The 71,527-nt window shown below is 52.4% G+C and overlaps 6 protein-coding genes across 6 annotated transcripts; all 6 read left to right on the top strand.

Annotated features, from left to right (window-relative positions):
- Positions 1-4,491: 4,491 nt before the first annotated feature.
- IUM83_12360 (uncharacterized protein) lies at positions 4,492-5,028 on the top strand (the record flags this gene model as incomplete). Its single annotated transcript, XM_067936981.1, has 1 exon — positions 4,492-5,028. One exon carries the CDS (start codon positions 4,492-4,494, stop codon positions 5,026-5,028), a length of 537 nt encoding a protein of 178 aa, XP_067800243.1.
- A 1,242-nt stretch (positions 5,029-6,270) lies between these two features.
- On the top strand, positions 6,271-6,633 carry IUM83_12361 (uncharacterized protein; the record flags this gene model as incomplete). Its single annotated transcript, XM_067936982.1, has 1 exon — positions 6,271-6,633. One exon carries the CDS (start codon positions 6,271-6,273, stop codon positions 6,631-6,633), a length of 363 nt encoding a protein of 120 aa, XP_067800244.1.
- Positions 6,634-6,776: 143 nt separating this feature from the next.
- IUM83_12362 (Retrotransposon protein, Ty1-Copia subclass) lies at positions 6,777-7,517 on the top strand (the record flags this gene model as incomplete). Its single annotated transcript, XM_067936983.1, has 3 exons — positions 6,777-7,100; positions 7,226-7,420; positions 7,506-7,517. The coding sequence occupies 3 exons, from the start codon at positions 6,777-6,779 to the stop codon at positions 7,515-7,517; spliced, it is 531 nt and encodes a 176-aa protein (XP_067800245.1).
- A 7,296-nt stretch (positions 7,518-14,813) lies between these two features.
- Positions 14,814-15,323, top strand: IUM83_12363 (uncharacterized protein; the record flags this gene model as incomplete). Its single annotated transcript, XM_067936984.1, has 1 exon — positions 14,814-15,323. The coding sequence occupies one exon, from the start codon at positions 14,814-14,816 to the stop codon at positions 15,321-15,323; it is 510 nt and encodes a 169-aa protein (XP_067800246.1).
- An 18,736-nt stretch (positions 15,324-34,059) lies between these two features.
- IUM83_12364 (uncharacterized protein) lies at positions 34,060-35,756 on the top strand (the record flags this gene model as incomplete). Its single annotated transcript, XM_067936985.1, has 2 exons — positions 34,060-34,715; positions 35,516-35,756. 2 exons carry the CDS (start codon positions 34,060-34,062, stop codon positions 35,754-35,756), a joined length of 897 nt encoding a protein of 298 aa, XP_067800235.1.
- A 25,003-nt stretch (positions 35,757-60,759) lies between these two features.
- On the top strand, positions 60,760-61,404 carry IUM83_12365 (Immunoglobulin-like fold; the record flags this gene model as incomplete). Its single annotated transcript, XM_067936986.1, has 1 exon — positions 60,760-61,404. One exon carries the CDS (start codon positions 60,760-60,762, stop codon positions 61,402-61,404), a length of 645 nt encoding a protein of 214 aa, XP_067800247.1.
- Positions 61,405-71,527: the final 10,123 nt, after the last annotated feature.

The raw sequence follows: 71,527 nt of genomic DNA on the forward strand, positions 1-71,527 counted from the left end.
TAAAATTGCAATAGCAAACCCATACTTAGTACAACGAAGTGCATACTTAGTGCAAGTACGTATGGCAGTAGATATTCCAGGTACTTGACAAAAGTGTATCTATTCGAAATTTCTGTGGTCGATTGGTTACCGATTTCGACAAATTTGGCCGGGAAACACAAATCAAAATTGGTTTCATAAAAATTATGACATAATTTTTTTTATGAAACCAGTTTAGATTTTGAAACCGCGTCAAACAACATAATGACCACAAACCTAAGTACGAATCGCGATTTATCCGCATGAATCGGAAGCGTTTTGTCTTGATCTTCTCTTAAGCTATTGATCGTTATAAAATGCTTAGAACTCTTGGAGTTACATCGGTCGAAAAAAAATATCTCCACTCCCGGACCCCCGAAATCCTGGACTTTATTTGGGGCGTGTAACCTCAATATTTTTTTTCAATTTTAGCGTTTTGTATATTTTCGGAAAGCTCTTGCAAAAACCAATCGAATTAGAGTTTCTTTTCGCTTTCTGCGAGTGTTTTTAACTTTTAATTTTTGATGTCCGGTTAGGTACGAATTTTGAGTGGTCAATTTTATACGCGATTATCTCGATCACTCCAAATGGTGGCTAAGCATCTTGTTGTTTGCCGCGGTCTCAAATGTTCTCGGAGTGAACAAGTAAAAACTAAGTGTGGTGAGATATGAGAGCAGCACTAAAGCACGAATCTTCCTCAGCTGCATGCGAAGTGGTCTACAAGTTAAATCCAGAAGTGTTCTGGGCGAAGCTCGGTAGTGAGACGACCGTGACAGCACGGCGTCACCAATACATATGACACCATCGAGGCTCATCAAGCGTGATGATAGAAAGCAGGGCTCGCAAATGGCGATTTTCGGGTTACCCGCACCCGCCCGATCGCTCCACTTGTTCACTTCGGGTACCCGCACCCACCGTTCGGGTACCCGAACTTTACCGGCCCATTATATACAAACAGAGCCATTCAAAACAAAATGTGCAATATATTGTGAGTTCATCTTTACTCTCAGTCGATGAGATCGCTATTAGATCGTTGCCAGCTTTCGCCTCGTCCAGCAGCGGCGCCGTGAGGAACAACGGGTGCTCGTCGATCGGGTTGGTGAAGCCCTGAAAGCACTGGTACTCTCCCAGCGTCTTGTACAATCGCTGTCGTTTCTTGGGATGAAAATAGTACGGAGAAGCGGCCTATATATATAGCAAAGGCAAGCGGTTGTACTGTATGCAACATTACAGATAGACTCGGGTACCCGCAACCCACCCGAGGATAATTTCGAGTACCCGCACCCTACCCGAAGTTCGGGTATACCCGGCCGGGTAAGCATTTTACCCGTGCTCGGGTACCCGATCGAGCTCTGGTAGAAAGGCAGTCGGTGCGTGGTGCCTCAGTCCAAATTTCCCTTTAACTTAACAAGTTGTCTGTGTGTGAGTTCGTGTCCTCTTCCCAACACTACATGCTGGAACATCGTACGCTAGAGGTTATGATAAAAACGTGCGTTGGGAAGCTATATTTTAAGTAGCTAGGGGAAGTCCGTCGTGGTGTCCGCTAGTGGGACGACCATGACATCTATCATGCTCGTTACGTTCAAGTTGCTGGGGTAGATGATTTCGGCAGCTTCAACTACTTCAATTATGTAAGCAACGACGATATACCTATACGTCTCCACATTTCTCTGGCATATGGCGCCGTATTTGGCTGTCTGCACCTGACTAAGGCCTTCAGCCGCACACCACTCGATTAAGTGCAATCACAAGATTGTCACACAATTTTTTGCTACATATGAATTTTAATTGAGGCACAAGGGTCAATCAATACTTTGTGTATGTGCTGGGAGGGCGGAGGGCGCACTTCAGAGCAAGTTAAGCTTTGGTGCAGGCTGGGTAGGTACCGTAGACCATTGATGTTGTTGCTACCGGTACATGTACTTGGTTGATGCGGTATCGGAATCCGTACACCGATACGGTTCGTTTGAGTGAGTATACGTGTGCAGAAATGTTTGTTGGAGTACAGATACGGGGCCCGTAAACCATAATGGAAAACGTTAAAATCACACGAACGGATCTGACCTACACAACAAACGTCCAGCAGTAAACAGAGAGAACGACAGGAAGCAAGGCCCAAGACGAGAAAACGTTAAAATCACGAACGGACCTGACCAACACAACAAACATCCAGCACAATACAAACAGAGGCAATGCCAAAGACGGGGGTGACGGGTGATGCGTATCGCCTGTCTGGATGGCCTGTCGGGTGCTGGCACAGAAGAAACCCACACTTGATGTGCTGCCGCAGATCTACAGGTGTCCCCGCTGAATCTGCAACTGCCATCGGCTATCTACCGCGAACACAGAGTGTGCGGGAGCCTGCCAGTGCACAAGATTTGCCACAGCTATGCACTGAATTAGTAAGATCATTGCGGGAAATGTCTCTCTGCGGGAAACATCGAGTTGCTAGATCACGGTAGAAAATGAAAGGCCCACAATAAACATTATATCTTAGATGAGGGCATCATTGCGTGCGTCAAGAGTCTCTTCACGCGCATTAAGGTCGAGGATAGCATTGATCGTATAGAGTAGGGTTGCCGCAGGAGAAGATCTCAATATACACAGCCTTAAGTTGGGCGTCACAGGCTTGGAATGCTGTAACTCCGGCCACTATCAGGAACTGCTGGATGTATTCTGGCATCGTATCTAGCGCAAACTCAGCTATGGTGATCCGTAACATTCTTCATTGAAAACAGTACATTAGCGTCTATAAAAGCAGTACATTATCGTCTATGCGCAACCTGTGCAGATATTGTAACCTCGCAGTTTTTTTTGGTCCCACCTGTGCAGATTCAGCGGGGACACCTGTATTGTATAATAGAGGTACAACACTGTTATGTGTCCTTCACGCGTTCTCCTATAATACGTTATGTACGTGTGCTCTTGAGCGCGATCTGCTGCTCGAGACACGCCACGAACCGACAACAGACATACACTCAAATGCTCATTTTATCAAGATACTGAAGTAAAATCTCAATTGTAAGAGACCCGGTATTGGACTCTTCCGGCCTTGTCATGACGTGCATAGTTTATTTGGAAGACACCAAATTCACCGAGTCATTATTGAATTTGGAATCCGGGGACCTAACCTTAACTTATGGGTGTACTTCACAAAATACGAGCGGTTGACTTTAAGTAGAAAAAGCATCTCAAATAGCATGAAGTGAAAGCTTTACCGAGCGCCAAGAGTAGAAGTACGTAATCTACCATATCCCGAGTAACTATCATCCTCCACTCCCACTGACCCAACCATATTCCACATTGGAGGAGGAGGAGCAAACATATTTATATACAGCCATTTCCCACAAAAAAATGGCGGTCCACCCAACATGTACAGATGTTCAACAATACGACAGTTCAGCATATGTACGTTACTGTACTTTTTACAGGCAAGCTCATGATCACTGAGACAGTGACTGAGATCATGTCAGTAGTACTACGGTGGGTCCCCCCGTTTACGCAATAATAGGGCGGGCCTTATTGGACGGGGGGACCCACTGTATAGCAATCTGTCCCAGAATAAATTCCAGACCACGGAATTGACATGCAGAGAAGGGGGAGACACTATCGAGCACATTTTTTTCATTCCCCAAGAGAAAATGCATCAGCAGCAGATGCAAGCGAAACCAGGTGTCTTATGATGAGCTTCCACTTCTTGCTACCGCTCGAATTATTTTATCCTTACGTCGTACTACACTGTACCATTCTTAGCAGATGGATGATTATGTAACCGTCCCATAATCCAATCAAAATCTGTACAGTATCCCTTAGGCCTGTTAACGTTATCTACAACTGACAAACATTTTACATAAACTGCCCAAACTGCATAAACTGCTTCAAAACGACTCTAAACATTCACTGCGTCCAGCAGATGTTTCCTGTTCCCTCTTTAAACCGAAATACTGCATTTTGAGTATCGATTAGGTGGGGAGTCCATGGGCGGTCGATCTATTCTGGGAGGCCCAATCCTATCACAGATCCTCGCCCCAGTTTATCACATGGTGTTGTTATATAAAAGTACTAGTATAAATGTGATAGTGCAAAGTAAGTGATGAGACACGAATGCTCCAACGCAAAGTCCACTAGCTAGTCAAGCCCGGCAACTCTGGTGGGGTCTTCGTACTGTATGCTCGCTGTATATTCACAAAATATGTCGTACAAATGGTTTGCAGAAATGAAAGGCAACATGCCTATCCCCGTTTACATCCCAGCTGAACATAAGCAGCACCAACAGTAGCTTTACCGAGTAAGATTCCGTAATCCTATCCGGTCCTTGATACCAGCTGACGATCGGTTTGCTCGCTGTCGTGGCGATTCGGGGATCGCCATGTCGAACCATCTTTCCACCAGAAAAGCACCGCTGACCCCGCAAGCTTCCGTCCATTATCGATTTTTCTTCCTACCCACGACAAGATCAAACAAGCTACGAAGATGAAGTTTATCCTGCAGGCTCTCACGATGGCGGCCCTGGTCGCAACTGGCGCTGCCGAGCTCCCAGCAGGTGTTTACCTGACTGAAACCCACGGCGGCCCCCACGGCAACGAGTACTCTGACGTGAAGCTTGTGAAGGCGGCTCAAGTCGTCAAGTCCGTCACGGTTTGCAGTGGTGACCGCGTGGATGGCATTGGTCTTGAGATCGAGGGTCTCAGTGAACGCTTGTATCACGGCGGTCGTCGTGGCGACATGAACACCCGCACTCTAGCTACCGGCGAGCACGTGACCAGCATGGAGGTTCACTGGGACGAGCAGAACAGTCACACGCGTATCTTCTTCGTCAACCTCACCACCAACCAAGGCAACTCAATCTTTGGAGGAACCCCGGTGCCTCCTTCGGACACTCACCTTAAGGCAAAGGATGTTGCTATGCCTGGCTACCAGCTTGGCGGCTTCGTCGGCTACGCTGGCAGGGAGCTCGACTCTGTTGGCGCTCTTTGGACCATGATTAACCCCTTGTTTGTCAATAATTAGGCTCAGGACTCGATTTGCTTGAATCGAGTTTGTTTGATGCAAGGGAATGAAGGACGTGATGGATACTGGACTCGGTTAGAGGGTGGAAGATCATTCATTTCGAAATAAACAAGGTCGCTGCGCTCTGGCTAGGAGATCATTTTTTTCTACTTGACTTTTTTTCCTTGATGGATAAGATCTGTGTGGTTAGCCTCAGACAAACTACCTGACGTGTCCGCAATTTTTTTCCATAGAATTTCATAGTACAACTTCGCTATGGTTGCACATTGCTATTGTTGCTCACGACGATGGTGGAGCTGGAAGGAGTGCATTCAGCGAAAGTGTATGCGAGGGTGTGGAATGAAATTGAAGTTGCTGATTCAAATGTACTGGGCAGATGCAGTACTGTAGATGCCCGTACTTAGAATCAAGTAATCGTGATTCTTGACGCGAATTTTTTGCTAGATAAAAACGTGTGCTGACAAAACACTATAAGGGGTTGTTAATGTCCGCAGCATCAGCACAGTTTTTTCGATTCAGCAAGTCGGAATTTTTTCGGGGCGTGACTGGCCAGATAAAATCCGCTAATGGAACGAAAAGTCGTTACGATCGAGAGGCAGCCTCAGCTCACTTTTTTTTTTTTGCAGCCCAAAGGTCCAACAGGGCCGCAATGGCCACGTGCAAGCTGAAGACATGTCACCGCGTGGAGAGGGCAACCGCTGAAGACTCGGCCCTTGTCACCTGCGATGTCAGCAGTTACGAGCAGAGCATTCATAAGGTCTCATTGGATCGGGTTGTGTGCAGCAAGCGTTGCTACAACGCGATTCTAGAGTCACAGCGCAAGGCCTCAGCGCAAACAGTCCAAAAGAGAGTCCCCTGGCACAATGACGGCCCCAATATTAGCGTCACCTCCCTCAGCGTGTATGAGGAGGGTCGATCGAAATATTGCGACGTGAGTACTTGCGCATACTCTGCCGCATACCGGCTGTCTATATTATCTTTGCTCGAGTCATTCTCGTCGAGGACACAGCGAAGATGGCGTGTTATGATATCGTTATGATTTGATGATATGATGCAATCTAATTAGGTATGAATAGATTGTTAATTTAGCCAATAGGAAAAGTACAGCTCATCTACTTGTGCGCACTACATACACAACCTGCCGAAGGAGGAGGACGCATGGCGCCGCCACTGCAGTCCTCCTCGCTCCGAAACGGACGGCCTAGTAACTAGACCAACATTTCAGATACGTCTCCACGCACGATGAGCTCTGGTCGCAATGGAGGCGCTCCAACTCTTGGGTTGGAGAAGTTCATGGGAGACAATAAGGAAGGGGAGTACACCATGTGGGAAGACAAGTTCTTTGCCTACACCAAGGAGCAGGACCAAATTTACGAGCGCGGGGTTTTGGAAAAGGACGAAATCCCAGCCTCTGAATTGATGGTCGACTTCCTGGATGGACATCCGGAAGAACCGGCCATTACGATCGGTGAAGCCACCGCTAGGGATGAGGGGAAGGAGTTGCGTTGGCGCCGCCAGCATTGGACTAGGGCTAATTCAGTTATTCGGAACCTGCTGAACCAATCAGCGACGAACATATTCCTCTCGGGACTATATCAAGCATGAGGTCTTGCGACATCTGGAAGCTACTGGAGAAAACGTGTGGGTTGGGGACGCCGGAGGAGTAATCGAGCTAGGCCGAAATTATCGGCTCAAACTGGAGTGACTTGGGGACCGTATTCGCCCAGTTGAAGCAGCTCCGCAACGACATGAACCGGAAGATGACGGGATTCGTCGGCAAGGAAATTGTGACGGAAAACTGGCTGTGCATGGAGGTGCCGGATCAGCTGCCCAGTGACTTTTGGGGAAGCCCCATCCGCATGGCAGCGGAATGGTTTTCCATCGAAAATGTCGAAATAAGCTTGCGACGTGTCTTTGGTGATCGTTCCAAGAAGGAAATCAACATGCTCACGGAAAAGAAGCGTCCAGTCATGATCAATGTGGCGAAGAGATTCACGGGGAAGAAGCGCAACCAAGTTGAAGCGACGAGTGCTGAGCCTGGCAGCTGCTTCTACTGCTTTGAGGACGTCACCGTAAGAAGGACTGTCCGACCATGGCGAAAGCTCGTAGTCCGAAGCGACCGGGTGGAGCGTTGTTCCGCTCGAACATCCGGGCTGCACCGAGTGCGAAGAAGAAACGCTTGATGACGGTGAACAAGACATCCACTCCGAAGAAGAAAACGTACAGCGGAAAGGGCTCGAAGATGGCGACGGCGGACGCCCACGCCTACGACCAACAACTGGCAAAAGCAATTGAGGTCGCAGATGAGTTCGCATTCGGCGAGAATGTCCCTGTGAGTGAGGGGGAGGAGGCCGAGGACAAGGCGTTCAACCCGATGAACATTGATGCTGAGGTAAGGAAGCATTTTGGAGCGTACTTATCCATGTTAATGGAATTAGATGTTACTAACGATCTGTGGGTTGTTGATACTGGAGCAGGACTCGCATTAAACCCCATCGATACTGGTTCAGTACTCTTGGTCGAGGGCAACCCCACACTTTTGAGTACTGGAACTGGGTACCTCATTGAGTACACTGCGAGGCACGGTGAGATTTAGTATACTCATACGACAAGGTTACTATATTGATATCTCAATAAAGAATGTTGCCTTTGATAAGGAGTGCAGTGGTAATCTGCTAAGTGCATACTACCTTGTTACACAGGGATATCGGCATATCAGGCCATGAATGGGAAATACCTATATTTCTTGGATAAAAATAATCGATTCGTCTTTGCTGCTGTAGCAATTGATGAAGTTTACTAATTACCAAGTAAGAGGGCGGGTGATAATACTAAATTATCATCTGCCAAAAGTATGAATTCAACATTTATCCATAACACTATGAAAGAGTGGCACTTGCACTAGGTCATGTTTGGAAAGACCGCCTAATGAGGATATTGTCGAATTAGTTAATTGACGGGGAACCACGCCTGGCACGGAAAGACATGGCAAGGGTAGCCTTCTTTTGCCACACATGTGCACTGGCTAAATATCGGCGAATGTCATACAGGAATATGATAGGAGAAAAGGCGACCAAACCGCTCCATACTCTACACATAGACTCTTTGGAAGTCTGAAGGGCTGTATGGTGCACCAGGGTTTAAGTATGACTTGACGGTTGTGGATGATGCCACCGCATACAAATGGTACTTTGTGATGAAATCACTCAAAGCGGTGGGAGCAAAGTTAACAACTCTCATTATCCAACTGGAAAGGCAATTCCCATACAAAGCACAATAGATCAGAACTGACGAAGGTACTGAATTTGTAAACAATGTAGTGGAGAAATATTGCTCTAACAACGGACTGCTATTTCAGAGGTCCAATGTGAAGTCCCAAGAAGACATTGGGTCCACTGAACGGGCACACCGAACCATTATGGGCAATGTCCGATGTGTGCTTGGCGGTTCTGGAATGACAGGCACGTGGTGGCTAGAAGCGTTAATATATATGACCGTAGTGGCTAATAGAGTGCCAGCAGCCCGACTCAAAGGCAAAACGCCCTATGAGGCCCTCTATGGGAAGAAACCGAAGGGGCTAGCATGCCGAATTTGGGGAAGCAAATGCTACGCTCATGTTCCGAAGTCAAAAATAGCCAATAAAAAAATAAGTGATAGGGCCATTGAGTGAAACCCATGGGACTGTCGGATAGCTACAAGGAAATAGGCTGCTGGATATCAAGGGAAACCGGTACCTCACTGCCCGCGATGTGAGGTTTGATATCACGTCCACGGCCAGTTTGATCACGAGTTCCTTTCCACCAGCAAAGATTGAAGTCAGTGAGAACACACTCAACGAGATATGTGGGTTAGGTAAATATGTGCGGGTAGCAGGGACACACGCTCCAGAAAAACAGAGAAGAACCACAAGATCCTCATGTGCGGCTCTGATGAGTACATAAGCAGTGGGAGATCAGGCAGATCATGAGGTAATTTCCTCGATTCCGAGGACCCGCCGCAACCACCAGCCAAATTCTCGGCTCACAGACTATGTAGTAGCCACCAATGTGGTTGGTCACACGAAGTATTAAAGTCATACCGATTACGAGGTCACTCAAAGAGGCTCTGTGAGGATCACACGCAAAACAGTGGGAGGCAGCAGTTCAGATTGAACACCGAGCAATAATTGCGAATGGTACTTGGGAACTTGTAAAATTACCGAAAGGGCGCAAACTACTACGGTGTCACTGGGGTTTTGATGCAAAGTATAACCCCGACGGGACGGTTGAGCGATTTAAAGTGCGCTTAGTAGTGAGAGGTAATACGCAAATTCATGGGGTAGACTTCAATGAGATAGCAACTATTCGGGGCCTGTATGTCCACCAAATGGATGTGTCAATGGTGTTCCTCAATGGAAGGCTGTTTAAGGATATTTATATTCAATAACCTCATGGATTTCGACACGGTAGTGATTCGATCGTGTGTAACCTAAAGAAAAGCCTATGCCGACTCAAACGGGCACCACGAATCTGGTACCCACTCCTCAATAAGGTTTCGATACAACTTGGGTTTTCCCGGTGCAAAAAGGAGTATTGTCTGTACCGGCAAAAGTGGGAGGTAAATGGAGTTCCTCATATCGTACTTATCTGCGTGTACGTAGATGATGTCACTATCGCTGCGAGTAATATGAAACTCATGGAAAAGGTCAAGGCTAGATTAGCCTCTCGGTTTACTATGAAAGACCTAGGCGAGGTCCACCACATCTTGAAAATGGAGATTAAGCGAGACAGGGTCAATAAGATTCTCAGTTTGTCCCAACATGAGTACATCAGAACATTATGGACTTATTACACAAGTTTAATATGACTGAGTGTGTTCCGGAGTCGACGCCTCGGACCAAAAGTGTTGACCTTGAGAAAGAAGAAAATATGAGTCCGCAGCAAATAGCAGCTCAGCCATACGATTACAGAAGTTTAGTGGGGTCATTAATGTATTTTATTCGTGGAACAAGACCTGATATAGCTAATGCTGTCAGAGAACTAAGCAAGTTCCTGTCATTCAATAATAAAAGCCATTACAGGGCGGCCCAAAGAGTGCTAAAGTATCTGAAAGGAAAGTCGACGTATGGCCTCATATTCGACGGAAAGAGTAAAGAAGTACTATATGAGCTATACGCAGACGCGAACTTCGCGAATGCTAATGAGAACCGAAAGTCAGTGACTGGGTATGTGAGTATTATGGCCGATGCCTGTATAACATCGAAAAGGTCGAGGCAAGATACAGTCAGTCTCGACACAGCACAAGCTGAATTAACAGCAGCAAGTGAGGGAATAAAAGAGAGCGACTGGTTGTGGCACCTACTGGAGGAACCGGGCTTTAAGCAGAAACAACCGATAGAATGTTGGTGTGATAATAAAGGAACAATCAAGAATTTCGCAGTATTCCTATTTTGAAGTTATTGTGTGCGACAAAGTGTATTCCAGCCAAAATGATCGTCGAAATTTTTCCTGCGCCAAGTGGAATCCAAGCGTTATAGTAGCCATAACCGACAAATACAAATGGAATACAAGAGTTATAGCGGCACTGCAGAGAAGGTGGATGAAATCTATACGAGGGTCGTCAATTATAGACATGACGAGCAGGGGCTAACTTACGTGACGTGTACTGCTCCACCAACTAGCCCACCACTGGAGACAGCACTTGCGACAGTTCGTACAGCGCCTTCGCTGCACTGGGTCGCTCATTTGGGTTTACGTTCGCTATCGACGCGAGCCCTGACGACGAGAACTTCGATGCGCAGTATCCCCATTGCCACCTGCTGCAGGATCGACGTGTCCGACAACGGCCGACTGCCAGACCCTCCATCTTCACGAACGCGTACGGCAGCGAGCTGCACATCGAGCTCCGACAACAGCACGCCGAACAGGGACATGCTAGCTTTGTCGTCACAGCATGACCTCCGGCGCCATGCAGCGCGACCCGCCGTCATGGTGCGATCCAGCCACTCGCGAGAGGTGCCAAAGTCCGTCCGCTAGACCGCGAGGTCACTGCTTAGCAGGACGTTGCGCGACTTGAGGTCGCAGTGGATAATAGCCGGCACCAGCGAGTGCAGGTGCACGAACGCGAGTGGAAGACGTGCAGTGCGATAGTGATCTTCTCGCGGTGGAAAACGACCGGGTGGCCCGACTCGATGACCCAATACAGCAGCGAGCGCAGGTCGCCGCCGTCCATGAACTCGAGCACCACCCACAAATTCGAGGCGGACGTGTACGCGACACCCACGAAGCGCACAAGGTGGGGGGGGGGGGGGGGGGGCGTCGCGGTGATCTTGACTTTGGCCAGGAAACCGTCGACATGGTCGTCGTTCTCGTGGGTCTCAGGCAGCAGCTTCTTCCACCTTGTTGCCCGTGAAGGCGCCCGAGAACACTGGCCGAAGTTCTCTGACTGATGGGCCGGTCCGCTTGCATGTCTTCCCTCAGGATCCGCTTGCTGGCCACGACTGGGTCGTTCTAGTATCCCGCCGCATGAATTTCTTGTCGTGCATCCAGAGCGGCGCAATTGCCGTCAGCGTCCAGGCTGGGCTCGATCTTGCGTTTGAGCGTTGGCGACGGGATCCGACGGACCGAGATACCACCGATCTTGTGTCTACTGTCGGCCGAGTGTAAAATAGAATCGCGTTGTTGTTGCGGGTGCTCGCGGATTGTTTCTACAACATAAAAGGGAACTGACCAACATATACATTGTGCACTTCTGCTCCAGCAGAACAGATGTGAGTCAACAGCACTAAGGTATCCGCCTCGTTCTCTATTCATCCTTCGCCGTTGGCACACTCGTGCCAGGGTGCGTGCATTTCAATCGTGGAAAGCGAACGCTGGTCATCAGAGTCAAATGATACGACGATCAAGGAAGCACCTGGTAAACGCTGCTGCACTGCTTTATCGTACAAGTATAGATCATGTGGCAACGATGACTCGATCATTGAGGTATCGAGTCGCCGAGGCGGATGTCGCTAGCGTCAAACGCCTGGCAGGGGCGCACGTTGCACGACCGAATAATAATCTTAATGAACGGAGGCGACCACCCCTCATCTTCACGAGGACTGCATGTTGCTTGAACACGAGAAAATCCGCGAATGTCGCTCGAGTGGTCAGATAAATTACCTATGCCACTCAGGTGCCATTATTCTCCAATCGAAATACCTGCTGAATATAATTCTTCTTCTTTTTTCATTTCAACAGGCGCTTGACTGCTGAATTAACTGAGCTCTAACTGGTGTGTTGACCCATTCAGTTTATATTAAGTTAAAAATATTATTTCAAATAACTTGTACTCGAGCACAATGCCTGTGAACCATCTAAGGAGTTTGGATAAAATCCATCCAGAGAATTTAAAACCCGCAAAAACTGGACCAGCCAATCAAATTACAGGTACTGGTAGGCAAAACAGAATCATACATTAATAATTGTAACGCATAGTGTAATTAAGCAATTGTGAAACCTCTGATTGGCTCATGATATTTGCAAAGTGCCACTATTTTTGAGTCGTTGTGTCCAAATCTATACATACTTGGTGTATTGAAATCCGTGCTCAGTGACGGCATTGATGATGGTGTAAGTGTACAATCGACGGCAACATGACTATCAAGTCTGCACACATCGCCACACTTGCTTTTAGTGCAGATCTCGAAGGGATTACCAATACTTCCCCACAACGTGCCCAGCGTAAACGGTATCAACGCGCCAGATTGAAGTGACGTTCGTGTCGGCAGCACGACCTAATCCGTGTATTTTTACTCTATGTTGATTTTGATTGCTATCAATATTTCAATCAAATACAGTAAAAATACACGGATTAGGTCGTGGTGCCGACACGTACGTCACTTCAATCTGGCGCGTTGATACCGTTTATGCTGGGCACGTTGTGGGGGATTGTTGGTAATCCCTCGAGATCTGCACTAGAAGCAAGTATGGCGGTGCTGGTGCCGACACGCACATCACTTCAATTTGGCGCGTTGAAACCGTTTACGCTAGGCACGTTGTGGGGGGATTGTTGGTAATCCCTCGAGATCTGCACTACAGCCGGATGCTGCTATTGATAATAGCACGAGTTGTCCTTTTGATGCTCCAAAATCAGTGGGTCGTGTGGTTGCCTCGTAACTGTTTGGTCGTTATTGACACTGGTCATGGGATATCTTTCTTTGCGATTGGGCGTCTTCCCGGCAACATTTAGAGCCTTCTTCCCGCCCCAGGTACGGTCTGATATCGATTTGGAAGCAATATGAAACTAACTAACATCATCATCTCACTCACAGCTAGCTGGCAAAACTACCCCTTCGAGGTGCCACCTTCGTTTTGCAAGAATGATAAGTTGCGCGAGTACATGTACTGTCGTGTTTGCTGTACAATCAGTGTCTTTCAAAGTAGGGTAATCTTCTAGCAGATGTCGCAGTCATGGATATCATGTTTTGAGAACAAGGCACCATTAACCGACAACTAAACATCTGCTGGTTTTTCTCAGTATTTCCTGTACATGTAATTGAGAAAGGTATTTAAGGCCGTTCTTAACAGATGTAGATCGGTATCACCGTGGTACAGTACCAAGGTCCAATTGTGCAAGAAACAGGCGAGTATCCGATTTACAGTTCTGATAAGAATGAAATTCGACGGTTCGCCTGGCTTTTCAATTGTCCCTTTTTCGGTTACTTCCCGCCTTTCACGCAAGGCGCCCCCCCTCTCACTCGTTAGGCTCGCGCTCGCTCAAACATTGGCCTGGATAGCGGTGCTGAGGCCCGGTCTTGTATGTCATAGGATATAGGATTTAGGATTTCTTCGGCGCGAGTGATGTGTGGGAGACGCGCGAGAGAGATACCTCGGTCGGGGCGGGCGACATCCTTAAAGTCGGCAGACAAAGTCGTGGAAAGGACAACAAGGACTCACCAGCCCATCATATTCAATCAATAGATTTCATTTTTGTATGCCACATGATTTTGAGTACTTTATATGAATTTACGTGTGATTTATAAACCATTGGCGTGTTTTATATCATTTTATCTGCCGGGATTTCGTGCTCTTTTACAGGGGATGCCAGCTTTGTATGTTGTTGGCTGTAGAGGCCAGTTTCGGAGCATGCAAAAGCGGCGCTCTCATTGGCTATCCTATATCCTCCTAACATACAAGACCGGGTCTGAGTCGGATGAGCAGACGCTCTTTGGTGGTGATAGTGACCTCGTCGATGAGCGCTTTGGCGAGAGCGCTACGGAAGACGAACTATTTGCCCGGTGTGGCAGCGCTTCGGAACAAGAGTTCATGCCAGATAGCGCGTGAAATGATGGCGGTACTGGGATCTGCATCGAGGGAATTCAATGACAAAATTCCGGCTTTGCCTCCGTGATACCGCGAACCCGGCAAAGATTCACGCGGTTCATAATATGGTATCGCGGGGAGCTAATACAGTAATTCGGGGTCGAAATGGTACCACCTCTGTTTTACCCTCGTTTTTGTTGACTAGTCGTGCGTGTATTATAGGTAGCGAACACACTCAATTAATATTATCAGGAAGTCGCTATAGCAATTCCTCCCGATCAACCGATCCTATCTTTTATCCTGTCGTAGTGCCGGATGCTGCAGCACCTTAGCCAACTTCGCAGTGCGAAGCGAGAATCGATGCCATAAGTTAGGTTCAGTATCCGTACAGTCAAGTCAACGGCAACTCCCAGGTTCTCCACGCGTTCTCGTTCGGGTAGCTCTACGACGAGCACCTCATTCTTCAATTTTCCAACCTACCACCAAGAAACTCAAGTTACAACGATGAAGTTCTTCTTTCAGGCTGTGGCGGCGGTGGGTATACTACTAGCTAGCGGGACTGACGCTGTTTGGGAAATCTATCGACTGAGCGAGACATTCGGCGAACCCCACGGCACTTTTTTTTCGGATACGAGCTTTGCCATCGCTGGACAAAGCGTGCACTCTGTCACGATCCGCACGGGCGAGCGTGTGAATGGCGTCGGAATCGACGTTACAGGCCCTAAGGGGAACAACAATCCGTTCCACGGCGGTAATGGCGGCAACCCGCAGACTCTCACTCTGAACTCTGGTGAACGCTTCGAATGCTTGGAGGCGCACTGGGGTAAACACGAAGGCCGTACGCGCATCTTCTACATCAAGATCAGTACTACTAGCGGCAGATCGATTGGTGGTGGTACCCCCACGACCAAGACCGGAACAGTTTGCGCACCGCCCGGTTACCAGCTTGGCGGCTTTGGTGGTTCGTCGGGTGTGGAGCTTGACCAGGTGGGTGCCGTTTGGACCATGAACTAAGCGCGGGCCAAGCTCGTGCTCCTGTGCATGAGTAACGGGTTTCTCACACGAAGGTAGATTACTACAGATCACCGACAGCGCAAAAGATCAATCAGTGTACATGTAGCGAGCACCAGCCCAATTATTCCGATAATTGACAGTTACCCGTCTGATAACAGTGTCTTTAGCTCTTGGAACGAAAATATTGGATCGGTCCGAGCTCTCGAAGGTAAGTGGATTATTACCTTAATCAGTGATTCACAGCATATAGGGAGTAAAACTACGTATCAGCGTCTGAGGTTGTTGTGTGCGGTACTGCATTATTTGTAAGCACGTCTCCGGGTTGTGTACAAAGCGAATGCAATCTCAAAATAATCCTTCCGTTGGGCGACGCGACTGCATTATTTCTAAAGCAGCCCACTCCACGCTTCTACCCAAAACTTGACGTTTCCAAGAAAACTGGTACAGTACGACTACATTACCGTTCCTATCCAAAACTGGTACAGTACCGTGGGTCCCCCCGTTTTCGCTAGGGCGGACCATATCAAGTTTTCGGGTTCATGATATTTACAAAATCAAAGCAAAGGTAGTTGATGGAAAGCATTGTAAAGTAGACCTCATGTTCGTTGTTGAAGTATGGTTTGCCCTTAAGAATACCCCCAACGGTAGATACGCCGACATTGGTGGGCGTCTCGAACTCAGCAGTTGCCCACTGAACAAGCTTGGTATGATTCCATGTTGACTTCATGGCAGTTTTGGCACAAAGCTCGCGCGTTTGGATCAGAAGCAGTGGAATAGCGGGAGGGGCGACATGACATTGCGAGTGAGGACGCTGCCGACGACCCGAAGTCGCCGGTCCTGACGACTTAAGTGACCGAGCAAACATCCGGCAACCGGCCGCCACTCAACGGCAACACGCCGGCGGCCAACATGGTTCTCGGTCGCATCTATGAAGCAATAAAAAAGAGCGACTGGGGCAAGCTATTCGAGCCGACGTTTACTCGCCAAGCTGTTTGGGCCATTGGTTGGTTCGTCCCGTAAGCTCTGTGACCATCGAACAAGTGGCGAAGGACACTGTACGGTTCCTGAAATAATTGTGTCCTCGACCCTCGGAACACCCTTCACTGTCGACTCTAGAATGATGCTGGGTGTCCTGAAGCAGGTGCGGAACGTTGGAAGTGGAAGTGGAAGAAGTGGCTTTGACCAGCCTGCACTTTGGACGATTCGCGGACCACCCATGCGCCTTGCTAAGTGGTCAACCCGGCTAACGCACTGCTGCCGACGTCTCCAAAAAGGACAATTCGCGAAAAACCAAGCCGAAAACCCGCTGGAGGGCTATTCAGCGCGTCGGGTGAACGATCCCCGTACTCCGAAGACTCCCACATGGTGCCTCCACCACCTACGGGCCATTCAGGCCGCGCTAGACGCACCACTGACGACCAGGAGCACACGGAGCAGTACCAGACGGGGCAAGAGTCGTCGCTACCAGTCTACCGATGACTCATCAGATGACGAAGTGGACTTCACTGGTGACGGAGGGGCGCAGATGAACGAATACCTGCGCCAAATCCCGGAAGTGGCCGAATCTGAGCTGCTGAATGCAACCCCAACGATTGAAGTGGCGACACATCGACTACTGTGGCAGATCGAAGCAATCTCAGGCACCAGGAACAAGAGCGAAAACTCGATGCAGTGGCTTCGCGCTTTCGTCAACGAGATGAAGGGAACACGAACATTACCCAATGAGTGGTACGTGCCTTTCGAGCTGAGTCTTCGGGACGGCGCGCTGCATTGGTACCGACAACTGCCCAAGAAGACCAAGCGAACGTGGAGCCTCCTAAGCGAGGTGTTCATCTACTACTGCTCCTAATTCAGCCAGTCCGGAGAAACTCCATACTGCTCAGCCAAGCGCGAAGACAAGGAACATGTCCGCGACTACCTAAACCGGCTCAATTGCTATGCCAGGAACGCTGGGATTCAGTTCGAGAGTGGAGGCCGCAAGGTACACGACCACGTCAAGCGGTTCCTTGAGACTTACGGTGACCGAGGACTTGAACGGCGCCTGTGTCACCTGCGCATCTCGGACATCCACGAGTTAGAAGAGATGATCCAAGAGATATTGAAGATTGACGTGCGTAATTCATCCCGCGAGTCGTCGCTGCCTCACTCTCGAGCTCGGGATGCCTCTCGACGACGCGATGACAGGCATTGCAACGACTCGCGAGATGCCTACAACCGTCGCGACCGACGCGAATGAGATTATGAGCGTCGTCGCGATGACTCACTCTACATGCCTCGCGGGAGCCCAGCCAAAGCATCTGTCGCCAACATAGCCGACGAACTTCATGGACGGGACATGTGGGACGCTCGGAGCGATCCAAAGCACCAAAACCACCGATATACTGGCGACAGCAACAGCGAAAATGGAAGTGAACACGGTTCCGACGACTCGCAGCGCTATGGCGAAGACTGGGGTGACAGCTACTCGTCGGATGAAAGCAACCATTACATTGCAGCCGCCAATGATAACGAGCGCCGAGTCGCTGCTGAAGGTACTTATACACGATACAACTCAGGGGTGACCCAGCTGACTGCGGCCAAGGCCGTGACAATCGGTTCCAGAACTGCGGCCATCGCGACGAGAAATCTCGCCAGTACGGGCCGTGTGCAGCCTACGGCACCTCTATCACTCAGCACACTACTGCCAGCAAGCTGTGCAACCAAGTGCACCACGCCAGGAAGTGTGAAGTGTTTCAAGAAATCACCAAGAACGTCAAGTCCAAGGTAGACAAGAAAGACCTCAGTCCCAAGCTCCAAGATCTACTCTTCCCGGACCATTTAAACCAGGCGGCCGCCAACTACGACTGGGTTGGTCCCAATCGGGCTGTTACAGTTAGCAGAGCCCGCAGTCGAAGCAGAATGCATTTTTGCTTTTGTGGGCGAGTGCGAATGGACGACGACTGAACAAGATAACGACATGGAAACGACGGAACTCGAAAAGGAGAGAGGTTACTACCTAGGGGGAGGTGTAGTATGTGAAGAAGACGATAACAAAGTGATTGAAGATACTGCTGAAGACTGGTTGACATGTGCTGTGCAGGAAGACTCGCGCCGACGACTTGCCCCAGAGGTACGACTACTAGCCGGAGAACGGATGGGATGGTGGTCAGCGCAGAAATTAGACAAGCGCGCTAGCATGCGGACATTGGTAAGCGGATCCGTGGACGACTCGCACGCGAGGATTTTGTTGGATACCGGGGCACTGGTCAGTGGCTTTTCCGAATACTTTGCCAAGCGACTGACACTCCGCGATATAGTTGGGCACGGACGCTGCATGGATGTACAAGGGGTCACCAAGGGCAAGATGTTGACGAGTCGCCGGGCGAAGGTGAAGGCCACCCTTGGATGGGAGCGCGTTTATGCTTTCGAGGTCTGAATTATGGACCACTGTGCCGGGGTAGAGGTGATGCTCGGCACCGATTTCATGATCCCATCCGGTATCCGTCTGGACTTCCTCAATGCGACGACCAAGCTTCCCGACGTGGTGATGATCCCGCTTATCAAGACTCAAAACACGATGGACGAGGCTGAAGGGAGCTACATCGCGTACGGCCCTACAGAAACAATGCCGATACCGGACCGTGAATGGGATGTATTAAAGCTACAGCGGAGACAACCCGAACCGACGACTCATGGGTCATGAATTCGCCATACATATATGTTTATCCTAACCGCCACCAAGTTCTACAGTTGGCGTCCGGTCAGAATTCGGCTGATCAACGTCACAAACCGACTGGCGAAGTAATATTTGGGGTCGCTGCCGAAGACGGAAGGCTACGTACAGTTGGATTATGCTAAGTAGAAGGAGTGGCAGGTGCACGTACACGCTGCCCCACGAGACGGGACGCTACCCAAGTGGGAAACTGAACTCTACCAACAAGAGTTGGGCCAGACGCCTCCAGCCGTGGATTGACCAAGTTGCCCGATACCCAAGCATAGTGAGCTGGCGGATCGCCGCAGCTACCACATCGGGGCGGTTTGGGGCTTCGTCACGAATGACGTCGTTGAATTGTCATAAATCGTCTTCAAACAGCAAACACTACATGCCGTCAGCCAATCTGGTCTCCCTGCGATAGAGTGTACCGCATAAAAACCGAGTGCTCCTGCACGTGGAGCAGCCAATTCAGCCAGGCCTTCCAGTCTCCGTGACGGAACGCCGGCATTTTTTTTACTACCGCCCCGTCACTTTTCGTCTTTGTGAACGTGATTTTGTCTTCCATGTTGAGCCGACTTCGTTGATTCTCTGTCGTTTCTTGTCGTAGCCACGCTACGTTATTGCTCGAGCAATATGTCACGTGGTAGTTGTAGTAGTAGGACGCAATTTGTCAACTAAGTGTATATTGCCGTTGGTTAGACTGTCATATTCTTCCTTCGTCTCATAGTATGTCCTTGTGGTCTCATTGCTTCCTAGCCTCTTCACCTTCAACATCAATGAACTGCAATCTACAGCTACACACATACTTGGCTTGGTTCAACATGTACTCGACTCAGTTCAGCCGATGAGATTCAAAATACAAGTCCTGATCCACTTTGGGCTGGGGCACAGCCGCTCGTTGAGCGCCCATATCGCGCTCGCATTCAGCCATCATGTGTAGCAGCCTCACAGTCGACACTGACATCCCGAACTACTTAGTCACTTTTCTTTTGGCGTGGTTGAGAACAAGACCACACAAAACGCAACAAGCTGCTTTTTATATTTCCTCGCACCTGGCGCTCGGCCGCCCGGCCTCTTCCGTCCGTCTCCGTCTCCACCCAGTAAGGAGTGTTACAATTTACGCGACGTTTTATCGTCCCTCGGCACCCGTACATCCCTGGCTCGGGACATTTGGTGGAGAAGCGGGGTACTGCTTCCTGCGGGGGAGACCAGTTTGGTGGACTTCAAGGACAATTCGTGTGATCGCTGGGGAGGAGGCTACGTGAGGAGTAGTTACAAGATTCATTTGGTGTTGCCCGCAGTGAGTTTGGGTGTTCGGTCAAAGCACGGTGCTTCAAGAAAGACCAACACAGCGCAACGTTTCTGTTTTTTCGGGTCAGGCTGAGGTGACCTCAAGGAACCCGGTTCATTCCCTCTTTTTGGAGCGCGCGGAAACATTTTGCAAGTGGAGACGCTAGTTTTGACACAGATGTGCTATGGTCTACAGGTACAAGTTGTTGAAGATATCTACTCGACTGGCACGGTCTCAATAAACAGCAGCAGATGCTACTAGTCCAAGTGAAGTACACTCGTCGGTTTGTCTGGAGTAAACGATGTAACGTACTGGTGCGTGTTGGAACGACTCGGTAGTCGTAGTGCCAAAAGGACGGTTGAAGAAGAGTACTTAAGAATGTTTAACGCCGCTCTTGCCTGGCAAGACGGCGCGGATGCGACAAGAACAATGTATGGTGAGCAGCGCGAAGGATGATGCGACGGAGATGAGTGGTGGGTGGCCGGCGGACAGCAGGACAGCGGCGCATTTGGAGTGAGCGGCAAACATTACCTAAGTCAGAAGTAAGTCCGCAACGCTTCGGGATTTTCTGGATATCAGTCAATGGAGTTGGCTAATTGGAACGCTAGGCAGCAGTGGGGACCAATTCCTCAGGACACAGAATGACTGCACGAATCGTGGAGGTGAATGAGTTCCCTGTATTTCAGACGTTTAATCGACAAGGGCCTGGGACGACTACTACGGCTCCCGATCTGTTCTCGTTCAGCTGTTCGACGGAGACGACGCAATGTGCCACGAAGCATGCTAGTGTACCAAGTCAAGGCATTTGCATCGATACCACGGCTCGTCCAAGTGATTACATCATCTCGCTGAGTCCTGTTGAAGTCAAAACGCCTGTGGTGCGGAGTGGCGTTCCGGGAACCGCTACTGCGCCGGACTGTGCTGACGGGATAGTAGCCTGAGAGCAAGAATGGACAACCAGGTGCTGTCTTCTGGGCAATGCGCCCTCGGAACGGATTGCAATCGGTGGCGGTTATCACGAACCCCCAGAACGCTGTTCCGCGTACGTCATGTCGCTTGACGCTGTAAGCGGTGGTGAACTAGAAGCTGCACTATACGCTCGCCTGGCAATTAGGGAAAAGGGACGTCGACGCGGTGACGGAGCCGATGGTGCGGATGACGAAGCTAATTTTGTGGGTACTGGCGAGGACGCCTGATCCAGCAGCATTGGTGATCATAACTACGAGAACACGCCGGCCGAGGTCCACCAGCACATGCAGGGTGTCCCCAACTACGCCAAGTGCGTGACTTGTGACTGCGATGAAGCAGGAGGAAATGTTGTTGTTTGAGAACACGGCACGAACGAGACCGACGTCTGCGAGAAACTTTTGGAACGGCTGGATCCGTTCCATGCTGTGGGTGAAAACACTATTAGGAGAAGCGTGATGCGTGCTGAGATGCGTGCTCAGCTTGCATTGGTCGATTCGGACGCGGGTCAGATTGGTCAACAACGGGTGGAGCCTGTCTTGAATCCAGTCACGGGCAAACTTGATGAGGTGATGAGTGATGCAAACCTTGAGTGGCCCGCTGGAGGCCTCATTGCGTCATCTTTTGTGGGAGATGATTGCGAGTTCGTCGAAGGGGACCATGCTGCGCTGTGACAGGGAACGCTGGTGATGAAAGATTTTTGAATTCGGAAGCTGCGATTACAAATGAACAATGGGAGGTGAATATTGACGGTGTTGTGACCAGCAATTCTACTGATGACGACTCGATCAACAGCGCGGCGGCAGTAATGATTGACAGTTCGCGAAGGAGCTTTCGGGGGCCGGAAAGGTATTTGGTTTCTGCTATCGAGAGTGGAGTGATCAATCTTCGGATGAGTATCGAGCTTATTGGAGGTGTTCCAGTGCCGAACGCTGGACCTCCGAATCATGTTACTCCTGAGCGTGATAAAGCTAGTCTCAACTGAGCGAGATCGGGAAAGCTTTCGTTATGCTGACACGGGCCCTGACGCTGAGCGCTGCGCTGAAGACACGCCCTATAAGGTAGAACGCTGCTGCATTGAAGTAGCAGGGAATACCCGGTCGCTAGCGTTGCGGGTGTGAAAACAAGAATATTTGGTGAGGCGAAGAAAACCAATTGGCGGGGAGATGATCGGGGCGTTGGTAACGTCTACGAGTGTGAGAGCAGGCCCTAGTGGTGGACACTTTGAATGGATTGTGTCGATAAAGGCTTCAGGAATGGGTGCGAACGGGGTTCATGGTTGTTCATGTTGGCTGGCAATACGGTCGAGTTCAGGAGGGGAAGTGTGCGGCGCACGATCTCTCTCTCTTTCTGTAGTGTGACGGAACGTCAGCACGCACGGGTATGATACTGCTGTATGTCTTCGGATGCCGTGATGTTTCGCCTTCGCAACTTGGCTTACGATACGGAGAGCGTAGTCACGGCGCGGCCGGTGAGGGTACCATGTGCTACTGTTTCGAGCGATAGAGCGAACCACAGCATCGTGTACGGGCCCAGCAATCATTTTTTTTTTTTCTGGTACGCAGCTGTACCAGGTATCGGGAGCGACTCAATGATGATCCGTCGATAGCGACGGATATTCGACGGGGGAGAATGTCCCGTGTCCTGGTATACAGCCTGTGTGCCAAGGGTCACTGGTTCGGCCCTGGAGTGGTACACGCCAAACCATCGCGATGGACCTGCGAAGATGATGCGAGGTGTTCCCGCAGCTCCAAAGAAGCGACACGTCGGTCTACAAGGGCTATTGAACACGCATGAAGAGAGGCGACACGGCGCGAGTGCTTCCGGCTGCGAGATCCTGCCGAGGACGGGCGTCATGGCGACTTTAGAGCCACCATTGGTGCGAGGAGTGGGTTGTTATTTCTGAGGATGGCGGTCGTCACGAGGTCGCGCTGCTATACGTTGAGATGGGATGTCATGCATAGGAACGTGTCTGCACTGACAGCCCGAACTGCTTAGTCACATTTATTTTTGGGCAGTTGAGAACAAGACTACACTAAACAACACAACAAGCTACATTTTACCTTTCCTCTCGCTCGGCGCTTGGCCGCCTGATCTCTTCCGGCCTCCTCCGTCTCCATCCGACAAGGAGTGTTACGATTTAGGCGACGTTTTATCGTCCCTGGGCCCCCGTACATCCCTGGCTCGGGACAAAATCTTCTTGGCTTTGGCTCTCTAGCACCACTTTCATCTCCTCTCGGGCATCAATTGCTGGCTTGGTGGGACGGCGGCAGGTGTGCTCGTTTTCGACTACAACAGGGCCCCCTGATTCTACGATGAGTCTCACCGGCATTCGTTGTGGCACTGAGCGCAGGATATGTACTGAGTTTGACGGCCGTTGCGACTGTAAATAGTGCGCTTCACGTGGAACGGGTATTTTGGAAAGTTCATTTTGAACAATGAAAGTAAAAATGTTCTCTGCAACTTGCTCTCATTTTACAGATGATTGTTTTAGGTCCAATCAGGTGGTACTTTGTAAGGCGGACCTCTATAGTGGCAGTGCGATTCGTACGTTTAATATCCTCGTGTGACAGAAGAGAAGTATGTTGCTTTTTAAATTATTAGACACCGTATAATAACATACATATACCACAATGATATGCGGTCGTAAGTGATTATTGCACGATTACAACAGCATACCTATTCGTATTGCTTTGGAGCGCGATCCAATACGTCTCATGTCATATGTTTATCACCTGTATGTTAGTGCATACACGCGGGTATTTTCCCAGTGCGACGAATGTAACACACATTAGGCATTTTAGGAGAGTGGATGTTCAGAGACGTGGTTTGTTTAGGACAGATTTTAGTGCGCTTAGGGCAGATTTTTAGAAATAGGGCGATTTTAGGTATGTACTGGACGAGTTCGGCGAGTGGAGGTGCCAGTAGCGGAACGACTACGAGGTGAATCTGTCACTCCAAGCCACCGAAGTACATCAATGAGGGAGGATTCGCTCTCTTTCACGCGCAGATCGAAGGATACTTGCGCCAGCACGAGTACTGGGATGTTGTAGACGATACGGCGCACCTGTTGAACCAAATAAGCAGCAGTGGGCCGATCGAAACCGGTTTGCATGATGCACGCTTCTGGTTGGCATGACTTCAGGAAGGAGTGTAAGGTGGCTAATGCGCGCGATATGTGGTAGTCATTTGAGTAGGACATGACCAAGCGTGTGAACGCTAGTGAAATTCGACTACGCAGTAGGCTGTACGCCACGAAGTTTACGCCCGGTGAAGACATTGAGAAATACTAGGAGAAACTTGAAAACATGAGGCGTCAATTGGCTAATATGAATGCAACAATTGCTGGTGAAGAAATGACAAGGATCATCCTACAAGGTGTAATGGATTCTCATCGCAATGTTGGTCGACTCCTCAACCGTAATGCTGGTGGAAATGCACCGGACTTGTAGTTAGCACTCTGCTCGGCGACGCAGAGACGGACAAGGCGTGTGCCGTAAATAAAAACGAAGCGTGAAGGAACCACGAAGTTAATGGTGCAGACTCCTGTCACACAGAACCCGAAAAGCACATTCAAGAAAGCAAGTAGCGGTGAGAAGGTGACTCAAGATAATCGGAAGTGTTGCTTTTGTAAGAAGAAGTGTCATCCGCGTGCAGACGGCTATGAATGGAAGTCGTTAAAAAAAGATCGGGGCTCGGATCAGGCTGGCGGTGGCGATAACCCAATCCGATACACAACTGATTGGGTCCATGACTGGATGCTTGACAGTGGTGTAGGCGCACATGCTTGTGTGAATGAAGGCTTATCTCTGAAGATGAAACTAAATCCTTTGCTAACACTGGACTGGAAAGGAGGCGTGGGGGTCAATGAAAACTCGGGATTGATTCAACTGCAACTCTGGAGTGGAGTGATTATTGAGTTACCGGAAGGTAGCTATCCACCCGAGGGTGCAGTCAACCTCATTAGCCAGTTGTTGCTGGCGCGTACAGGATGGGGACCATCATATTCGGACACAGATAATGAGCAATAACGTATTGAGTACTTTGATAAGGACGGAGTTCGGCTTGAGTTCGCGAAGAAGCCAGACGGTTTCTACTGGATCAATGCTGGTCCTATTCTGGAAACTGCGTTAATGATGTCTCGAACAGTGAAGATATTGGACGACAATACCGTCATGAAATGACACTTGAATCTCGCCCATTTGAACGAAGCTGCAATGAAACAAATGGTGAGAGAGGGCATGGATGAGGCACAGGTGGGCTGACACTGCGTGACTTCAAGAATCCACCTCTCAAATGCATTGCGTGCCAAGCAACGAAGGCGAAGCGAATGTCTTTCAAACGCCAACAAGGAAAGCGAGCTAAACAATGCGGAGCATGCATTATGTCGGATGTTTGTCACGTCGGTATCTCAACTCCTGGTGGAGCAAAGTATTTTCAGCTGATTCAAGATGACACATCTCGGATCTAGCGAGTATTTCTGATAGCGAAGAAGAGTGACGCGAAGGGCAACGGGCTTGACTTACTTCGACGGTTGAAGAAGGACTTCCAGATATAGATGCTTAGATCGGACCATGAAGGAAAGTTTATAAACACCAAGTTGGCGGTGTTCTTTCGAGAGGAAGGAATCCGAGTACTCCCCACTAACGCGCACACGCCCGAGGAGAACTGCTTGGCGGAGAAGATGAACGGGAAATTAATGAGCAAACTTCGTGCGATTCGTGAAGCTGCAAATTTGCCGGAGGGTTTGTGGGGTAACGACCTGCACTATGTTATCTACGTCAGCAACAGGAGTGCCACGAAAGCACTGGGAGATGTGACACCATTCCAGAAGTGGGGGGGGGTCAAAATACAGATATGAAGAACCTAAAGGTGTGTGACTGTGTGATCTATTACCACATACCAAAAGCGAAACCAAAGAACAAGCTGGAAATGCGAGCAAACCCCGTGATTTTCCTTAGCATGGCTGAGTCGGTTTATGGCTAACGATTGTTAGATCTGGAGTCGGGGGATATTTTGGAGCGATGGTCGGATAATTTTCATGAAGATGTGGCTGTTGGCGACAACTACGTAGTACATCTCTTCGACAGACGGTATTACGGTAAGCGGGCGATCGTGCCAAGTGGAGTTCCCTACGTTTTGCTTCCTGTGAAGCATGTCGCTATCTGTGATGGGGATATGGAACAACCGTCCACTACCGAAGAAACTAAGGAGGAAGATGACGATACAAACTCTGCCGTTGTTGATGATGATATGAGTAGCAGTGACGAGAGTGATTGGGAAATTATCGAAACCATGAACGAAGGATCGAATGACGGTGCAGCCTGTGCTGGTGTAATGGGTAGCACGCACAAGTGGCTACAAGCCACTTGTAATTTTAACAGATAGGATATCTGTTAAAAGTTTTAGATACTTCCTCACCTTGGTGTAAGTCACACCAATGACTGTATTGAAGTGGACCACCACATCGAGTGGTCCACACCTACCCAAAGATCCTATTGCTAGAAATAAGCATCTGTCTACTAGTCAGTGACGTACATATTGACGGGGCTCTGACAGCCAGCCACTGGCAACCACTTTCATACAGTTTTAGCGTATTTAGGAGGAAGATCAATTTAGAAACAATACAGTTCTCTTTTTACCTTAACCTAATTACTTTGGACTCAAGTACACTGTATTCTAGTTAAAACGAAACTACCGCTTCCTCATATACGCAGTACGTGCTTACGTAGTGAGCCAAAGTAAGTCCACTGCAGCTGGAACTGAGTCCCGAATTAATGCACCTGCATCTGCGACGTCTGATTCATCTATGAATCCGAATCCGCAAGTGTTTGGATCAAGTGGGAGCACATATACAAGTGGAAATAATGCTTCAAGCGCTGGTTCTCCAACTGGTAGCGGTCCGACACCATTTCGAGTGGCTGTGCGCCAATTTGCCGGGGAGCCTACAGCCCCGTCGAACCCGACTTCGTTTTCAATTTCACGTCGACCCGGACGCCAACGCCGACCTAGCAGCCGGTATGATCTAAGTACGTGGATCATGACGCTAACGCTCATGCAGCGCATGTTGATCGGTGGGGTAAACGAGAACTTGAACGCTACTTCGAGGAAGGAAGCATTGCAGTCTGAATACGCAAACGACTGGCAGCTTGCAGATGCAGAATATGAAGGGCTTATGGATAACATGACTTGAGCGCTCATGCCTAGACCGATACCAAACATAGGGAAGAGACATGCAAATATATTAACGTCAGTGTGGGGACTGGCTGCGGAACGAAATGAACCTAGAGAAGTGGGTAGATTAAAGGCCAGGCTAACTATGCGAGGCTTCGTGCAGAAGTTTGGCATTGACTACCTTGCCACTTACTCACCAGTGGTTCGAATTGAATCCGTACGGATAGTACTGTTGGTTGCGATGTCCCTGAACCTTGAGTGCGTACAAGTTGATTTCGTTACCGCGTTCCCGACTGGAGAACTCACGAATGTGACCATGTACACGGAGCAACTGGAAGGGTACGAGGATGACACAGACCGAGTGTGTAGACCCCGAAAGAGAATTTACGGTCTAAAGCAGGCTTTCAAGATACTCTACACGAGGTCCTTGTGAAGCTGGTTTTCACTCAGTGCACACATGACGCTGGAGTATACTAGAGACGGCGGTATGGTCATGTAGTGTATCTAATTGTGTACGTTGACGACATAGTCGTGGCTGGAACATCTGAAACCATTAACGGAGTAGTCCAAGGACAGGCGTCTCACTTCAAACTGAAGATCGTGGAGTCACTGCATTACTGGGTTGCTTGTACACGCCCCGATTTGGCAAATGCAGTAAGGACACTGGTTTAGTACATGAACTCGTTTACCGTGGAGAATTACCGAGCTGCGCAACGTGTAGTGTGCTACGCGCTTGCAACATAGGACATGGGATTGGTGTATCGAGTGACGCCAGAGTGCCCGACACTAGACGCGTTTGCGGACGCAGATCACCAGCCGTGCCCGGAGGCAAGCCGATCCGTTACAAGCTACCTGCTTCGCATGCATGGGAATATGTGGATGTGGAAGAGTCATCGTCAGCGACGGGCGACAGAAGACACCTGTAGCTCAGAGCTAGTTGCTTGCTGTGAATGCTGCAAGATGGTTGTGTGGGCACGCGAGTTGGTGATGGAACTGGGATTTGGTGACCCTTATCCCCAAGTACCAATCTACTGTGACAACCAGGATACAATTGCGGTGGTGGCGAACAATGGCAGCACATCGAGAATTCGCCACATGGCTATGCACGCACGATTCATCAATGAATATGTCGATGAACAAGTGCTGGAAGTGATGTGTGTACAGAGTGCTGAGAATCCCGCGGATGTGTTCACCAAGTCCTTGGGTTCAGCGGAGTTTGATCGGCAGAGGAGCGGCCTGAACATTGAAAATGTGTCGAATGCCTGGGCAGAGGTCGAGGCCTCTGTGGAACCAATCAAGTCACACGCTTTCAGCAGCACTGAATTGGACGTTGACATGGAAGGTTGGCGAGGTCCCAGCCAATTCTAGGCTAGGACCCGTCAGTCAGAACAATAAACTCTATTACGCACCGGGCACATAGCACCTAAACCGTGGATATTTGTTGACCGAAGTCTGGCTTTGTAGAGACTTCAAGTTGTACTGGCTCGATCTGGAAACTGAGCTCTGTGAATGTCAAGATGCAGCAACCCCGGACCTCAGGTCTGAGATTTGAATTCAGTCTGGGGGCTGAGGTCTGGGATTTGTTCTAGACGTCACGTATCTGGTGTTTCAAGCCTTGAATCTAGACATGAGCAGAGATCTGGTTTTCGGCATTTTAGGTTTGTGACTTGGAGTCACTTGGTTGCTTAGGTCTCAGATCTCAGACCTGAGATCGAAACGTTTGGAGAACCGGCAGATCTGGGACCTGAGCGTGATGTCAAAAGTGTGATACTTTGGGATTTGGAGTCCAGTCTGGGGCTTGTCTGTGCATCAGACGCTAATATGTTCAGTATGGGGTCTGGGAAGAGAGCGTGGCGTGCGGCGTCCGATTCCACCTCGGCTCTGGGGTGCTGGGATACGGATTCAGTACCGTAATTTTGCCCCCAGTTCAGATTCTAGGACTGGGAGTCACAGAACCTGAACCAAAGCTGAGAGTCAGCAATTGTGAGCAGAGTCTGGGATCTGGAATTGGTGTCCGAGCGATGATGCCACCTCCGAATCTGATATGTGGAGCCTGAGAGGCGAAATAAGCTGAGACTGGCGAAAGTCAGCTGCCGCTCGGAGCCTAGGACGTGACTAAGAGTCTGAGGTGTGCCTGCAGGACCTGGGATGACACTTTGCAAGCTGAGTTATGAAGTGGCTACATGGGGATGGCTGCACTGACGGTCTGGAATCTGTGATAATTGCTCGTTGAAGTAGGGTCGCCCCGTTGTGGCTTTTCGGTGCCTGGTATCTGGCACACAAGATTAGGCCCGACAAGTCGCCTTTGGATATGGGCCAATTGGAACCACAGGGCCTTGGCGTCATATGGATTACACCTGATTTTTACTCAGAGTAACCAGTGCAATCAAGTGATGACAGACCAAGTCCGGCCAATCCCGGCCACAAGATCCTGGCGTAATCAGGATATCACTGATTTGCACCCAGGTGTGATCAGTGTAATCAAGTGATGAGGCCAACGGAAGGACGCCAAGGCAGCGACGCGCATTCACGGGCGCCGCCAATCCAGTAGCTTAGTGGGTAGTTTGCCCTTGTTCAAGGTGTACCCAGGCCATGTTTGCACCCTTACTTGATAGGCCTTATGTATGTGCATGTGCATGATAATCAATCAGAGTATGTTTTGCCCCGAAGTCCGCACGCGGCGGAATTCGTTTTGCGCCGACGGGCGTGATGCTTCACAGGGACCAAGTCCCTTCCCCCGGCGGCGCGCGCAAGCCCAAGTGGAGTCGCTGCGAGTGTTCTATGGTCAAGCTCAGCTAACTCCAAATAAATTCAAGTTCAACAACCAAGCCTTTTCGTGTTTCGGCCGCTTTGCCTTCGTTGATGTATACTCCACACGCGGGACATTGGTTTGCTGGTTTGCTTGCTGTTTTCCAGGCGGTGCTTCATATTTTCGGGCGGAAGGTGCTCCGCTCTGAGGTTTCGGCAGAGCAACACCTGGGATGCTGTTAACACCCAGAGTTCAAGGGCCTGAGAAGAGAAGTGGACTAAGTGGGTGTGAAGTGGATGTGTGTATATTCAAGAAAACGGGGCACAGCGGACTTCGCACGTGCATAAAAGGGCCTTCCAAGCAAGGAGCAAGCTTCGTCTGGGGCCAACTGGCAACGCTTCGGAGGCAGCTGGGGTGGCCGACGCAAGTCTGGGCCCGCAGTGTAGCCTTATGAAGAACCAAGACAATGGATTGCAAGAGTGAGGAACGCACGCCTCACCCAGCTTATCAGAGCTCAGATTCGGAGTTGAAGGGTCTGAGATCAAGGTCTAGACGCGAGGATATTCCCTGTTTTTGGAGCCAGCATCGCCACGAAAGTGCTGGATGTGTCGACGTGAGGTTGCGTGCTAACGTGTGAGTGGCTATGTGTATGTGCGTGTGTATTTATGTGGGAAAGATGCATTGATGGCCAGCCGTGCAGCTACGCGCGTGGGCGGTGGAAGGACAGCATTGCGAGCATGAGAACGGCGGTCATAGTGGCGGCGCAGTGGCAAACGGCGGCTACCGCCACGGAGGTGCAAGCATTGATATTTCTTTAGTTATTTCAACGCAAGAAATACAATGTGTTCTGCTGAGTACTAAGTATTGTTTTATTGGGCTTGTGTTATCGCAGTGCCTGGCGCTAGATTTACTCTGGGGAAAATCACTTGCGTAAAGTATTAGGCAATGCGTCACCGGGGCTCATACAATTGCTCCTGTTTGCCGACTCTCTTCCATCACGTTCAATCAAGAAACCCCGGTGTTCTCCACGATGGCGTCTCGGAAAGCGAAGCAAAAACTCGATGATGCTTTAAGCGATTCAAGTACTACGTCAAAACGCAACGCCCGGGGCGCGTCGACACGGCAATCGCTCAGACCGAGAAAAGCGCCTGAAAATGAGATTGACGAGTTGGCAAACAGCGACGAAGACGATAGTAGTGGTGAATTCGAAGTCGAAGCCATCTTAAGAGAGGAGGGTGGTCTCTTCTTCGTCAAATAGGCCGGGTATGACTCGGAAGACAACACCTGGGAGCCTGAAGACTACCTCAAGCCGGACATGATGATGAAGTTTCGACAGAGCAGTAAGCGCCGTGCAAAACCTACACAGCAGGATCACGTTGACAGTGATGCCGAACTGGAAGCAGCGATAGAGCTTCCTGCTACGGGGACTGCGAGCTCTGGTGCTGATACTGTGAGCGAGGGTGCCGATAGCGCTGGTACAACCAGTAACCTGATAGGCGCTCGAGTTGCTTTTGCACCTTCAAATGAGGCATGGATGCCAGAAGCCGATTGCAGAAAGGTGGGAGCAGCGTACTTGACAAGTATAATTGCTCGTATCAAGAAACCGGATGGCACAAGGAAAGCAAGTAAGCGGAAAAAATATTGTGGAGTTACTCTGTGCGATGTGCGATGGACGTTGACACAGTTTCAACTGCAACGGCACATTCATGATATTCCTCGTGCAAAAGGTTTGGAAGGAATTGAAGCGTACAATCGTCTCAGTGGGAACGAGTTAAGACCAGAGACTTGGGATATCTTGTGGAGACCGTACCAAGAGGAAACTGAGGGCGGAGATATTTGGGACGAGTTTGAACAGCTGGACGAGGCCTACACTCATTACGATTGCCAAGAGAGCATCGCGGAAGATGTAGGAGAGGTGGAGCGCGTCGCTGCTATGAGCTTTGACCCACTCGGAATTGTTGAGAGACCAGAAAAACTATTTGCACACAGTGATGGAACTACGGCCCCTCGCGTAAACGAGGAGTATGCACCAATTTTCGGCACTCAGCTTCTTCCAGTTTCCTCGCATACCTTCCGCTCGCCTTCTGGAAAAAAATTGTCACGAGTACAAATGCATACGCTGCCGCTGAAAAACGGCAAGCGGTGACGCTGGAAGTATTGATGAAGTTTCTGGGTATCCTGTTCTACATCGCTCTGATTGACAAAGGCGAATACGCTAACTATTGGGGAGAACAAGTTGAGGATAGCCTGTTTGAAGCAGAAGGTGCTCGTATGGACAACGTTATGCCTCTCAAGCGCTTCAAGTTCTTACGGAAAAATTATGTTTTCGCTACCCGGTGACGCTCGCAGCACTGAAGCGTGACCCTGCCGCTAGGATCAGGCCTCTGATGAATATGCTAAAGGTTTGGGCACCGAAGTTTGTTACTCCTGGTAGAAATGTTGTCGTCGATGAGTCGAGCATTGCTTGTCGATCGCGCTACGCTCGACATTTGATCGTCTTCAATGCAGCGAAGCCAACACGGGAAGTATAATTTTAAGATTTACATGTGCTGCTGTTCGGAGTTGTGGCTGGCGATTAATTTCCGCCTACACTGCGCGAGTGGCATGGTGGACGTCGTGACGGGGTCGTTCCCGAAACGAGGCTGCAGAAATAGCGGTCGCGACAAAGCTGGCGGCTGAAGTGCCCAATTGCGTCGTTGAAGTCACGAGACCAATCCACCACACCAATCGCGTTGTCAATACTGACAACTACAAAACTTCATGCCAACGTTTGGAATTGTTTCGCGTGTTCGGTCTGTATGGTCGTGGTACAATTAGAGAGTCAAGTAAACACTTTCCTCGACGTGTTATGATTTCAAAAGCGATGATTTGCCTCGTGGATCAATGGAGCAAGCTGTTAGCCAGACGAACAAAAATGTGGCTGCTGCATGGGTGGACGGTTCTGTCGTTAACATCGTGTCAAGCGCTGACACCTCAACAACCTCAACCGTTTACCGTCATGTAGGGAGAGCGAAACGGCCATTCCCAGCCCCAAGTTGCGCTAATGAGTATAATCAAGTAATGCAAGGGTTGGCCGAATTGACCAGCTTCGCGCCCGCTTTTCCGTTGCCGAGGGGCACTCTTTTTGCAAGTGACACAAAAAAACTCGCATTAGCGCTTGTCGATCTTGCACATGCAATGTATTTATTACGCGAAAGATAGCAGGAGGCTGCAAGAACAAGCTGGATCCCCACCGCGCATATATAGTGGAGTTGAGTGGCGGGTGACTCTCCGGGGGTATGGAAGAACGCATTGACCGACCCTGTCACGATGCATACAAGTCCAATTGAGCCTGACCTCGCTGGGCTTTGCACTCCAACGTCAAGTACACGCCGATATGGGATTCCCCCCCCGCACACCAACCGAAAGTCAATGCATCCCCCGCCAGGTGCAGGTACAGTTTCCTGACTCACGGACGAAACGAGGGTGCGTAGTCTGTAGATTTGAGGGAAGATACCTGACAGAGGCGACCAACTGGTGCATAATGCACTTGGCATCACTGTGTAGTGAAGGAAGTGCATCAGCTGGGCCAGAAAAAATATTTCCTATATCAGCGTGAGGATTGGTCATGCTGGGAAAAGTATCACAAGCATTACTTTCCGGCGGTCTTATTTAACGCTCATGGTCATATTCGACGCTCATCCCAGCTATTCAAGATCAAAAAGGCAGCGGAACGTTTTGCATTCACATCACCTGTCGCACCATCAGAAACTTCTACAGTTTACACGTGAGAGAGTACTAGCTGGTAAAGTGATGTGTGTTGAATATAGGAAGATTTCTACGACAAACCCTCTTCTAGTACTTCTAGTACTCTTGACGGACAATGCCTGGTCTCGGCGAGGACCACCACCGCTGTGATGATGAGTATGAGAAGACTGAAGAAGTTGACGAACGTGTCAAGTCGACCGCTGCGTTTCTCAGCGAAGTGGAGGCGCTGTTGCTCCAGGTGAGTCGGATGGGATATCCACGCCCTGTCGAGTGCAGCCTCGCCGCCGAGTTGAACCCAAGTGTGGGCGAAGACGAAAATGATGATGATCAAGTGTTTGATCAACGCCCCTTATTCCAAGAGCAACCCGGAACGCCGGGTGCCAACAAGGTGGTCAGCCGACTCGGCGAGGAGATGAGAACCCGAAGCGAGTGGATGATAATGTTTGCGCCGGTCACAATGGTGCAGGACCGAGCAGACTCAGCCATTCAACAGCACCATCCTGGACCAACCCGTCAAGGACACGGCATTGCTGCTGAAGGCGATGGGTTATCGCTGCAGGAGCCGGTCCAACAGCTCGATTTATTGCGTTGGGATATCCGCCGAGCTGAGAGTGAGCTGACCCATTGGAAGCGTCGGCTGCGTGCAGAGTTCGGCCTGGAGCGGGCTCCCGTAGCCAAGCAGACCACTGTCGAGCGGATTGCTGACTTCGGGGAAAACGAGGCGGAACTCGGCGAAGACACGTGGAGTGACAGGGGTGACCCCGGCGATCGGTGAGGGCGCAAATCCGCCGACGCAGTTACGTCGGCGAGGGTCCGACCGACCCCAGGTGCCTGGAAGTGCGTGCCCACTTCTCGCTCGACAAGATCGCCGAGTTCGAGGGCAAGCGATACCGCTCGGATGCATCCTTAAAGTGGCTGGAGCGCTTCATTTACGAGATGAAAGAGACTCACCAGCCTCAAAACGCGTGGTGCGAGCCATTCTCGCTAAGTCTCGGTCGAGCGGCCAAGAGCTGGTATCGCCAGCTGTCACAAAAAGTCTCAGCAGCGCTGGAACAACTCAGCGAGGCGTTCCTCGATTAGTACTGCTCGCAATTCGACCAGTCAGCGCGGTCGCGATACGCGCAAGGAGATGGAGCCGGTATGTGACTTCCTAAACGGCTATGCCTGTACCGTCAAGATCCAGTACGAGAAGGGCGGTGCTGCTGCAGCCTACCACGTCCAGCAGTTCCTAGTCACTGCGGTGACGGCGAAGTCATAGATTTGTTGTATCCAGTTCAACTCACCGACATTCAGGAAGAGGGCCAGATCATCAACAAGAAGATACTCGGCGAGAAGAGAAAGACGCAGCGTGACCGTATGATGGGCAGCCGAGGAAACGAAACTCGGCGGGGTCACAGCGCTCGGCGATATGACCGCCGCGAGAGTCGCCGAGATTTTCGACGCGAGCCGCGCCGAGATGATCGCCACCGCCGCCGTGACGAGAGTCGAGTCCGCCTAGTCGATGCGGTGGATGCTCCGGTGGGTGGCTTGTATTGTGGCCCTGACTCACGACAGTCAAGTCGGCGAGGCAGCGGGTTCGAGCCGTCGAGCCGTGAAGGCGCTTACAGCGGCTTCAGCGACGTTGACTCCGACAAGATCCAGAATTACGTGGCCGCTGGAGCTGTGAGTAACCAAACCTCAGAATGGGGCAACTCGGCGGAGCGACGCAGGGCGACCGCCCAGCTCGCCGATATGAGTCGGCTGAGCGCCAGCGCCAGGAGCGCCGAGATGACACTCGTGACAGACGGACCTATGACCGCCAAGATCGTCTAGGTGATTTCAATGAGCGCCCTCTCTATTTTCCTTCCGCGGCATGTGGCAGTAACATCCACTCAGCGCACTTCTGTCCCCGGCGATGCAAGTTCTGCAAGCAAGTTCACGACGTGGGCCGCTGCGAGATGTTATAGAGGCTCGAGAAACTCACCAAGTTCGTCCGCACATCGGTGGATAAGGCGGTGGTGCCCACCGACCTCCATGATATCTACGAGCCAAAGGATTTAAACTAGGCGCTCCGCCAACTCCGACTAAGTTGGATAACATTGGGCTGTCACAGTCAGCTGAGCCGGCGGTCGAAGTGAATTTCGTGTTCGCTTTCGTGGACAAAGCGCAACGAACTGAGATGATGTGCGGAAGACGTGACGAATTTGAGTGTGGCTCCGACGGCCATGAGCGTGAAATTGACTGTAATGATAAACCCAGCGACCCAGAGGAAGGTCACCGAGCTATTTGGAGTATGGAAGAGATAATCAGCTGAGTACCGACGAATCAGACCACTCCGCGATGATGAGATTACACTCGGGCGAGCGTTTGGGGTGGTGGTCGGCGAGTCCGTATGCGTGCCCTAGTGATGGGTGTGCTGAACGACAAGCGAACGCAGACTCTGCTTGACACCGGAGCAAACGTCTCGGCGGTCACGAAGTCCTTCGTTAGGAAGTCACGATTAAAAAGAATTGCCAGCAATGACAACCAGACTAATGTACAGGGTGTCAAGAAGGGTAAGCTGAATACGACTCCCGGGCAATGGTGAAAGTGACTCTCGGCTGGTAATTGGTCTACGAGTTTGAAGTCTGGATTATACCACACTATGCTGGCATCGAAGTGGTCATACCACCCCTCAAGTCGCGAGCCGCTGAGTTGGATTACGCACCTATGAGTGAGCGGCGGCCCAGCTGAGTCAATGAGCCTTCAGTCGCGCCTGGTCGCTGAGATCACCCGGAGGCGCAGGCAGCCGAGTTCCGACAACCGCAAGTTATGGGTGCGGTGAACAAAAGATTGGATACCCACGGTTGTCCACGGTTCACGGAATAAACCTCCCAAAGTTCTCATGACGAATGTGGGCGAGAAGCTGGTGGGGTGCCCCGCCCACTTCCCGGAGATCATTTGGATTTCGCGTGGAGAGCTACCCCCGGACGACGGGTATGTCCAATTGAACTCGGCGAAGTATCGCGACTGGCAGGTTCTCTCGTATGAAGCTGCGATGGACCAGGACTGACTGAAGAAGGAGCAGAGTATATATGAGTGGATAGCCAAACAGCCGCCAGGAGTGGAGAAGAAAGCGTACCTATCGCCGAGTAGAGTGATGAAACGGAGTTTCCTCCGGATTCGTAACGGAGAAGCCGAGTTAACTTGCGCTCAACGCCATGAGTTGCTGGAACAGTCAGTCCCAGCAGTTACCAAAGTCACTTGCGCAGGTGGCCTTATAGTCGAGTCGGCGGCGTCTGGAGCTGAGCCTATTAGGTCAGTCATAATGACCGCGGTAGCTCCATCGAACCACAGCCGAGTCGGCAGATTCCAATTAACAGTCGAGCCAATTCGGCTGAGCTCGACACAGCATTGTTCCGGCTTAGCCAGGGTCACGTGGCGGAGAATGTGGTCACCGAGATGCAACGGGCGCACGACACGACCACTCAGCTGAACGCCGAGTTCAAAGATGACGACAACTCGGCTGGGACAACCACGGGCAATCCACCCGCTGACGGGACCGAAGTGACCGCCAAGCTGCTCCAGGGAACACGGTGTTACTGTCTGCTCATATCCCTTGCGATTTCGAGGGGTTTGTGCTATCATTTGACGTATCAGCTAAGGCCACGGCAAAAGGAGGCTACGGTAGCTGCTCATGGATTCTGTGGCGCTTACCTACTTGGGGCATAGTGATTGCCGCAAGTGCGCACCTCACGTCGACAACGGTCAACATCGCTGAGTGCATGGGTTTAAACAACAGCGCGACGGCGGCAATAGACCGTGGAGTGACTCGCTAGAAATCCATGGGGGCGATGGCTTGTAAGGAAGAAGCGTTGCAAAATTGAGTTGGCGTACCACCAGAATATGACGAAAAAGTTGAATTCGGTTCGCGATGTGCATGTAGTGCGTTTCTACAACGCAGCCGCTTATTCTCTTGCGTCGGAAGCCCTGGATTACTAAGTAGGTCGAGTAATTCTTAGCCGGGAGAGAGAAGCCGAATTGAAGAAGCTGAACAAAATCGCTGAGGCCAGCTACAGTGGCAAACCGCAAAGCTGAAGTACCAAACTCGCCGCGTTCACTTCGAAGATGGCTATCATGAAGGCTTCACTGAGAAATTTGCAAGATCAGCCATAGAGAAACCATCGTCATCTGAGTATCAAGCTTATCAACCTTGCCGATTTGCAACCGACCGAGCTCTAACAAGTACAGCGATTGCGAGTCGCAAACGTTTCCAGCACAAATTCGCCGTGAAGAGGTCGAAGTCGAAGTTGATGATAATTGCTTCCCGGATTCAGCTGGCGCCGCCTCAGCAGCAACACAAGCTGAGCAACGACGAGGAACAGCTGAGTTCGAAGCTGAGAAGTTGAAGCGTGTCAACTCGAAGGTGCAACCCGAAGTCGAACTCAACGACCACAGTCCCGCGAGAATTCCCCCTGAAAGAGGACCCGATAGCTGAGAAAACCCAGCGCGCCGAGAAACCCAGAGCTCGACTGGGCAGGAATAAATGTGAAACCCCAAGGGACTCAACTGACACGGCTACGCCGGTAAAATATCCACCCACCGAGTCTGCATATTATCCATTTAAGGAAGGAAGCCACGTCTGGTTGACTATGAAGCGCGTAAAGCCTCGCATGAAGATGAGGTTGGTTCGTCACTGGTGTAGACCGTTTGGCGTGAAGAAGACGGTCCACGATCACTACAAGAAACGTCAAACGCGTCTGTAATTGGTGCGGGTTGCAGACGAGAGCTAAGTTACTGCACCACATGTTTACCACCGCCGAGTGATAAACAGGCTCGGCGGAATGGAAAGTGCTGAAGAAATGACGGAGTACGGGATCAGCATATGGGCTACTCACTACTAAACTGCCACCCAGCGGAAGTGGGTTGGAGCTCAGCTGGATTTCAAACTAACGGGTTCTACCAAATAGTATACCCATTCCAAATAGAATGCTCTAGGCCATTTTGAAGGTCTTCAATTTGGTATTATACCATTCTGAATAGTATACCGTTCTAAAACTTGTACCGTTGTATCGAATTGCCCAGAATGCCCAACGAAACCAACCATACCTCCAACCAACAATTGTACCTATCTCCAGGCTCTCACTTTGCAAACCTCTGCGTGCCCTTCAAGTGACCACCGCCTCTCACCCACTCCGTACCAACCTCGCTCGCCATGGCCCCCAGGCGAACCTTCCAATACCAATCTCGAGAAGAGACAGGCGATCGAGTGGATTGAAAGAGCTGGAGGTGGTGTCCCAACGCGTGCCGTAAACACTTTCAAGGCAAACTAGGCTGGAAGGTCTCTGGTGCCCACATTCGCAACCGGTGGGAAACAAAGGACACTATCTTCAATGCTCCTACTCCCCAGTACCGCGTTCCTGGTCCTGGTGCTCATACACGCCTCAGTGAGCTGGTGTATAGGTCGATTGATTTGGCCTTGATGTAAAAGGACTTACGGGGGGGGGGTCACCAAGTAAGTCCTTTTATATCAAGGCCAAATCAATCACACACACCCTGGGGGCCGTCTGTGTAATCGCTGCAGCTTGAATCAGACCTGTTGCATGGCCATGTGCCTGCTATACCACTCCATCAATGCCGTCGTTTGCCACCAAAATTGTTACCAGTTACTAGTCCTATAATACCCTCCCGAATTGTACACCGTGGTGCATGCTGATACACTACTGGAATAGCATACCGTATACTATTTATTAGACCACGTTAAGTCGCGCTGACTTGAACCAAAGCCCAGCCGTGTCCTATCTCGACTGGGGCATGTCGGCGTTGGTATCAGCTGTGCTTCGCCTAGTTCAGGTTTGGCTGGGGCATATCGACTATTTGAAACAGAAGACAAGTGAAAACCGTCTGCAAATGGTGCAAGTTGCAGATAGGGGTTAACGGCTATTGTACCAAATGGTGATCCACCGAATCGGCGAAGACCAGCAGGCCGACACGAGCTGAAGAAAGCTACTGCGTCAAACTACGTACATTATATGAGTTACGAAAATGTAGTCGTGGAAGATAACAAACCATACTAAGCCGAGTTTCGACACCACAGCTCCACTTTGCATTTCGACGGGCGGCGCGCAGCGGCACAACTGGTCAGTCGAGGGCGATTTCATTTGACAAGCCGACTTCCGTAGTCGACTGGAGGACCTGAGGCTTCGAGGACCTCGCCGAGTCAACTCAGCTGGACCGGACTGAGGGCAAACTAAGTTGCCAAGACCACTTCCTAAGTCTGCTGGAGTGCCGGATCCCCGCCGAGTTCGGCAAGACATTCTGGATGATCTACAGCATGACACCACCACAATAAGCTCCAACTGAGGTGATCAGCACAAGTATCATGCGCTTACCCGGCTAATGGAGCGCGAACAGCGCCCCAACTAGTCGGCTTAGGCCCAACTCAGCGATGACGACGACCCAGACATCCACAGGGCCGAGCTCGCTGACTTGACGGGCTCGCCTGCAGCCACCACGGTGACCGCTATGCCTGCCTTCTGTGGGGGGCATCAGCCGACTTCACTTCGCCCAGTCCCAGCCGTCGTGGACCAGGAAGGAGTCGGCGACTGAGCGCTGACTTGACCGGACGGCGGGGTTTGGTCACAGCGGAACAGGCACACTGACATAGCGGGATACAGAAACCACAAGTCAGTTAAGGGGTGGGCCAACGCGCAAGACATGAGGAACCCACATCCCACCGGGTCGAAGTCGTCGATGTAGTGGGTCTAACTTGACTCACTACTTTAGCTTACACGTTGCGCTACGTGTATGAGGTAGCGTAAATACTTAGTTATTACTTAGGTTAATTATATTTGAAGACACAAATATAAGTTAAATCCGATAAGACTCCAATTGACTTAGATTAGGTAAAATGAGAACTGTATTGTTTGTGAATTGATCTTCCTCCTAAATCTGCTAAATCTGTTTATCATCTATGAAAGGGGTTGGCAGCGGCTGGCTGTCAGAGCCCGCTAATATGCATGTCTCTGATTGGTAGAAAGATGCTGCTTTCTACCAATAGGATCTTTGGGTATGTGTGGACCACTCATTGTGGTGGCCCACTTCAATGTATCCATTGGTGTGACTTACACCAAGGTGAGGAAGTATCTAAAACTTGTAACAGATATCTTATATGTTAAAATCATAAGTGGCTTGTAGTCACTTGTGCGTGTAACCCCGTTACCCCCCCCCCCCCCCTTAAGGTTAGACGCGCGGGGTCCCCGCACGTCAATCTTTTGGAATTGACCATTCGTCAATTCTTCGCGTTTGGAGAAGAAATCCGCGCTCGTTCAGCGATGGGCGCGCCTCAGAAGAAGTCTTCTAAGTCGGTGTGGAGTCATCTCTCCATCGACGACTACTTCGAACGCCAGAAGGCGAAGTATGGCGACGGCGTCGACTTCGACGACGGCGATGAAGACATGGAGGACGAGAAGGACTCGTCCTCAAAGCGCAAAGACACAGTGTCGAGCGAATCGCTCGACCCCCATGCTAAGAACATTCGCCCGCGTGAAGGGGACGAATCGGACGCTTCGAGTTCGAAGCGTTCGCGAACTGAGAGTGATCCCCCATTCGCTTCCGCTGGGGCTCTCAGTACTCCGCGCGCTGCTGCTGCAGAGCGTGATGCCAAAGCTCAAGGCTCTCCGCGCCCGATCCGTGGATGCCGTCCGCGTCCGAGATCTCGGACCGGTATGGGAACTCGGTACCTCCGAATGAGGTGCCGTTATACGTATGCAGCGCCGTTAAAGATGACGCCGTGGCTGCCGAGCTGCACTTTGATGCGGAGACGCATCAAAGGCGCGATTATTACATCGGACTCTTTCATGAGCTCCGATGGTTTCAAAGCAAGAAGACATCTTCTCGCAGCAAAGTGCCCGAGTGGCAGGCACTTTGTCAAAGTTGGAATGCTTTTGTTGAGAACTTCAACAAGAAGCCGAATGCTTACCGTGATCGGATTAAGCAAGTGCGTGATCGCTTCGAGACGTACTCGAAGCGTGGAAAGTTGGAGCAACTCCACGTTGCTGCGGAGGAGGCCAACGTGCCGTGCGCTGTCCTGAGGGCTTTCAGTGCGCGAAGTGCTTCCCAGGAGCGGTCCGCTTGAGCGACCGCGACCTGAACGGGTACACGTCGTTCCGTGTGGCCAAAAGTCTCAAAGAGCTCCGTGCTAAATTCTTAGCACGTGAGGGTTCGGGCGCTAGCGATGGTAGCAGCGCTCGTATTACTTCTGTTGCACCAGCACGTGCTGCTCCTCGTACGCCCTCACCATTTCCGGAACGTCCTCCAGCAAGACGTTCCGCGGCTCCGATGTATCTTGATGGGGAGGAAATCCTCTCCAACGAATACGAAAACGAGCCCCTTGAGGGTTCGTTTTCGGGATACTATGGTCAACAATCCGCTCAACAATCCAGCGGGTTGAGACGCGGGCGTCACGGATCGGCGGTGGCGGGGGTGGGAACACGCCCCGGGTATGATCAGCCCCGGGCTGATCAGTACGCGTCTCTCCACGACCGGGTGACCGCCGTGGAGCGTCTCCAGGGCGCTGAGTTCGCCGCCCTGAAGCAGGAGCTGGCGAACCAGAAGGCCCAAGTTGCGGCGGTCTCGCAGACCGCCTCGAATGTCCAGGTCGAGTTGGGGACCCGGATGAAAGGATTGCTCCAGCGCGTCCGCGCGCTGGAGGAGAGGCTGCTCGTCGCCGAGGCCAAGGCTTCCGCTTCTGCCTCGGCTCCTGCCGAGGCCAAGGCTTCCGCTTCTGCCTCGGCTCCTGCCGAGGCTTCGGGTCAGCCGAGCTAGATGGCTCGTGCTGCAGGTATGGCTTCAGCCGTCCGACGTAAAAGGTCGGATGGTGGCGCATGCTAGACAGTATGTCTAGCGTGTATGCGTTGCCGTGCCGTGCCAACACAGTGAACGGCCCGATGAAGCGCGGAGCAAGCTTGCTTGCTCCGAAATCCGAAACTGCATGTCTAGGCAGGTTTTGTGTAGCTAACAAAACTAATGAACCAACTTTAAATTCATTTGTGTTGCCTCTGCCCGCATTGTCTGCGTTCAGCTTCTGTTGATCAACAGAAGCTGCTATTGTGTCTTGGACAAACCGAATTACGGCTTGTCTTTTAGTGATGAAACTGATTGCATCCGAGCTGAAGTCATTCAGCTCGCTCGCCGCTAGAGGCCCGGCCTCTGTGTGGTTCTTCGCGGCATCTGTGCCCTGCGCAGACCCGTGGTCTTTGTCCTTGTTGGAGGAGTCTGCGCCCTGCGCAGACTCATGCGTTTTGTTCGTTGTTGCAGCTGACACTGTGCAAGTGTCAGCGTTTTTCTGCGGCTGCTGTGTTGCAGTCGTAGATCATCCCCCACTCAAAGTGGGAGCTATCACTCCGAGTAAACTCGGTAGACGTGGATGCCGCATGGCATTCACGTAGAACGGTGTGTGCCCGGTCGAGGCATGCACTGAGTTGTTGATGGCAAACTCTGCCATCGATAAGCACTCGCTCCAGTATTGGAACGAGTGAGCGTAGCTCTTCAAGATGTCGACGAGCACGCGATTCACGCGCTCGATTTGACCGTCCGTCTGCGGATGGTCCTCAGTCGACATTGAAAGCTGGCTCCCAAGAAGTGTAAACACTTCTTGCCACAGGTGCGCTGTGAAGCGCGGGTCTCTGTCCGACACGATGTCGGTCGGCATGCCATGGTATTTGAACACCATGTCGACGAACAGACGTGTACCCTCTTGCTGAAGCGGTCGACGAAGACCACAACACCGGTATTCCCTCCGCTGTCCGGGGGAGGACCATAGATGAAGTCCAAAGACATGGACTTCCAACACTCCAACGGAGTCGGTAGTGATAGCAAAGGAGCCTGTGCGAATGACGCAGGCTTTACGTGTTGGCATACCTCGCAAGCACGGATGTACTCGCGCACCCACTTGTACTGGTGGTGCCAGTAGAAGTCGCGCGTGAGAAGGACGTATGGCTTCTCACGTCCGAGATGTCCCGTAGTCGGGGCATCATGATATTCGTACATGATCCTGAGTCGCAGGTCATGGTCATTCGGTACGACAACGCGATCCGCGTTGTCGTCGACAGCATTATAAAGCAGTTTTCCGTCGTGCACTCGAAAGCGGTGTGCACCCGCACGAAGGTGCTTGGGCAGCTTCTGACGCGCCTTGTCAGAAGGCGCTGTGCCATAGGCCAGCAAGTGTGTCGTGTCCGCGTCGTGCGCGTACGCGGCCTTCACATCATCCAACAGAGATGATGTGGGTTTGCTCGATCGCATGGCGTCAATTGCATTGACGTCAGCAGCTTCTGCGTAGTCCGGCCGACGTGATAACGCGTCGGCCACTACATTCAATCTTCCGGGTTTGTATTCGACCCGGAAGTTATCCTCCGCAAAGAATGAGAGCCATCTCGCCATTCGTTGCTTGTGATATGTGTGGCGACTTCACTGCAGTGCGCAGTGATGCATGGTCGGTGTAGACCACAAACGGTCTACTTCCAAGAAAATACACTCGGAACTTTGCGAGTGCGTACTTCATGGCAAGGAGTTCCTTGTCATGCACCGAATAATTACGCTCAGCTGCCTTCAGCTGACGCGATTGGTAGTAGACGACACGATCACGGTCCTCGTGATCGTGCTGCATCAACGCACATCCGATCGCGAAGTCGGATGCGTCACATACGACGTGAAATGGACGATCTTGGTCAGCTACTGCCAAGATCGGCGCCTCAGTCAAGCCTCGCTTGACTGCATCGAATGCCTTTTGGCAATCGGTTGTCCAATTCCACACAGCTTCCTTCTTAAGAACCTGTGACAGCGGGCGGATCTTGCCCGCATAATCCTCCACGTACTTGCACAAGTACGTGGCCAAGCCAAGGAACTGCCTCAGGTCCTTGACACTTGAAGGCGTTGGCCATTCATTGGTCACTCTGACCTTAACCGGGTCAGGGCGAACACCATTTCCCCTACGAGATACCCGAGGACGGGTATCTCGCGCGCCCCGAAGATACACTTCTTCAGGTTCGCGTAGAGCTTATGCTTTCGCATAAGTTCAAGTAGCTTCCGGAGATGCACCCGGTGCATCGCAACGTCGGTCTTCCCGTCCTCAGCCCGGCTGTGGATGAACACATCATCGAAGTAGCTCGGTGCGAAGTCGCGCACCGAGCGCAACAAGTGCGTCACGCACCTGTTGAAGGTCGCAGGGGCGTTCTTAAGCCCCTGCGGCATTACTAGCCACTCCTAGAGCATGCCGCTTGGCGTGCTCACTGCCGTGAGAGGGATATCGCTCTCACGCATTAGGATCTGATAGAATCCATCTCGTAAGTCGAGAGCACTGTAAACGGTGCTCCCGGCCACCGAACCGATGATAACATCTATTTTCGTGGTATTGGCGTCTGCGCCGGTACCGTCGCATCGTTCAGCTTGTTGTAGGCATGAACGATGCGCTATCCGCCCTGTGGCTTTTTGACACAGAACGTCGGAGCGCTGTGCGAGGACTTTGATTCCCGCACTTGGCCTGCTTTGCGACGACTTTCAAAGAAGGCGTCGATTGCTTTTACTTGCTCTCGCGGCAGTGGCCACTGCCGCGTGACACAGTACTTCGTGCCCGGCACGAGATCAATCTCATGCTGAATGCCCTTGTCCTGCGGAAGCTCCGCAAGAATCTCTTCCGGGAGTACATCTTTGTACTCCTTCAACAATTCGTAATAGGGACTCGACTTTAACGAGCCCCAACCTTGTTCCTCGAAGCGCTCTCGCTTCGTCTTCGCACTGAGAGTGTCTTCACTCTCAGTGGTACTTCCCATGAAGAGCTGTCTCAGCTCTTCACTCTCGCTCTCCGTTCTTTCGCTGTTCGAAAGAACGCAGACCTGCTCGATGCGTCCATCGTGCAAGTCGCGTGTGAAGCGCTTCCAGCTCATGCCTGGAAGCGAAGTCAACTCCGACGCCCTCGTCGGGGGATTAGCGAGTTCCATTTCACGATACTGGAATCCAGTATCGGTCCGCGTCAAGACGTTCAGCGTCTCGACGTCCGTCGTCACCGCCTCAGTCTGCTCAGTAGACAGTTCTCGTGGCGTCTCGGTCCCGGAACGAGACTTGCGCAGCGTTCTTCGCATGCGCCGTCTTCTTGTTGTGCGGAGCCTGGCTCCGCACAGTCGTTCTTCTGGTCCAGGCCCGGCCGTGGAGAGTTGTTCGCCGGCGGACCCTGTCCGCGGGTGCGCGGTATCAAGCCCGGCTGCACGACAGCATGCAAATTGCGTCAGTGCGGTACGTTTGCAACCGTCCGCACTGTGTGCAGCGTCAACTCTCGGAGTTGATACGCCTTTGCCACCTCGACGCCAGTCATTGGCGGAGCCCCTCATGACCGAGGGTGCGTTGGCTCCCGGAGCTGACGCGTCGTCGTCGACCTGACTTCATCGGGTCAGGGACTGTCCCTTACTCACTTAAACGTGGGTGTTGGTTCCCGGAACCAGCACATCTGTCTCTTCTGACGTCGGCAGCATTGCCGACGTTGGTCTCACCTGTGCGCGCCCTCGCGCACTCCCGGGGCACTCCGCGAAAGCAGCATTAAGCGCTATCTCGCCTGGTAGGCCGCGCGCACCTGCTGGTGCGTGCGCTGCGGTAACAGGACCATCGCTCTCTGTTCCGCTGTCGCGACCGAAGCGCACGAGCGTGCGCTTCTTCCAGTCAATCACCGGATGATGCCGTGGCTTGCACGGCATGCCCATAACAACGTCGAATTTATCGTCCAGGTCCAGGACGATAAAGTGTTCGACAAACACCCGTTGTTTGTACGAGAAGCGCACGTTCACGACGCGCTTATCGGTCTTCACGATGGCACATGTTGGCAATCGTACCTCCAGAAGACTTCGAGGTACATTTACCTCCTCAAAGTCAAGTCTCGGCAGGCTCCGTAGTCGAACAAAGTTGTTCGACGCGCCTGAATCTACCAAAGCTCGAAGAGAGTCGCTCGCTCACTTCGAGTTAAGCTTCAGGATGACTAGATTCGGCCTGCCATCTTGTTTCTTGCAGTGAGAGCTCGTCTCACTGGGGGCTGCAGTCCTCAGTGTCGCGTGCCCGGTGTCGGCACGCGTGACTGCATTACCAGTAAAGCGCCCCGCGCCTGCTGGATGTTCGCGTTTTTTGTTGGTCCGCGGCGATGCCTAGCATCGCCTCGGCGGCCACCTCCAGGGGGCATGGGAGCTGTGCACTCCCGTGCAAAGTGATCGATCCTTCCGCAACGGGAGCATCGCACGTTGCCTCCCTGCTGCTGGTAGCCAGCAGCCGTTGCGTTCGAGAGGTCCATTGGTTCCGAACCTCCCGTCTTCACTACCGGGCGCGGTTGCGGCCTCGCCACATGGAGTTTAGCCTGCCGCAGGCTAGACTCTTCTTGCATGGCAAGGGTGATTGCAGCTTCGAGAGTACTCGGGTACTCTCGGAAGAGATAGGTCTTCACAGGCCCATCTCTAAGCCCCTTCATGAACGTGACGACCTTGGTCGCCTCGTCAATCGGGTTAGTCACGATATTTGAGACCAAATATCGTGCGCGCTGCGCGTAAGCATGGACGTCCTGCTTACCCTGCTGAAGGTCGAGGAACTCCGCCCTCGACCGGAACTCGTTTTGCGGGGGCTTAAACGCTTGTTTGAGCTCCTCTTTGAACACTTCGTACGTGCTGAAGCACGTAGGATCGGAGAGTCGGCGTCCATACGCCCAACTCCTTGCGCGTCCGCCAAGGCAGGACATGGCGAACGCGACCTTCGACAGCGGGTCGACGATGCGTCGAGCCGCTATGGCTGTGTCGAGTTCGACAAGCCATCGGAGGAGAGGCTCGCCCTCTTTTCCCACATAATTGCTTACGCTCAACTTTAATGGTTGAGCACGCGGTGTCGTCCCTGACGACGCCGTCACTGAGGAAGCAGCGTCACGCTGCTCCTTCATGATGAACCCCAGAGCAACACTATGTTGCTCCGTCGGCGATAGCGTACGCAGCATTGTAGCTATCGCCGCTTCTCCAATGACTGTTGACAGTCGTTGGAGGGCTTCCCACTCTGGGTCGGACAGGTGGGTGCAGTCGGCACGTGCAACATGCGTTGCAGGCGTGTTGGAGCTCTCCATGGGCACCTCCGTGCTCATGTGGTTCTCGGCTCCGCGTTCGTACACCGCGTACGAACGTCAAGCAGTCCGTCGTTGGACGGACTACAAAGGGCTACCAGGTGTAGTGGGTCTAACTTGAATCACTACTTTAGCCTACACGTTGCGCTACGTGTATGAGGTAGCGTAAATACTTAGTAATAACTTGGGTTAATTATACTTGAGTACACAAGTATAATATAAATCAAATAAAGACTCCAAGTATCTTAGTTAGGGTACAATGAGAACTGTATTGTTCGTGAATTGATCCTCCTATATCTGCTAAAACTGTTTATCATCTATGAAAGGGGTTGACAGCGGCTGGCTGTCAGAGCTCCGCCAATATGCACGTCTCTAATTGGTAGAAAGATGCTGCTTTCTACCAATAAGATCTTTGGGTAGGTGTGGACCACTCATTGTGGTGGCCCACTTCAATGTATCCATTGGTGTGACTTACACTAAGGTGAGGAAGTATCTAAAACTTTTAACAGATATCCTATCTGTTAAAATCACAAGTGGCTTGTAGCCACTTGTGCGTGCTACCCCATTACACCAGCACAGGCTGCACCGTCATTCGATCCTTCATTCATGGTTTCGATAATTTCCCAATCATTCTTGTCACTGCTACTCATATCATCATCAACATCACACACTGGTCACCACATTTTGGTGTGACACTACACCACAACTGCCCCGGCCCCGTTACAGTCGAGGTCGCGCACCGGTGGCTCCGGTCGCCTTCAATTTTGGAAATGTGAGTGGCTTTGACTGAACCGGACAAACTCACGTGGGACACACCAGATAGGCCACGTCACTCACCATTCCGACTCGTAACGTGGCCGGGGCAGTTGTGGTGTAGTGTCACACCAAAATTAGGTGACCAGTGTGTGACCCGACGCCAACTTCCAGTGGCAGCAGCTTGGACGATTGGAGGTGTTTCAGAGTCAGAGTGGCCACTTCCTGTCAGGTATCTCCAAGTGAGAGCGGTCTGGTGTCTCGGAGTGGTAGCGGACTCGGTAATTCTCGCCGAGTTCCAAAGTTGGCGAAAGTGTTTAAAGTCAAGCGGTCCTGTGTTGCAAAGTGAGATCATATACGGTAATTCTCACTGAGTCAAGAAGTCAGCGAGATCTCAAGATAGTTACATAGGGACTCAGTGAGGGGTCAGTTAGGATCCGAAACCCCTTCATTTCATTAGGTATTTGTATAGGACACAAGGAAAAGTAGGTTAGAGCCTTAGCGGCTCTTCGGAGAGATAACAAACAAACAGAGCAGAATTTTCCAAGTCCAAGACAAGCGTACACTGTCCGCTAAGTCCCTGCGCGGGCTGGATTATGTCTGCCGTCAGCACCCGAGTGGCATAGCTTGTAGGGTGTTGACAGGTAGCGCCAAGAGACAAGCCGGCCCGGGAAGAGCATATCTCACCGAGTGCGCCAAGGAAAGTCTCGCCGAGCCTGCGAGCCGGTACACCAGATATCCCGGGTACCGTGACACTTCTAGCCGAGACACCCCCGCTCACAGTGGCCCGTAAAAGCGCTCGCGCGCCGTCGTCCGTCCTTTGGTGGACGGCACGGGTTTTGGAGAACGGGAGTTAGTTAGCTCAGCTGACTTCCGGGGGATCGGCTGGCTTGATTGCCTGGTCTCGGCGAGGACCGCCACCGCTGTCCCGGAAAGGCCGAGTCGCTAGGGACAACCTCGCGCAGGCGGATAAGCGCCGACTAGCTCTGTGATTGTTGTGTCTGTTGCAAGGACTAATTTGTGCGTTCTGCTACACCACACAACTGCTCGGAGCTCCGCCGCCATCATGTTGCCAGGAAAGCTTTCTCAAGCAGCCCACGTTCTTCCAGCAGCAGGCCCAGTAGCGGCGGAACAGCTACGTTTTCAGGGAACTACTCGCGATGGTTTTCGTAGAGAAAGTGCCACGCATCTCCTTGCCTCATACCTCGTGATCAGGCAACGTCGGGGTGTTCGCTTACTAATCTAATTGTCTGAGATGCAATGCATGATGTGTAGAAGACGAGTTTTGAAGACTTAGTCAGGAGAGCGTGACGGACCGCTTGGGGACGTTCTATCATGAGGTTCCAGTGTATCTCAAGGTTGTGTACGAGTACGCTTTCTGCTCTAACTTGGTCAAGATCAGACACGATTACTCTTGCTGCGCTTCGAGGTCAGACACGGCTACTCTTTCTGCTCTAACTTACTTTTCTTGGTACTCTTTAAGGCCAGATAAATCTACGTTTTCTGCTTGAATTTGTACGCGATAACCAGATATGCTGATGTTCTTACTCTAACGATGCTTCATCGTGCTGTTTCCTTGAACGCATAGGTACAGCTATATGACGTGTTCTTGATCACCACAGCCGCTCCGTAGGTATACTGCATACCAAGAATACTACTACAAGGAAACCAGGCAGCAAAATCCGCTAACAAATGATTAACTACAGCAGCTTCAGAGTGGCGCGATCCGAGTCGTCGCTTCGCCACTACGACGAATCAAATTTCGTCAACCGAGCATTGTTGTGTGGCGAGGCGGGTGAGCGCCTTTTGCCGCCCAGGTGTATAGCACGAAGTCACGGGGCCGCCCGTCCGGAGAATTACTCCTCCTTCCGGATTTCCCAATGGGGTCAGACTCCGATAGCAGCACTAGGTGCTCCAAACGGAGGTGGAGTGTGACCTTGTGAATCCCTGTAGGTGTCGTTTATCTTCGATAGAACGAACTTCACCTGGTGAGTTGTCTTCACAATGATAAGGTCTTGGGTGTAGAGCGCTTACATTACTTCCAAAAGGAGAACAACCTCCGGTCAGACAATATACAATCCTATCACACAGTAGTCAATCGATCGGATCCAGGGGTGACTACACACAACCTCCTATAAACGCAGTTAAAATGAAATGGGACCTCCTAACGAAGGACCAACAACTTGAATATGAAATAGGACAGGTCACCTCGGAGCGCGCGTCGCCCGATCACCGCCTAACTTGGTCTTAGCCTTTGGGAGAGTTCCACGGCGGTATTCGCGGTCACGACGCGTCCAAACGCAGGTCTTGTAGCTTAGGGCCGCCGGCAGGGTTAATCCCTCCGGTCGAGGCTTGTTCCTCTCGCTTACTTGACAGCACACCTCGTCCCTGGGGACGGGGAAGCACTTGCGCCCTTCTTGGCAAATTGAACTCTCTGATGATCTTTTCTTAGGCTCTGTATCCACTGTTCTCTCTGGAATCAGCTATTTTATCTTGGTTTCACTATAGTCGGGGCGTGGCGTAATCACGTCGTGCGTCGAGCAGATCATGGATAGGGCAGGAATCTGGTCGGTGCATAAGACATCATGGTCGGTCGTCTTGGTCGGTCGTTAACGTCTTGGTCGGAGTATACTTGAAACTTGGAAGGTCTTTCTGGGTACAAATCAGGCTGGGACAGGGCGCGACCGGTCGCCCATCGGAGATCTTCGTCCGAAGTCTGGTGTCTGGAATCCTGCGTCCGGAGTCCGGAGACCAGTGAGTCTGGAGTTTGACTTGACTTCACTATGGCGGGAGTCCGGACGATCTTGAGCAGTCTTCCTCGGCTCTCTGTCTGGACTTGCTTGTGTCTTCGCTCTTCTCTTGTGTTCTTCCGTCGCATGTCTTACGGGCCTGTCGCTGGCCGGGCCACTGAGTAGAGACTTGGGCAAATTTTCTGGATCCGCTTCGTGTCAGTTGTCCATCACGTTGAGGATCTCGTACGATTGACAATGTAGAAAGTGGAGAGGTATGCCCTTCTTGGGCACCAGCGCAAACGAGCTGGAATGGAACCCTGGGTTCAGCTGAAGCGCCGATAGAGTGGCAAGCAATAAGCGCCCCTTGTCGTAGTCAGCGAGGAGCTCGTCGATGACCACTGCCGCGCCGCCCTCGGCGCCTCCATAGTTATGTGGAAGGGGTCGCACACCACGCCGTGTGGAGGAGTCGGTCCATGGAGGAACAATGCCGTCTGTGGCGATAGGACATAGGAGCCGGGGCTGCGGATACGCGGCCAAGTGGACTTCGCACAGCCATGGGCGGAGCGCTTTGTTCGGTCGAGGGTCGTCGGAGGTCTGACCTCTAAATGCGTGCAATGTCCTAGGAATTCCCAATTGGGGAATCGCGATGAGGGCATCCAGGGTACCAGCATGAACGAGATGGATAGATAGCGGCGAAGAACCTGCCGCCAGGAACGTCGAATTTATGGGAAACGGGATGACAAACCGCCTGGCGGTATATCGCAGTGTGTCGAAGACATCTACTGGGACGCAGCGGGGCACTCCGTTCACAACACGGAACGAGAGATGTTGAAATCGAACTCGGACGTCAGGTCCCGGGCGGTAGTGTAAATTTGGCTTGGCGCCGGTCGATCGCGCCCTGGGTCGTGTACTGAACGATCTGGCCACGGTGGCGCAAAGCGTCTTCGAATGAGGTGACCGAGCGTCTGGAGCTCGAAGTTCATCAGCGACCAGGTCGCTCGCAAGGGAGTATGTCTGTCGTTCACGGCCCCGGTCGTGTCCGGGGTAAGTGAGCAGAGAATTGTTGGGCTCTGTGCCAGGCTGGGCTGGAGCTGGTCAGGCCAGGCGTCGCCGCGGATATGGTCGTCGACCCCAGGGGGGACGGTATCCATGATTCAAGTACACAGAGCGTCAGCCGCGGTGTTGAACTCCCGCCGTACGGGCCGCAAGTAAGCGAGGGGCAACACCGCCCCCAAGGATCGGACAGCAGCAACGTACGGGAGGAGGTGCGAGGCCTTGCAGTCAAACTTGATGAGGGCCTGGCCCACGATGAGCGCCAAGTCACCGAACACATGGACGCTATCGGTGTGACCGCGCCGTTGCAGCCACCGGAAACACGAGAGGAGGCCTTGGGCCTCCATTGCGTTGTTGGTCTGGTCGTCGCCGAACGTATGAGCTTCCCACTGGAGAAGCTCATGGGAAGCCGACCAGACGCACCAAGCGTTAGCGCTTCTGCCCGTCCGGAGGCGACAGCCCCCGTCGAAAGCCGCATCGAGGCGACCATCCGTGACCACAGTGGGTGCAGTGGGCGGGAGGCGTCGGACGCCGAAAACATCATAGGTAGAGCGCCTAGCGCACTGGAGGTCATTATATGTGCACCAGACTCACGCAGATACAGTGTAACTGTGCCAGAACGAAGGACGTCAGGCGTCATGACATCACAGGATGAGCGCCAGGTGCCTCCGTCAATACAGGACTTGGGTCAATCAGCGTCAGAGTCGGAATGAGACGAACGCATGGGGGGCTGCTATAGGTGCGTCAGGCACACGCAGCTTCATTGGGACTGAGCCAGAACGAAAGACATCAGACGACGGTGCTCTCGCAGGAAGGGTCCCGGCGCATTCGGCAGGACAATATACACGTCGGCAACCGTCGGACACACGCTTGGCTTGCCTGTAGCAGTTGGCGGTGCGTCAGAGGCAAGCAAGGTCAAAAACACAAGAACAGGAATGTAGGCGTCCGGTGTCAGAGTGGGCATTGCGTAAGACGCACCCAGGGAAACTGATCGTGGGGCAGTGAGCCGCGCGTCTGACGCGTCGGCAACCCCGGGCGAAAACGGAAGGTCGCAGTTCAAATTATCGCTGGATAAACTAAGACCAACTCGGTGACCGACCCCGTGCCGTCACGAATGCTGGGGGTGGCGCCCGACTTGAGCCCGCCGTGATGAGCCGTTACCCACTGCAGAACTTCGGGAGGCAGCGTCCGAAGCTGGTGGACATGTGGGCAGCGAGGGACGGTGTAGTCCTTCTCGACTTGAAAACGCAGGCAAACTTGGTTCCGCTCTCCAGTGGAATCAAATTCTGGGCCGCGACAGGGATCACCGACGGCTGTGCACGTTGGCTCCCTGGGTTTCAAGGTGGTGGCCGGTCGGCTGCGGGGTAGCGCCTGGCGGTGGGTCCGCTTAGTCGGCCGTGTCCTGCCCCGGCTGCCGAAGTAGGACACGGTGGACTGCATCGCCGAGAGCACGCGCGACAAAGCGAATGTACTCGGGTGAATCGCGGCTGAGCATGCGAATCGCACGGTCCTTCAAGTCCCGGCTCGGCGTCCAGGATGTCCTCAAAGAGCTGGCGGAAGACAGCTTGGTACAGGTTGCACATGGCATGAACCTTCTGTAGTGGGGTAGTGCCTGGCACGTCGTAGATGGCATGGGTGTGTACGGCCCGAAAAACCGCAACAACATCGGGCAGGTACCACTCTGTGGTGGCATCTTGGATGGACCACAGCACAAAATGGTGTTGAGCCGCCTGACGGATCTGGAAGCGTTGGGGAGGCTCAGGCCCATCCCGCTGACCGTCGTCATGCAGAACTGTGCGATCTTGCCGGTAGGTCGCTGGGTCCTCAGAGGACAGGAAGTGATCGAATGGGCGACTGGCAAAGTCGACGGCGTATGACATCTTGATGGTGACTTTGATCACCCGGTATCGGCCACGAGAACGCTCATGTTGAAGCATGGAGCAGACACTGTTGTGTGGACTCATGGCTTCGAACCGATCAAGGGAGTCACCGTTACCTGGATGGGGGGCCTCCAGGTCGCAGGCCGACGCCAGCAATGGCGTGAACTTGGGCTCCACGATCAGTAGGACGAAACAGGTGTTGCCGGTAGGCAGTGAGGTCCTTGGAGACCTGTCGCGAGATCGGGAATGACGGCGCGGGCTTCGCGAGCACGAGCGACTTGGTGGGCGGCTAGGCCGGTTACGACGACGCGGGCTCTGAGATCGAGAACAGCGACGACGACCGCGGAATCGGGATCGAGAACGGGAACGCTGCCACACCTGGCGTGGGATGAAGCGGTCGTATGGACTCGGAGAGAGGGCTCGACACGGAGGGGGGGGGTCCGTAGGATTAATAACTGTACGTCTGGCGCACCGAACGGGATCGACTACGGGAGTGTCGGGACTGGTCGTGCAAACGGGAGCTTGGACGAGAGGGATGGGTGGAAGCAATAGCAGCGGATACGCGCTTAGCACCCCGGAAAGTCGGTAGGGGTGCCGCGTTTCCAGCCTGGCTGGAATGTTGGAGGACGGAAGCCGACAATAGGGTCACTTGCTGCAGCAGTCGCACCTGTTGGTCGAACAACCGCTGGATCGCAGGATCGTCGGCCCAAACGCTAGGGGTCGTGATCGAAGACGGTGATAAGGACCCAGATCCGAAGCCGGCGGCGCCAGGTTAACAGCACCCGCTGCCGGGGATGCAGTCACAGTTGGGCGCGACCTGGTCGGCACCCTAAACACGTCTGACGGAGTAAGTATGGCATCTTCGTGGCTGAGGAGCAGGAGAACCGGAAGGGGCGAGTCAATCCCGGCGACGGCGCCGTCCTCAGCCATACACGGCGAAAGCTTTTTGTCCTGAACCTAAGCTACAATCGTTGATGTCGTCTTCTCACCCAGGCGATGAACGGAACGGACCGGGGGCTTGAGTCCACAGTGGACAAAGAAGGCGTGCCTGGCACGGCCATGTCGGAAGCGATACGCGTAACAGCCTCACGGGCGGATTGTCCGGGTGGCAAGTCGATGGCCGCCCAAACAGCGTCGAAACCGGAAGGAGTCATGCCTACGGGTAGTTGGTGGTAGTATCCCAACAGATATTCAGCCTGGCTGATATGACAGACACGAACGTCCTCAAGCGGAATGGCCACGACGCGGCGGACCTCGTCGGCGTAATGGCGAATGACCACGTGGCATACGATTCTGGAGCTAGGCTCAACGAGTAGTCCGTGTCGTCCACGAGAATCATGCGCGAGGCGGCGGAGTAGGCAATAACTTGGCCACAGAGATAGACGTCGGACGTCACTCGAACGAACTTGGTGTCGCAACGCGGTGACGCGAGGAAGTACGTGGAGAACCGGACACACCGGAAGACCGGTAGCAGGGTCGCTCCAGGAGATCGGCCTTGAGGTCGCGCTGGGCCTCGGTCAACCGCCAGGGCGGGATTCAATGGACGGCGTCGACATGGTCGTGGAACGGGACAGATAAGTCTTGGAGACGCTGGTCATGGTGGAGGATCGTCAGGGTCGAGAAATGACTTGTCGATGACCGGGCGCTTGTTGACAGGTTCGCGACCCAGAGTGACGTACACGGGGCCGTCCCAGGCGCCATCGAGTTCGTCGGGGCATTCAAGCCGCTCGGTGCTACTGTGGCAGCGATGAACCGCAGCCGCCGAGGGGTTGGTCCGCCCTGGCGGAGACGGGCGAGAAGAAATGACAGCCATAGAAAAACAATCACTGGCAGCCTGGTTGCGTCTTCGAGGCGCCCTGGACTTGGTCGGTGTTCTTTGCTTCTTGGTCTGGTCGTCGAAACTCTGAGCTCTGGCGGGCCAATCTGCGAATGGCCGAGATTGCGTGCTGGCTCTGTTCGAAAACCCACGGTTCAGCCACTCACCCAGCTCGTGCTTAACCGACCACTCTCTGTTCGTGGGATGATTGCCAAATCTTGTCTTAACCCCTTAGTTCCCGGATTAGTTACGAGGTGCGTACTTTTCCTGTCCCATATACTAATGTATAGGAATTTGTATGTCCTTAACTGTCGCAGCAGCAATGCCGCCGGGATAGTACAGGGTTTGTTGCGGATAAAGTTTTGGCATGTCCAACATAATGGGCTTTACGTAGGCTCAATTTTGGGGGGCTATGTCTGATATGATGGCAAAGCCAACATAATAACTGTCCTGGCTATCGGGTAGCCCCATTTCTGAAATGTTGCACACGATCAGTATGTTGACTTGAGATCCATAGCCCAATGAAAAGAAAGCAAAAAAGAAGTTTCAATTGATTGCATTATGGTCTGTAGCCTACGCTTCGTCGTAAGACAGTTCTTCATCTCCGTGCTCGCTGCCTTGCGCCACGTCCGAAATCGCCCCACCGTCGCCGCCAATCTAGTCCGCCGCATTCTCCAAGGTTCGACGGTGACGCTTTTTTTCGGGGCTAGATGGTGGCCGGCTGTTATGGATTTTGTGCTCTTGCAGCAGGTGCCGTGGGACAGCGTCCCCAACGCCCCAGTCATCATGCCAGAAGTGATAGCAGGTCGTCTCCTTCCCCTCTCGCATTACATTGCAAAGGCATGTACTTCATATAACATCAGTGTCAGAAGGTTGTCGCAATACTATCACACAGACACAGAGTAGCTTACCGCCGATTGCCCGTTGATCATTCGGGACAGAAGTATTTCGTGTACTTCCTCGGTTGCACTTTGTAGAGTGCACACACCTTACATGAGCGTCGGCTGCGCTTGAGGCCCTGGTCATTGTCGACAGTGTCGGGGTTCTCCTCAAGGCAGTGGCCGTCCGCTGAGTATGTAGCCTCCGCAGCTGCAGATGTATTTCGCACTGGCGAGCTCGTTGTCCTCGCCTGGGTTCAAGTTGCGTTCTACAAATAAACCATCAAGATAAGTAACGGTTATGTTGGAGCAAGACAATTCACTAGCAGTCTGATGCTGTCTTCGTCAACATACCACGTACCTTAATTTCAGCGTACGCCTCAGGTGAATTTATCGCCAGCAGTTGCTCCAGCAGCGTCTCGAAGAAGGGGGATCGTTTGGTAGGTCTATTGTTATTCACTTTGCGGTGATGCCGGAATACAATAAACGCATTCACCAGCGCCATGTCGAGTAGTCCTAGAAATAGCCCCATCGTAGTACTTGCGCGTCTTGTAGCACAGCTGTACACTGTACTTCTGCATCCGGAGCTGGTCGTAGATGTCAACACCGCCTATCCAGCGGTGGTAGTCACGAACCAACTCCAGAGCAGGAACACTGCGCATTTCCCTATCGACAAGGCGCACTACAACCAATACAACGGTCAGCATTAGCACTATTAGGAGAATAAGCAAATCTCGTATGATGTACTTACTGACGGTTCCTGTCTTTTGACTGCCTCCACTCGATAAGATATGAAGCGGGGTGCGTCCAACCACATCGCCGCTGTTAGCTGCGGGAACTGCTTGTTCTGCGCGATTTTGATGGTGACTTGTGGTGGTACTATCGTCTCCGTTTTGTTCACGGTCTTGTAGTCTTTGGTAGTAATCACACCCTTGGTGTAGCCTGCGCGGTCGGTCCGTATTGTCCCCGTAATTTACATCCGTCGATGCAGCAGCTCCAGTGCCAGCTTCACGGACGTATAAAACCGATCAGTCACAACCAAACGCCACGGCGACGTGGGAGATGGTGGACACAGCGCGTTTGAGTTCCGAAGCACTGCTGCTTCACAGGTATTGTAGTCCTTTAGAACCGGCGTCTGGAGGTGTGTCTTGGCCCCATAGTAAACCTCGATCCTAGCAATGACAGCAGCAATCCCAATCATAATTATGTTAGGATTTGTTCTACATGTAAAAGAATAGGAGTAAGTTATGTTGACTTGAGCAAACATAAGGACTTCATAAAAAAACAGCAAGCCAGAGCTTGCTGCAATTTTCGTCCGCGCACCTTATGCAATACGCCGTCTTGGCACAGGCCGCCACGAACACCTTAGTTCCCCACTTGCGGGGCTTGTCCTTGTTGAACTATCTTGTAGGGTTGTAGTGCGAGCGCGAAGGCGGGGTAGCTTCGTCGAAGCTGATCCCCGTGGCGCGCGATATCCACGAGCAAACGTGCGTTGCAGCAAGTCAGCTACTGACCGAATCTTTCTAATCCGGTCAACGCCCGCTCGAGGCAACTTGTCGTTCGAAAAATGAAGGTAGCCTATGATGTGGAAGAACCGGTTCTTCTTCATGAACAAATGAAGCCGATTGGCAGGGAGAGCACCGACTTGCTTCATTGAGCAATGTGCTGAAATTATGTTTCAAATAGGCGTCTGAATCCGCGCGATCAGCAGTGCCACGACGCACAGAACCTCGTGCGGCATAATGGCAGGCCCGGCAGCAAGCTGCTCGTGAATAGCGTCGAGGTCTTCGACGTCCAGCCCGTTTCATCGCTGCTGCGATCGTATCGACCTCGCCCGACGAGGGATCAACTAATTGTGATAGTGGTTGCTCTTCACAGCTATCTGGGTTCATAGGTTAGGGGGGGGCATGAAGTAGAAGAGAAGTGCCAACGGGTCGTCTACTACCGCCATCACGCTGTTGCTTGGTCCGTAATCTCCGCTGTACAATTCGGCGTACGTGGGATCTGGACCAAATTTTGCAGGATCTACAAGCCACACAAACACCACAGTTAGTTATGTCGACCGTATGTTGGATGGTGATTGTCCTTATGTTGGATACTATCAACATATCGTACCATATTCCCAGCCGTCCGCTCTCATCACTGATATCGTCTTCGTGCTTCGCGCGGTCGACAAGCACACCGACTCCGGAATATCGACAACCTATTCATCCGAGTCTTCGTCAGTGAGGTCTCCAATATCCCAGTCCTCCCTTTCAGTCGTCGTCACCCAAATCGCCCTCATCTTCCGGCTCCTCTTGCAGCAAAGGGTCCTCGTCGGAGTTGAGGCCCGTGCACTGATCAGCTCCTGCCGGCATCAGGTTCGCGTCTCTATCCGCTACAGAGGCTAGTGGGAACGGCACGGCAGTACCTCCAACGTCCGCCTCACTCTCTCCCTCCTCTCTGCCGGAATATTGGAGGACGCTTCGGCGCCGCTTCCGCGAATTTGCGGTGGTCGAGGCTTCCGGCGTCCTGACGTCGACGCCACTCATGCTCGTCGCCATGTCCGCAACTACTTCGGTCACTTCGACCAAAACTGGTGCCACGACCGAGACCACTGCTGGTGCTTCGGTTGGAGCATGCAGTGACCTTGTCTTCTTCGTGACCTTGCCCGTCGCCTGCTTCTTGTCTTTGCCCGTCGTCTGCTTCTTGTCCTTGTCCACCGTCTGCTCATCTGTTTTGGCGCCACTGTCACCTCGTCGTCTGCGGTCTCCTTGGCCCCACTCGCGTCGTCATCTGCGGCAGCTTTTGATTCATTAGGGCTCGCGCGACCTGCATCCAGCACGGGCGCCAATCCCTGCTTAGACTATGCGATCTCCATAGCCGGCGTTATTTACTTCGCTGGCTTCTTCCGGAACGCCTTCTTTGTCTTGTTCGTCTCCTCATTGCCTTATTTCTGCTCTGCCCGCCGGAATCGCCGCCCGTGGCGATCACTAAGCAGTGCCTCGCGACAGAGCCGGCGCTCTTGCTCAGTGAGCCCGTACCGCGGAGTCTTGAGCGTCGGCGCGACCATCTTTTTCTTCTTCTCGGGCCGTCGCTTTGAAGAATGAACTCTGGTGGCTGTGGGCTGGTAGGTGAGCCGCACTTTTTTTATCCCGTTCAACCAAAGCGCACCAACGGACCCTTACAGCTGCGCATCCGTCCATTTTACACCAAAAACAATCTTCATTTCAGTATGCCTCGACATATACGGATACCCATTACAAATTCGAGGTATAAAATCCGATTATGTTGGACCTCCAACATAACAAAAACGCTGCGACAGAACTGAAAGAAGCTATACACCAATTATGTTCTACGGTACAACATATTGGAACTAAGGGGTTAGTACTAGTAGTATCCGGACGGTTTTCCCTTCGTCAACCGGAACGCCCTCAAACGTCACGCCCCCCAAAATGGTCTCCCGCTCGCTGCAGCTTCGTGTGCGCCACGCGCAAGATCGCGCCGTTTCGTCCCACGTTACGTCCGTGTCATCCGAGAGCAGTATATACCAGCAGAGCAGCCGAGCATTCATGCAGCGACGCAGGCCTCGATGCACTAGGCCGCGCACTGCAACAGGCTTCACCACTAGGATGTTGTACGTGGCGCTGCTGCTGGTCTTCGTCGCGGTGCGCGCCCAGCTGTTCACGCCCGAGGACGTGCCCAGTCCGCCCGAGAAGGTTCTGGTGTCGCCCGCGAGCGACTCAGCGGTGCGCGTGCAGTTCTTCCCGCCGCTGCACGTCAAGCCCGAGGGCGTGAACGGCGCGCCCGTGCTGGGCTACCGCGTGGAGATGGCGCGCCGCGTAGACGAGGTGCAGACGTTCACGGTGGCGGCGGACGGGCCCGTGCTGGCCGGCGGCTACCACGTGACCTTCGCCAACGCGCGCGGTTCGGCGACGACGTCGTGCGTGGCGTGGAACGCGAGCGCCGTGGAGCTGGAGACGGCGCTGGAGCAGCTGCCCAACGTGGACAGCGTCGGCGTGGCGCGCTCGCCCTACGGCGCGGCCAAGAGCGGATTCGTGTACACGGTCACGTTCGACGGCGCGTACCTGGTGAACGGCCCGCAGCCCAACACGCTCGTGGGGGACGCCACCGCCTGCCAGGACGTGCAACCGCCCAACCGCGCGCTGTCGTTCGAGGGCGCGCACACAACGACGGGCGTCCCCGGCTTCTACCCGGAGGTGTGGGAGATCGTGTCCACCGACTTGGCCAACGCGCAGGTGCTGGCAGGCACCTAGTACAAAAAAACTCAAACGCATAGATTTATATCATATAGTGTGATGAAGCCTTTTTGAAGTTCGACCTCTGTGATTAGCTGATGATATTTGCAAGGTGTCACACTTTTGTGTCTTTGTGTTCAAATCTGTATGGGCCTATGGCCAGGCCTCTCAAAATCAGGCAGAAATACCTACCTACCTAATTTGACCTCGATTAGGCGTTTTGGGAAAAGTCTGAATAGGTAGTTCTTAAGCAGTTCGATACAAATGGCTCAAAATCCAAATTAGGCACGCAGGTGGTATACTTTATTCAAGTGATTTGTCTTAGCTACGTGGACTCCTAGCGACGCGTTCAGCTAGATCGAGCAAAAAGAAGTACTGTAGCAACTCGAGTTGGCCTTCCATTGCATAGTTGGTTAGAGCGGTTCTCTGCGGGTTCTTGATGGGGATCCATTTTTGTCGCTGCTGTAGAGGGGCGATTTTAGTTTGCACAAGGGCAGTGTTGATACAGCGGTTTGCAGCAGTGACTTTAGGCTGTGGTGCGGTCTGTTGGTCTCCACGAGCACCCTTCTTAAACCCTCGCCTTGATCGTTTTGTCTTCCCCATTCGTGCTAGGAGGCGGAGAGCGCCGAAAGGTGGAATGCACAGGCAGCGACGCGGATAGTATGCGAGCTAGGGTGGTTTCAGGCATGTCCGCAATTAGGTACTTTGAAAAAATAGGATTAGGCATTTTGCACTTACCCTTCACACACTACCTAATTTCGAGAGGCCTGCCTATGGCCCTTGTTCAAGTGTCAGCACATGTTCTTGGTCACACTGCGGGTAGGTTTGCTGGGGTCTTTCGCGTCCCGTGCTGCACTAGCGAACTTGTACAGTGCGCGACGAAATTATAGCCGCACTCGAAAAAATCAAGTTTTCAACCAATGGTTGCGCTTTTGGCGTCAAATCGCTGCACGTGGTTCGTCCAAAATCGATAGAAAACAGATGCAGAAAACCGAATTGGAAAAGCGATCACCTTTTTTGCAATGGACGAAAAACAGTCTATGGGTCGGTTCAAAATTATAGCCGCACTTGGTAAGCTATTGGTAAGATTGGCAACAAACTAATAGAAACATGTTACGAAGGTAACAAACGAGCTTAATCGATTAAATGATAGAATAGCGTCTATTGCGGCGCCAAGAGAAACGAGAAAAGCTGGAATCGCCGATAACATGCCGTTCACTCCGAATGAGAAAAATCGAGGTGCCGAAACGCTTCACGGTGACTATGAAGCTGAAAATAATGCAGGTAGCTATCACAGATGATAACAAATGTAATTACAGATATTACAGCGGAAAAACGACCTTTTGCATTCAGTTTGTGGCAAGTCCACTCAGTACAAGTGGTATGCAACATTTAAGTGCCAAATTGGTTGTCACGTGCTCTGTTAGAAGACGACGTGGATGAGTCTACATTTGTGTGATAGTTGGAAAAATGAAGACTGATTGATGTTTAGAGTGGCTGCAAGCCTACTGCTGGAGCTACTATTAAATGTAGAGTAGTAAAAGTGACAACCAACGCAGACCTGCGATCGAGCAGATCAGCGCCGAGGAAAAGCTCGTAACCTCCGAGGCCGTTGGCTCAGGAGTTGCGACGGCGTCTTGTTGATCCACGGAATTGTGCCCGTGACACTTCCTCCTTCAGAAGCGCTGTAGCCCGCGAGGCGGCAATTTGTATACATAATTGACGAACTAATGCCAACATCTGGAGCAAGTTGCAAAGAGGTTCTCAGGATGGCTTGGTCGACGAGTTCAGGCACTGAACCTTGAATTGGCGAACGCCATGGTGATCTCGATGGCGCAGAATGTCGGCGACAAGATGTCCCTCAGACCCGTCCGCGACGAGAACTGGTTGGACGCGAGTCTCGCGGTGGGGATCGCGGTCGCGATGATACGGCCGTAGACGGGAGATGTGATAATCGGGGTGAATTCGCAAACCCGGCGGTAGTTCTAGCGTATATTTGTCAGGCCCCGCGATACTAACTATCCGATAGGGTCCAATATAGCGCGCAGCGAGTTTTCGCTTGCCGTGTGACTGACGTCGAGATTTCGGGTATCAAGTAGTACACTGTCACCAACCGCGAAGTTGACGACTGGCCTATTACGGTCATTGGGGTCATGCCAGCTAAATGGTGCTGCCGTCATGGCATCTTGGGCTTTAGCTAGAATTGCTTGTTGGTGTACCACGAACGTGGACGCTCGGGTCGACTGAGACCCAGGAACAGAGCAATCCGCAACAGAGCGCGGCTGGTACCCGAGGTCCGCCATAAAAGGTGGCATACCAATCGAAGAATGCACTCGCGAGTTGTAGGCGAATTCGGCGATCGGGAGGAGCTGGTCCCAATTGTCTTGGTGTGGGTTTACGAAGTGTCGTAAATACTCACTGACAAACTTGACCGTCACCTAAGATTACCCATCCGTTGAGGGCTTGAACGCAGTACTTAGGTGTAGACGAGTACCTTGGAGCTCCATGATGGAGCGCCACAGAGCTGCAGTAAATTTCGAGTCTCGATCGGAGACGATTGAGCGTGATAGCCCATGCAAACGTTGGTATATGCGCCTCCATCCGACCTTTTACGTCGGACGGCTGAAGCCATACCTGCAGCACGAGCCATCTAGCTCGGCTGACCCGAAGCCTCGGCAGGAGCCGAGGTAGAAGCGGAGGACTTGGCCTCGGCGACGAGCAGCCTCTCCTCCAGCGCGCGGACGCGCTGGAGCAACCCCTTCATCTGGGTCCCCAGCTCGACCTGGATATTCGAGGCTGTCTGCGAGACCGCCGCGACTTGGGCCTTCTGGTTCGCCAGCTCCTGTTTCAGGGCGGCGAACTCAGCGCCCTGCAGACGCTCCACGGCGGTCACCCGGTCGTGGAGAGATGCATACTGATCAGCCCGGGGCTGATCATACCCGGGGCGTGTTCCCACCCCCGCCACCGCCGATCCGTGACGCCCGCGTCTCAACCCGCTGGATTGTTGAGCGGATTGTTGACCATAGTATCCCGAAAACGAACCCTCAAGGGGCTCGTTTTCGTATTCGTTGGAGAGGATTTCCTCCCCATCAAGATATATGGGAGCCGCGGAACGTCTTGCTGGAGGACGTTCCGGAAATGGTGAGGGCGTACGAAGAGCAGCACGCGCTGGTGCAACAGAAGTAATACGAGCGCTGCGATCATCGCTAGCGCCCGAACCCTCACGTGCTAAGAACTTAGCACGGAGCTCTTTGAGACTCTCGGGCACACGGAACGACGTGTACCCGTTCAGGTCGCGGTCGCTCAAGCGGACCGCGCCTGGGAAGCACTTCGCGCACTGAAAGCCCTCGGGCACAGCGCACGGCACATTAGCCTCCTCCGCAGCAACGTGGAGTTGCTCCAACTTTCCACGCTTCGAGTACGTCTCGAAGCGATCACGCGCTTGCTTAATCTGATCACGGTAAGCACTCGGCTTCTTGTTGAAGTTTTCAACAAAAGCATTCCAACTTTGACAAAGTGCCTGCCACTCGGGCACTTTGCTGCGAGAAGATGTCTTCTTGCTTTGAAACCATCGGAGCTCATGAAATAGTTCGATGTAGTAATCGCGCCTTTGATGCGTTTCCGCATCAAAGTGCAGCTCGGCAGCCACAGCGTCATCTTTGATGGCGCTGCACACGTACAGCGGCACCTCATTCGGAGGTACCGAGTTCCCATACCGGTCCGTGATCTCGGATGCGGACGGCATCCACGGATCACGCGGAGAGCCTTGAGCTTTGACATCGGGCGCTGCAGCAGCAGCGCGCGGAGAACTGAGAGCCCCAGCGGAAGCGAATGGGGGATCACTCTCAGTTCGCGAACGCTTCGAACTCGAAGCGTCCGATTCGTCCCCTTCACGCGGGCGAATGTTCTTAGCATGGGGGTCGAGCGATTCGCTCGACACTGTGTCTTTGCGCTTTGAGGACGAGTCCTTCTCGTCCTCCATGTCTTCATCGTCGTCGTCGAAGTCGACGACGTCGCCATACTTCGCCTTCTGGCGCTCGAAGTAGTCATCGATGGAGAGATGACTCTCCACCGCCTTCGGGTTCTTCTTCTGGGGCGCGCTCATCGTTATATGAGCGCGGGTTTCTTCTCCAAACGCGGAGAATTGACGAATGGTCAATTCAGAAGATTGACGTGCGGAGACCCCGCGCGGCTAACCTTAAGGGGGGATGGTGTAACGGGGTAGCACGCACAAGTGGCTACAAGCCACTTGTGATTTTTAACAAATAGGTTATCTGTTAAACGTTTTAGATACTTCCTCACCTTGGTGTAAGTCACACCAAAGGATACATTGAAATGGGCCACCACAATGAGTGGTCCACACCTACCCAAAGATCCTATTGGTAGAAAGCAGCATCTTTCTACCAATTAGAGACGTGCATATTGGCGGGGCTCTGACAGCCAGCCGCTGTCAACCCCTTTCATAGATGATAAACAGTTTTAGCAGATTTAGGAGGAAGATCAATTTACAAAAAATACAGTTCTCATTTTACCTAATCTAAGTCACTTGGAGTCTTATCTGATTTAAATTATATTCGTGTATTCAAATATAATTAACTCAAGTAATTACTAAGTACTTACGCTTCCTCATACACGTAACGCAACGTGTAAGCAAAAGTAGTGAGTCAAGTTAGACCCACTACAGAGACAACTTCGAACGGACGTCTGAGTTCAATAATTCCGGGCGACGGTCCTTCGTTGGGCGGCCGTCCCTTGCCACTTGCACAGTCGACACATTCCTTGACACAGCGCTCAACATCGGCGCACATCCCCGGCCAGTAGAATTCCGAACGGAGTTCCTCGTACGTCCGGGTGATGCCTTGGTGACCACCTTGGAAATACTCGTGTGCGTAGTGCAGCATGTCTGGTCGCAGAGATTCCGGCATCACCAGTCTCGGCTCATCTACAAAGCCGCGAGGGCGGTCTCAAGTCGATCGTGCCAGACGGTATAACACATCCCGAGCATCTAACGCAAACAAGTCCGCCACCTTGGCAATCTTGCGGAGCCTTCTCGGCGAGAATTTGTCGATATCCCCTTTCAGGAACGACTTGATTTCGGACAAGTAGGCATCTTGATCCTGGTGCGTCCGGATACGTCTCTACCGTTCGGCCTGATACTCGAGGGGATCCATGGGTCGCTGAGGTTCACCATCACCAGGAGGAGCAGTGTCCTCAACTCCCGGATCCGGACGCATGGCGTCCCTGGCCTTCGACCTTGTCAACGCGGCGAAGACTCTTGCCGCATGAGAGAGCGGCGCGGACTGTGAGTCTGCAGCCACTGCGTCAACTTCCATCCGGACCGAAGTCTCCGGACGCGGAGATGGGTCTCCGTCCAGATGGACCACCTTTGGCTTCATCAGCTTCTCTGCGACCTTCGACACTCCTTCCAGGTGAGTTCGCTCTTCGGAATCCTGAACAGTCCAGGACCCTCCGAGTGCCAGCGTCTTCGACGTCAGGTAGTCGGCAGTTTGGTTGTATTCGCTCTTAACATGGACCAGTCGCAACGTCCGGAACTTATCCTTCTGAAATTCACACTCAGCCAAGTGCTTCTGGAGGTTCGGCTGGTGACAGTTAATGAGACCCTGGACTTGTTGAATCACGATCCGAGAATCTCCCACAACTACCAAGTCTTCGACCTGACGGTCGAGTGCCATCTAGACTCCTTTCAGGAATCCATGATACTCCGCGTCGTTGACTGTCACGTCGTCCAGAATAAAACCTCGGGCTTCGAGCACCTTCCAACCGGGGAGCTGCCAGAGAATACACCCGCAGTTTCCTCGCCGAGTCGACGTCTTGGCCGCACCATCGAAACTCAGGACGACGCCCTGATAGGTATCGTCGAGCATCTCCACACTGAGAACTGGCGGCTTCCGGACGCGTCCCTTGGCAGGTATCAGTGCTTCTGCGACTTCGTCCAAATGTTCATGTGGGGTGATCCCAGCTCCCATGGTAGCCGCCAGACCGTCTTCATCCTTCTGGACCTTCCGGACGGTGATGTCCCAGTGTGAGAGCATAACCCCCCCCCCCCCCCACAGAACACAGCATCCGTCGGCAGACTTCGACTGAAGTATCCACTTGAAGACTGAGTGCCGAGTGTAGACTTCCAGGCGACAACCCTCGAGAAGCGTCCGGAAGACTTGAAGGGCTCTTAACACAGCAACCACCTCCTTCTCAGCTATGTGATATCGGAGCTCAGCGTCGTTCAGAACTCGTCCAGTAAACCGTACCGGTTGGATCTTCCCATCGTATTCCTGGCCGAGGACCGCGCAAGCAGCCCAACGGTTGGCATGCGGGATGATCACGAACGGCTTCGTCCGGTCCGGATGCCGGAGCAGTGGGGTCGAAATGATCTTCTTCTTGAGAATCTCGAACGCAGCCTTGGCCCTAGTGAGATCTCGTCCTGACTGCACTTGGTCGTCTGAAAGCTCGTACAAGACTGCAGCCACTACCGGAAAGTCTTCAATAAACTTATGATAGTAGTTCAGACTTCCAAGGAAAGACTGCACTCCTGTCAGAGTCTTCGGGAATGGCAGGTCTTGAACTCCCTTAGCGATTTTCGGAACTGCCCGAATCCCTTCTGCACTAATTTCGTGTGACAGCTAAGGAATCGACAGCTTTCCGAACTCACTTTTCGGGAGACTCACGGAAATGCTCCAGTAGCGCAGGCGGAATAGAAGAACATTCAGATCCTCACAAAGCTTGTCCCAGGTGGGTGCGCCATGTGCGATGTCGTCAATCAACGAGCTCCGTCCCAAGACCGGACCCATGCTGTCTGGAGCAGGGATGTTCCTCAGGAACACCGTCGCTGTATCCGTCAATGCCAACACTTGGCCTTCAGAATCACTCCTGGACGGGTCCAAACTCAAGAAGTCCAGAACATCTTGGTCCACCTCCGATTCTTCTTCCGGAGATAGTCTCACGAAACCCCACAGGCAGTTATTAATCACTGCCTGGTAGACGAGAGGGGCATTCTTGAGTCCAAACGGCATCCGAACCCACTGGAAGTGTCCGAACGGACAGACGCAGGCCGAGATTGTAACGGGGTTACACGCACAAGTGGCTGCAAGCCACTTGTGAATTTAACAGATAGGTTATCTGTTAAACGTTTTGGATACTTCCTCACCTTGGTGTAAGTCACACCAAAGGATACATTGAAATGGGCCACCACAATGAGTGGTCCACACCTACCCAAAGATCCTATTGGTAGAAAGCAGCATCTTTCTACCAATCAGAGACATGCATATTAGCGGGGCTCTGACAGCCAGCCGCTGCCAACCCTCTCATAGATGATAAACAGTTTTTAGCAGATTTTAGAGGAAGATCAATTTACAAACAATACAGTTCTCATTTTACCTAATCTAAGTCACTTGGAATCCTTTCTTACTTAACTTATATTTGTGTATTCAAATATAATTAACCTAAGTAATTACTAAGTACTTACGCTTCCTCATACACGTTGCGCAACGTGTAAGCTAAAGTAGTGAGGCAAGGTAGACCCACTACACCTGGTAGCACTTTGTAGTCCGTCCAACGACCGACTGCTTGACGTTCGTACGCGGTGTACGAACGCGGAGCCGAGAACCACATGAGCACGGAAGTGCCCATGGAGAGCTCCAACACGCCTGCAACGCATGTTGCACGCGCTGACTGCCCCCACCTGTCCGACCCAGAGTGGGAAGCCCTCCAACGACTGTCAACAGTCATTGGAGAAGCGGCGATAGCTACAATGCTGCGTACGCTATCGCCGACGGAGCAACATAGTGTTGCTCTGGGGTTCATCATGAAGGAGCAGCGTGACGCTGCTTCCTCAGTGACGGCGTCGTCAGGGACGACACCGCGTGCTCAACCATTAAAGTTGAGCGTAAGCAATTATGTGGGAAAAGAGGGCGAGCCTCTCCTCCGATGGCTTGTCGAACTCGACACAGCCATAGCGGCTCGTCGCATCGTCGACCCGCTGTCGAAGGTCGCGTTCGCCATGTCCTGCCTTGGCGGACGCGCAAGGAGTTGGGCGTATGGACGCCGACTCTCCGATCCTACGTGCTTCAGCACGTACGAAGTGTTCAAAGAGGAGCTCAAACAAGCGTTTAAGCCCCCGCAAAACGAGTTCCGGTCGAGGGCGGAGTTCCTCGACCTTCAGCAGGGTAAGCATGACGTCCATGCTTACGCGCAGCGCGCACGATATTTGGTATCAAATATCGTGACTAACCCGATTGACGAGGCGACCAAGGTCGTCACGTTCATGAAAGGACTTAGAGATGGGCCTGGGAAGACCTATCTCTTCCGAGAGTACCCGAGTACTCTCGAAGCTGCAATCACCCTTGCCATGCAAGAAGAGTTTAGCCTGCGGCAGGCTAAACTCCATGTGAACGTGCCGATGCCGCAACCGCGACCGGTAGCGAGGACGGGAGGTCCGGAGCCAATGGACCTCTCGAACGCAACGGCTGCTGGTTACCAGCAGCAGGGAGGTAACGTGCGATGCTTCCGTTGCGGAAGGATCGGTCACTTTGCACGGGAGTGCACAGCTCCCATGCCCCCTGGAGGTGGCCGTCGTGGCGATGCTAGGCATCGCCGCGGACCAACAAAAACGCGAACATCCAGTAGGCGCGGGGCGCCCTACTGGTAATGCAGTCGCGCGTGCCGACATCGGGCACGCGACACTGAGACTGCAGCCCCAGTGAGACCAGCTCTCACTGCAAGAAACTAGATGACAGGCCAAACCTAGTCATCTTGAAGGTTTACTCGAAGAGAGCGAGTGACTCTCTTCGAGCATTGGTAGACTCAGGCGCGTCGAACAACTTTGTTCGACTACGAAGCCTGTCGAGACTTGACTTCGAGGAGGTAAATGTACCTCGAAGTCTTCTGGAGGTACGACTGGCAACAGGTGCCATCGTGAAGACCGAGAAGCGCGTCGTGAACGTGCGCTTCTCGTACAAACAACGAGTGTTTGTCGAACACTTTATCGTCCTGGACCTGGACGATAAGTTCGACGTAGTAATGGGCATGCCGTGGCTTGCACGGCATGATCCGGTGATAGACTGGAAGAAGCGCACGCTCGTGCGCTTCGGACGCGACAGCGGAACAGAGAGCGATGGCCCTGTTACCGCAGCGCGCGCACCAGCAGGTGCGTGCGGCTTACCAGTCGAGACAGCGCTTTATGCTGCTGTCCCGGAGTGCCCAAGGAGTGCGCGAGGGCGCGCACAAGTGAGACCCATGTCGGCAATGCTGCCGACGTCGGAAGAAAAAGATGTGTTGGTTCCGGGAACCAACACCCACGTTCAAGCGTGTAAGGGACAGTCCCTGACCCGAAGCGGTCAGGTCGACAACGACGCGTCGGCTCCGGGAGCCGACGCACCCTCGGTCATGAGGGGCTCCGCCAATGGTTGGCGTCGAGGTGACGAAGGCGTGTCAACTCCGGGAGTTGACGCTGCAAACAGTGCGGGCGGTTGCAAACGTACCGCACTGACGCAATTTGCATGCTGTCGTGCAGCCGGGCTGCACCAAGGAAAAAAGCGGTCAAGCCGGGCTTGATACCGCGCGCCCGCGGACAGGGTCCGCCGGCGAACGACTGTCCACGGCCGGGCCTGGACAAGAAGAACAACTGTGCGGAGCCGGGCTCCGCACAACAAGAAGACGGCGTAAGCGGAGAACGCTGCGCAAGTCTCGGTCCGGGACCGAGACGCCACGAGAGCAGTCTGCTGGGCAGACTGCGGCGGTGACGCCGGACGTCCAGACGCTAAGCGTCTTGAGGCGCACCGATACTGGATTCCAGTATCGTGACATGGAACTCGCTAGTCCTCCGACGATGGCGTCGGAGTTGACTTCGCTTCCAGCCATGAGCTGGAAGCACTTCACGCGCGACTTGCACGATGGACGCATCGAGCAAGTCTGCGTTCTTCGGACAGCGAAAGAACGGAGAGCGAGAGCGAAGAGCTGAGGCAGCTCTTCATGGGAAGTACCACTGAGAGTGAAGACACTCTCAGTGCTAAGACGAAGCGAGAGCGCTTCGAGGAACAAGGTTGGGACTCGCTGAAGTCGAGTCCCTATTACGAGAATTGTTGAGGGAGTACAAAGACGTACTCCCGGAAGAGATTCCTGCGGAAGC

Source organism: Phytophthora cinnamomi (assembly GCF_018691715.1).
Source record: "Phytophthora cinnamomi strain GKB4 chromosome Unknown Contig2, whole genome shotgun sequence".
Classification (NCBI taxonomy): Eukaryota; Oomycota; class Peronosporomycetes; order Peronosporales; family Peronosporaceae; genus Phytophthora; species Phytophthora cinnamomi.